Source organism: Meles meles, chromosome 9 (assembly GCF_922984935.1).
Source record: "Meles meles chromosome 9, mMelMel3.1 paternal haplotype, whole genome shotgun sequence".
In the NCBI taxonomy this organism is placed as follows: Eukaryota; Metazoa; Chordata; class Mammalia; order Carnivora; family Mustelidae; genus Meles; species Meles meles.
In genome coordinates, this window is record NC_060074.1 from 115,797,021 (window position 1) to 115,867,706 (window position 70,686).

Below are 70,686 nucleotides of genomic sequence, written 5' to 3' on the forward strand. Positions count from 1 at the left end.
ACCTGCAGGGGAAAGATGAGCTTTTGTGTAGCTTAGTGTTTGGAAGTTGGCATGTGTCCACTACTCCCTCGAGTTCAGGATAATTTTTGGTGTGTTGGTCCCACTACACAGGAGACAATGTAGGTGACCAGGGTCCAGACATGGCTCCATGGGCCTGCAGTGCCCTAAGGGCCTCAGGTCAGCTGAAAGGCGAATGTTGTGCATGCCCCAAGTTGGGGCAGAGTAGCCCCTGATGTGGAACAGGACAAGCATGGGCATAGTGCTCCTGAGTAGAGCTTGAGGTTTCTTGACTGCCTGGCCTGTGAGGGCCTTAAAGGCTCATGGGGTGTGTGTGGGGATGGGGGGGACCACCTAGTAGAAGATACCTGGGAACTCATCCTGCTAGAGAACCATGGGGCCCTTCAGGCAGCAAGAACCAATGGGACTGTCATCTGTTTGTGGCTGCTGCCCCAGGATGATTTCAAGTGTGTGCACTCCCTCCATGCTGGAGACTGTGGATGACTGGAGCTGGGCTTTCATCTCTTTGGGCCTGCAGGGCCCCTGCTACCCAAGGCCTGGTGATGAAGGTGAGCTGCCTATGCCTGGGCCATGAAAGTCATGGTACCAAGGGACTTGGAACAGGGCAGATATCAGGAGACACTGGAACACAGGAGCAGATCTTGGAGGAACAAGGTATCTGTATAATCCCAAAACCTAACCTACGTAAATGTGCATATTTCTCCTTCAGGCAGAGAGAACACACTGTCCTTCCTTGCCAAGTTAGGGCCAGTGGGTTGGCTGTTGTAACCTCCAATAAGAGACACTCAGTGCCCTGGTTGTTGGAGAAGCCCAGGGCCCTATAAGTGGCAAGTCCAAAGGGGATGGACTGTCACCAATGTGCTTCTACCACCTCAGGGTGAATGAGGAAGTGGTTGGGTCTGGGTTCCAGCTCCACAAGCAGGCAAGTCCCTGTAAGGCCCTGGTTGGCTACATGGGTGCATCCTGCCCACAAACAGGCCAAGAAGTGCAGTGTAGTCAGCAATCTAGAACAGGCCAAGGGTTCCAGAACTAGGCTTTTGGGGGACAAGAATTAACCTACCCAACGGGCAGAATTCCCCCTGAAGGTAGAGTTCAGGTTTTCTTGTTGGCCCCACTGGAGAGGGTCCTGAGGACTGGTTGAGGGGCCATCTAATAACACCTGGGACCCCTGGTTGCAAGAGAAGGAACTCTCCCCAAATGGTGGAGAAGCAGGTGTTAGGGAACTTAGAAGAAAATGCTATCAAGCTTCCTTGACACCTCCCACTGGCTACTCTCAGGAATGAAGGAGTCAACAAAGAGTACAAAGAAAGCATGGGATCCAACTGACCTGGAAGAAGACCCTGTCCGACACATGGGAGAAATGCTTTTTAAAATATTCGGGGGAATTGATTCTCGGCCTTTTGGCTAAGATCAAGTGTAAAATATCTGGGGAAGTCCAGAAAGCAGAACATTTATTTAAATTAGATTTTATCTTTTTGTTTGACAGAGAAAGAGAGAGAGATCACAAGTAGGCAGAGAGACAGGCAGAGAGGGAGGGGGAAGCAGGCTCCCTGCTGAGCAGAGAGCTGGGTGGAAGGCTTGATCCCAGGACCCAGAGATCATGACCTGAGCCAAAGGCAGAGGCCTAACTCACTGTGCCACCCAGGTGCCCCCAGAAAGCAGAACATTTGAAGGCAGAAGGCTCCAGCAGACCATGAGCTAAGATATGTGAAGGAAGTTTTAATGTGGGTGAGTCAGTCAAGGTGGACCTCCAGGGGAAAGATTTTAAAGAATTTTGGCAAGTCAAGGGGCATGGAGAAAAAAGAGTTGGAGGGTGGGCTCCTGTCCGGGGAAGGTGGCAGCTCACTTGCCCAGGCTGGAGAACCACACTAAGGGCTCTGATAGTGTATGCTGAGCTTGTAGTTCTAGTCAGGCCCTGGCCTGGATACTCAGCTCTCCTGAGAAGACTGCCTGAGGAGCCAACAGAGAGCTAACCCTGAGCAGAGCCTGTCACTGACAGGAGGGGACTGGTGTAGAGTAGGAAATATTCACAGAGCTTTTATGTCCTTTTGTGAAATACCAGGCCCTGGGCCTGGAACTGGTTTGGAAGGAAGCTGTTGGGTTAACTCCCTTCCCTTCCACCCAACCCCCTGCCCTTCCTCTCCTCTAGTACCCTTCATTCCTCAAGTTTTCTCCTGGATCCCTGGGAGGCTGGGCTTTCCCAGCTGGGTCAGCCAGTGGCTAGTGGAGGCTGAAGACTCCCTTGGGTGCCTGACCCACTCTGCCTCCCCCATGTGGACAGCCCAATAAGGATGGCGGAGCCTTCCCATGTCTGCCTGGATCTGTCCAAAGTGTGCTTAGGAGGATAATGGGTTGGCATGGGATCTTAGCTTAATAGGGGGTGTACTGGGGTTAAAGGGGCCCTTGGAGGTGATCAGCCCCCTTGTATTACAGATGAAGAAATTGATTCCCCTAGAGAGACCTGAGGAAGGTTATGCAGTGAGTTAGTGATGTAGCAGGAATTTGGCCCAGACATCCTGATTGCTGGTTGAGGGCAATTCCCATTGTACCTCCCAGAGTCTGAGGAGAAGTCCTCAGGGTGAATGGCTTTCTACATTCCTCAGCATTGCTTTTCCTAACCCTGTTCCCAGAGTGAAAGTCATGCCTTCAAGGAACTTACAACTTAGAAGAAAACTAATTTTTTAAAAGATTTATTTATTTATTTGAGAGATCCTGGGGTGGCAGGGGTGCAGATGGAGGGAATCTTCACGCCTACTCCCTGCTAGAATGGAGCCCTAGAAGGGGTGTGATTTCAGGACCCATGAGCTCTTAACCTGAGCTCTTAACCTGAGCTGAATGAAGAGTCAGAAGCCTACCTGACTGAGCCATCCAGGTGCCCCAGAAGAAAAGTATTTTTCTGTTGCCTCTTGGTAAACAACATCTGTCTCTTTCCTACAAAATTTCCCTGCCTCCCCATCACCCAGTGGAGAGGGCTGAGCTGCTTAGCACAGAACACATAGCCCTCTGGGAGTGTGCCCATCCTGCCCTGTCAGCCCCATCCAGGCCCTCAGATGGGACACATGGGACCCTCCTGCCTCATGCTCCTCCGGGCATCTATCTTTGCTGCTCTCATACCAGGGTGCCCCTCCCCACTACAGGGGGTGGTCTTACCCACCTCTCATGGCTCAGTTCAAATATCATCTCATCCAGGAGGCTGCTCTGTTCTTCCCAAATGGAACCAATCTCTCCCTGCCAGAAAAATGCTTCCACACTACTCTGGTTCTGGGCACTTCCTCTCCTGACACATAGTCATTTTCATATTTTGCCTTTGCCCTCCTGTCCATCCTGGAGGGGAGTTCGTACTCATGTTCATGTACTCCCAAGCACACAGCCTGGGGCTTGAAATATGGAAGACCTCACATTTGCTGAAGGTTGTGTCCTTATTAGCAAACCAGGCCCCAAACCCAGGAAGCATGTATGGAGGACCTCTGGCTTCCTCCAACCATTCCCCTTCCATCATGCAAGATGGTGTCCTCTTCCACCTCTACCAGCCCTTCTGTCTTGTCTTCATGAAGCCTTTCCTCTCTGTCCCAGCCCCTCCTAACCACTCTGCCCTCTGAAAGCTCAAGGCTCCCCTATGTGCTACACCTTGGCCCCGAGTGCATCCCGCCTTGTACAATTGCAGTGGCACAGGGAATAGTGGCTAAGAGTTCAGACTGGCTGTGTGACCTTAGGCAATTTACTTAACCTCTCTGTAGGTTCATTTTATCAATAAAATAGGATAATAACAGGGCCTACTTTGAGCATTAAGACAGAACACGTAAAGTTGAAAGAGCTCAGTAAATAAGAGGTATTATAATTAGTTATCTTTTTATTCATTCACACCGTAAGTATCAGTTGAGCAACTGCTACGTGCCAGACACTAATGCTACAAGCTGGGGTAACTTGGTGAGTGAGTCAGAATACATGGGAGCCACATAATCTTCTATGCTTCTATGCTTCTATGCTTGCCAGGTAAGGATGGGGCCAGAACACAGTGCCAAGCACACAATAAGTATTTAATAACTGCTGGCTGAATGCATGCTTGAGTGAATGAGTAAATCACTTACCACTGAGTGAACAGTGCAGGGACAGCCCAGGAACACATGAATGGAAACCTGGGGAGCATGCCCTGCTGGAGTCAGCCCTTCACTATTTGAGCCAATGGATGGAGGAAGTACATACCACAGCAGGCAGCTGGTCCTGGGTGACCTCCCTCCTCACCACTGGTAGGGAATCTCTGTGGTTCTAAGCCCTCTGGGTAGGCCCCTGGGCACTTCTCCTGTGTGCTCCCACAGCATCCTCTGCTGCCTCTGCCAAAACACTTTTCACTCTGCACTGAACACTGCACACAAACTTCCAGCACAGGTACTGGAAATCAAGTGCTGAAGCTGGCTGCCAAACCCATCTTAACACAGCTTTGTTTGTTTGTTTAATTTAAGTTTTAGTTAGAGATCATACAGTGCAAAACAGGTTTCTGGAATAGAATTCCGTGATTCATCACGTACATACAACCCCAGTGTTCATCACAAAAAGTGCCCTCTTTAATACCCCTCAGTCATCTAGCCATACCCACCCACCATCAATCTTCATTTTGTCTCTATCCTTAAGAGTCTCTTGTGGCTTTTTTCCTTCTCTCATTGTTTTTCTTTTCCCCCTTCCCATATGTTCATCTGTTTAATTTCTGAAATTCCACACAGATCCTATATTAACATATTTAAAATTAAAAATACATATTTTTTAAAAGCTGGTGAGAAGAGTGATTTTTTAAATGCTTTTGCACCCCTCCTTTTTTTACATTTATGTTTTCATTTTAATTAATTTAACTTATTAATTAATTTAAATTAATTAATTAAACTAATATTTATTTTAAATTCAAGTTAGCTAACATATAGTGTTTGTTAATTAGGGGGTAGAATTTAGTGATTCATCTGTTGCATATAGCACCCAGTATTCATGACATCAAGGGCCCTCCTTAATGACCATTGGTCAATTACCCCATTCCCCCACCCACTTCCCTTCCAGCAACTCTCAGTATGTACCCAATAGTAGGGCCTCTTATAGTTTGTTTTCCTCTCTGTTTTTAGCCCATTTATTTTTCTTTCCCTTCCCCTATGTTCATCAGTTTTGTGTCTTAAATTTCACATAAGAACAAAATCTTAGGGCATTTGTCTTTCTCTGAATGACTTATTTCACTTAGCATGTTACCCTCCAGTTCTATCCACACTGTTGCAAGGGACAAGATTTCCTCCTTTTTGATGACTGAGTAATATTCTATTGAGTATCTATACCAAATCTTCTTGATCCATTCATCAGTGAATGGACATCAGGACTCTTTCCATAGTTTGGCTATTGTGGATATTACTGCAGTAACAATGGGGACATGTGCCCATTCTACTCACTATATTTACATCATCTGGATAAATACCTAGTAGTGCAATTGCTGGGTCAGGATAGTTCTATTTTTAACTCTCTGAGGGAGCTCTGTGCTATTTCCAGAGTGGCTGCACAAGTGTACTTTCCACCAGCAATGTAAGAGAGTTCCCCTTTCTCTGTATCCTTGTTAACATAGGTTATTTCCTGAGCTATTCATTTTAGCAATCTGACTGATGTGAGGTGGGATCTCATTATGGTTTTGATTCGTATTACTCTGATGAAGAGTGGCATCGAGCATTTTTTTCATGTGTCTGTTAGTCATTTATGTGTTCTTTGTTGATTTGTCTGTTCATGTCTTCTGGTGGTTCTGAACTGGATTTTTTCAGTTTTGGGTGTTGAGTTTGATGAGTTCTTCATAGATTTTGAAGACTAGACCTCTATTTGATAGGTCAGTTGAAAACGCCTTCTCCCATTCTGTAGGCTGCCTTTTAGTTTTGTTGATTGTTTCTTTTGCTGTGCAAAAGCTTTTTTTCCTGATGAAGTTCCAATTGTTCATGTTGGGTTTTGTTTCCCTCGCCTCTGGACATGTGTCTAAGAAGTTGCTGTGGCTGAGGTCAAAGAGGTGTTGCTTGTATTCTCCTCCAGGATTTTGATGGATTCCTTCCTCACATTTAGGTCTTTCATCCATTTTGCGTTTGTTTTTGTGTACGGTGTAAGAAAGTGGTCTGGGTTCATTCTTCCACATATGGCTGTCCAATTTTCCCAATTCCACTTGTTGAGACTTTTTTTTTTAAGATTTTATTTATTTATTGAACAGACAGAGATCACAAGTAGGCTGGGAGGTAGACAGAGAGAGAGGGAGAAGCAGACTCCCTGCTGAGCAGAGAGCCCGATGCGGGACTCGACCCTGGGATCATGACCCGAGCTGAAGGCAGAGGCTTTAACCCACTGAGCCACCCAGGCATCCCAAGACTGTCTTTTTTCGATTGGCTATTCATTCCCCTTTTGTCAAAGATTAGGTGAGCATAGAGTTGAGGGTCTATTCCTGGGTCCTCTATTTGGCTCTGTGGATCTAGGTGTCTGGTTTTGTTTGAGTACCATACTATCCTGGTGATTAAAGCTTTGATGTATTGGTTGAAGTCCTGAATTGTGATGCCTCTGGTTTTGGTTCTCCTTGTCAACATTCTGTTGGTCTTTTGGGGTCTTTTTTTGTTCTACACAAATTTTAGGATTATTTGTTCCAGCTCTCTGAAAAATGTTGAGGGTATTTTGATAGGTATTGCATTGAATGTGTAGATTTCTTTGCATCCCATAGATATTTTAATAATATTTGTTCTTCCAATCCATGAGAATGGAATATTTTTCCATTCCTTTGTATCTTCCTCAACTTCTTTCATAAGTGTTCTATCATTTTCAGAGTACAAATCCCTTACCTCTTTGGTCAGGTTCATTCCTAGGTATCATATGATTGGTATAATTATAAATGGAATCAATTCCTTGATTTCTTTTTCTTGTGCCTCATGCAACTGACTCCTACTCATTGATTTTATATCCAGAGATTGCTGAATTGCTGTAATGGTTCTAGTAGTTTTTGAGTGAAGGCTTTTGAGTTTTCTACATAGAATATCTTGTTAACTGCAATGAGTGAGAGATTGACTTCTTTGTTGCCACTTTAGGTGTCTTTTATTTATTTTTGCTCTCTGATTGCTTAGGATAGGATTTACAGTAGCATGTTGAACAACAGTGGTAAGAGTGGACATCCTTGTTGTGTTACTGATCTTAGGGGGAAAGTCCTCATGTTTTTTTCTAATGGAAATCATATTTTCTGTGATCTTACATGATACTGAGGTGATTTCTTTTTTTTTCTTATTTCTTTTTTATTTTTTTTATAAACATATAATGTATTTTTATCCCCAGGGGTACAGGTCTGTGAATCACCAGGTTTACACACTTCACAGCACTCACCAAGCACATACCATCCCCAATGCCCATAACCCCACTCCCCTTTCCCAACCCGCCTCCCCCCAGCAACTCTGTTTGTTTTGTGAGATTAAGAGTCACTTATGGTTTGTCTCCCTCCCAATCCCATCTTGTTCCATTTATTCTTCTCCTACACCCCTAACCCCCCATGTTGCATCTCCACTTCCTCATATCAGGGAGATCATATGATAGCTGTCTTTCTCTGATTGACCTATTTCACTAAGCATGATACCCTCTAGTTCCATCCACGTTGTTGCAAATGGCAAGATTTCATTTCTTTTGATGGCTGCATAGTATTCCATTGTGTATATATACCATATCTTCTTTATCCATTCATCTGTTGATGGACATCTAGGTTCTTTCCATAGTTTGGCTATTGTAGACATTGCTGCTATAAACATTCGGGTGCACGTGCCCCTTCAGATCACTACGTTTGTATCTTTAGGGTATTTTTATCAGTAGTGCAATTGCTAGGTCATAGGGTAGTTCTATTTTCAACATTTTGAGGAACCTCCATGCTGTTTTCCAGAGTGTTTGCACCAGCTTGCATTCCCACCAACAGCGTAGGAGGGTTCCCCTTTCTCCGAACTGAGGCGATTTCTTTTTTCTCTACATGGCAGATTGTTTTTATCAAGAAAGGATGCTGTATTTTGTCAAATGCTTTTTCTGCATCTGTTGAGAGGATCATATGGTTCTTACCCTTTCTTTTATTAATGTGGTGTATCACCTTGTTTCATTTACAGATGTTGACCCACCCCTACATCCCAGGAATAAATCCCCCTTGGCTGTGTTGAATAATCCTTTGAATGTACTGTTGGATTGTATTAGCTGTTATCTTGGGGAGCATTTTTATATCCATGTCCATCAGGAAGATTGGTCTGAAATTTTCCTTTTTGGTGGGGTCTTTGTCTGGTTTGGGGATCAAGGTAATGTTGCTCTTATAGAATGAGTTTGGAAATTCTCTTTTCATTTCTATTTTTTTGGAACAGTTTCAGAAGAATAGGTATTAATTCTTCTTTAAATATTTGCTAGAATTCCCCTAGGAACACATCAGGCACAAGACTGGTTTGTTGGGAGGTTTTTGATTCCATTTCTTTGCTGGTTATGGGTCTGTTTTGGTTTTCTGTTTTTTCTTGTTTCAGTTTTGGTGGTAGTTTATAGATTTCTAGGAAGGCATCCATTACTTCCAGATTGCCTAATTTCTTGATATTTAATTGCACATAATATTCTCTTGTTTGTTCCATGTTGATTGACAACTCTCTTTTTTCGTTCATGATTTTTTTTATTTAGGTCTCTTTCTGTCTCTATTTTTGATAAGCCTGGTTAGGGTTTCATCCATCTTACTAATTCTTTCAAAGAATTAGGTCTTAGTTTCATTGATCTGTTCCACTTTTGTTTAATTTCTATATCATTGATTTCCACTCTAATCTTTATTATTTCTCTTCATCTTCTGCATCGAGTGAGGCTGTACTTGCTGTTCTTTCTTCAGCTCCTTTAGGTTTAAGTTTAGGTCATATATTGCAGAATACAACTTGTTTCTTGAGGAAGGCTTCCATTACCAGATACTTCCCTTTTAGGACCACCTTTGCTGCATCCCAAGCCTTGCATCCAAAGCTCGGAATTATCCTGCTTTCATTTTCTTTGCCTCCATTTATTTTTAAATTTTGTTTAATTTCTGGATTCTCCATTCATTCTTCAGTAGGATGGCCTTTAACTTCCACGGGCCCTTCCACATTTCTTATTGTGGTTAACTTTAAGATTCCTAGCATTGTGGTCTAAAAATATGCATGGAATGATGTCAATCTTTTTGTACTGGTGAGACCCAATTTCTCAGCCTGTATGCGATCTATTCTGGGGAATGTTCCATGTACACTCCAAAAGTATGTGTTTTCTGCTGTTTTTGGAAGCAATGCTCTGAATATCTCTGTGAAGTCCATCTGGTCCAGTATGTCATTCAAAGCCCTTGTTTCTTTGTTGATCTTCTGCTTAGCTGATCTGTCCATTGCTGTGAGTGGGTGGTTGAAGTCCTCTACTATTATTGTATTATTATCAATGAGTTTCTTTAATTTTGTTATTCATAGGTGTATATATTTGGCTGCTTCCAAGTTAGAGGCATAAATGTTAACAATTGTTAGGACTTTTGGTTAGGTAGACCATTTTTATCATGATATAGTGTCCTTCTTCATCTCTTATAATAGGCTCTGGTTTAAAATCTAGTTTGTCGGGGCGCCTGGGTGGCTCAGTGGATTAAGCCGCTGCCTTCGGCTCAGGTCATGATCTCAAGGTCCTGGGATCGAGCCCCGCATTGGGCTCTCTGCTCCGTGGGGAGCCTGCTTCCTCCTCTCTCTCTGCCTCTCTCTCTGCCTGCGTCTCTACCTACTTGTGATCTCTCTCTGTCAAATAAATAAATAAAATCATAAAAAAAATCTAGTTTGTCTGATATATAAGGAAGGTTCTGCCATCTTTATTTTCATGTCCATTAGCATAATAAATGATTCTCCATGCCTTTAATTTCAATCTCAATGTGTCTTTGACTCTATAGTGAGTCTCTTAAAAACAGTATATTGATGGATCTTATTTTTCTTTTAATCCATGCTGATGTCTTTTGATAGGAGCATTGAGTCTGTTTACTTTCAGAGTAATTATTGAAAGATATGAATTCAGTGTCATTGTATTACCTGCAAAGTTGCTGTCTCTGTAGATTATCTCTGTTCTTTAATGGATTTTAGTTACTTTTTATATATATATATTTTGAAAGATTTTATTCATTTATTTGACAGAGAGAGAGGTTACAAGTACACAGAGAGGCAGGCAGAGAGAGACAGGGAAGCAGGCTCCCGGCTGAGCAAAGAGCTCCATGCAGGGCTCGATTCCAGGACCCTGGGATCATGACCTGAGCCAAAGGCAGAGGCTTAACCCACTGAGCCACCTAGGTGCCCCACATTTTAATTATAGTTCTAAGCTTGTATTTTTTTGAAATTTAATTTTTTAAATTTAAAATTTCTAAAATTTTTAATTTTTTAAGTTTTTAATTTAATTTTTAATTTAAGTTTTTAATTTTCTAAGTTTTTTTTATTCACTTATTTGTTTATTTACAGCATAACAGTGTTCATTGTTTTGGCATCACACCCAGTGCTCCATGCAGTACGTGCCCTCCCTATTACCCACCACCTGGTTCCTGAACCTCCCCCCCCGCCCCCCCCCGCCCCTTCAAAACCCTCTGGTTGTTTTTCAGAGTCCATAGTCTCTCATGGTTCATCTCCCCTTCCAGTTTCCCTCAACTCCCTCTCCTCTCCATCTCCCCATGTCCTCCGTGTTCTTTGTTATGCTCCACAAATAAGTGAGACCATATGATACTTGACTCTCTCTGCTTGACTTATTTCACTCAGCATAATCTCTTCCAGTTCCGTCCATGTTGCTACAAAAGTTGGGAATTCGTCCTTTATCCTTAGGTTCAAAATGGGTCTCTTGTAGACAACATATGGATGGGTCCTGTCGTTTTATCCAATCTGCAACCCTGTGTCGTTTTATGGGCACATTTAGGCCATTCACATTGAGAGTGATTATTGAGAGATAGGTTTTTATTGACATCGTGTTGCCTTTGAAGTCTTTCTGTGTGTAGATTGTTTCTATATTTCTGTTCAATGATATTCTTAGGATTTTTTTCTCTTTTATAGGACCCCCCTTAATATTTCCTGCAGTGTCGGCTTGGTGGTTGCATAGTCTTTTAAGCCTTGCCGGTCTTGGAAACTCTTTATCTCTCCATCCATTTTAAATGTCAGTCTTGCTGGGTAGAGTATTCTTGGTTGCATGTTCTTCTCATTTAGTACTCTGAATATATTTTGCCAGCCCTTCCTGGCTTGCCAGGTCTCTGTGGAAAGGTCTGACGTTATTCTAATGGGCTTTCCTCTGTATGTAAGGAGCTTTTTTGTCTTAGCTGCTTTTAAGAGGGTCTCTCTTGAAACATAATTCCTCATTCTAACTATAAGATGTCGTGAGGACTTTTGAGAATTTAAAATCTTGGGAGGAAATCTCTCTGCCTCTAGTACATGAATGTTGTTTCCATTCCTGAGATTGGGAAAATTTTCATAGACAACGTCTTCCACTATATCTTCTAGACTTCTTTCTTTTTCCTCCCCTTCAGGGATTCCAATAATTCTGACGTTGGAACGTTTCATGGCATCGTTTATTTCCCTGATTCTGTTTTCGTGGCTTCTGAGCTGTTTGTTCCAGGCTTCCTCCTGATCCTTTCTCTCTATCTGTTTGTCCTCCAGATCACTAATTCTATCTTCTATCTCAGTTACCCTAGCTTTTAGAGAATTTAGATTGGATTGGAACTCATTGAGAGCATTTTGATCATCATCCCTGGTGGCTTTCAGTTCTGCCCTAACATTGTGAACATCATCCCTGGTGGCTTTCAGTTCTGCCCTAATCAATTCTGTTTGGTCATCCATGACTTTCTCCAACCTAGCTATTGCCTGGATAATTGTTAGTCTGAATTCCTTTTCTGACATATTCTCTATGTCGATAGCCATTAGCTCTGTTGCAGAAGGCCCATCCTCTGTATTTTTCTTCTGTTGGGTATTCCTCCTCCTAGTCATTTTGGAAAGAGATGACTGAACAGATGCAGCTGGACTTATCGATTGTGGTGCAGTCAATGTGCACCCTGGAATGCTTCTGTGCAATCAGGATTCCCCACCCAAATGAGAGAAAAACGAAAAGAAAAAGAAATAGAGAAGAAGAAAGAAAAAAAGGGGGAAGAAAAAAGGGAAAAAAGAGAAGGAGAGAGAGAGAGAGGAAAAAAAAGGAAGATAAAAGAGAAGGCTCAGCCCAAATGGGCCACAAGGTAAGATTATGAAGTATACAAACAAAAAGAGACAAACAAAAAGACTGATAAAAGTATATGACAAGAGAAAAAAATATATATATATAAGCAAAAAAAAAAAAAAAAGGGAAGAACCTCATCAGAAAGAACCCCAAGTATAAGATTTATATATTATCAGGACAAACACAAATTCACAGAAACACTGAGAGAAGGAAAAATTGGGAGAGTGGTTATAAATTCTCAGTGTGGGTGAGGAAGGTTATTTTGATTCTTCCTGAAGGTATCTTGATGTTTTTGTTAAGGGACTCAACTTTCCTAAGTTACAAGGGGATTAGAAACTGGTTTGCCAAAAATGGTTTCCTCACTTCCCTTGTAGTATGCGGGAGCGTTTTTTCCTCTAGGGTTTATTGTGAGAACCTAGAAGTCTAGAAGGTAATCCCCACGAATGTGTGGGTTCTCTCCCATTAGAGATTTGCCTGGTTTTTCACTCTCAGAGTTGTATGCACTGAGCCTCCTGCAATTCATCAAATACAATTCTGGTTTCCCTGCCCTGACTGGTTCCTGCCCAGATTTCAGTGTGAATTTCTTTTCTGGTTAATAGTGGTCAAGATGGCAGAGAAGTAGCAGCCTGAGACTACATCAGGTAGCAGGAGATCAGCTCGATAGCTTATCTAAACATTGCAAACACCTACAAATCCAACGGGAGAGCGAAGAGAAGAAGAACAGCAACTCTAGAAACAGAAAATCAACCACTTTCTGAAAGAACCTGTTTTTATCCCCTTTCTCCCCCCCACAATTTGGGGTCTCTTCTGATTTGGTTACAGCGCATTTTTCTGGGGTCTTTGCCACCCTTTTAGTAGTTTATTTGCTCCTTCATATCCTCTTATCTGGACAAAATGACAAGGCGGAAAAAATCACCACAAACAAAAGAACAAGAGACAGTACCGAAGGCTAGGGACCTAATCAACACAGACATGGGTAATATGTCAGATCAAGAGTTCAGAATGACAATTCTGAACATTCTAGCCGGGATCGAAAAAGGCATGGAAGATATTAGAGAAACCCTCTCTGGAGACATTAAAGCCCTTTCTGGAGAAATTAAAGAACTAAAATCTAACCAAGTTGAAATCAAAAAAGCTATTAATGAGGTGCAATCAAAAATGGAGGCTCTCACTGCTAGGATCAATGAGGCAGAAGAAAGAATTAGTGACATAGAAGACCAAATGACAGAGAATAAGGAAGCTGAGCAAAAGAGGGACAAACAGCTACTGGACCATGAGGGGAGAATTCGAGAGATAAGTGACACCATAAGACGAAACAACATTAGAATAATTGGGATTCCAGAAGAAGAAGAAACAGAGAGGGGAGCAGAAGGTCTATTGGAGAGAATCATTGGAGAGAATTTCCCTAATATGGCAAGGGGAACAAGCATTAAAATCCAGGAGATGCAGAGAACCCCCCTCAAAGTCAACAAGAATAGGTCCACACCCCGTCACCTAATAGTAAAATTGACAAGTCTTAGTGACAAAGAGAAAATCCTGAAAGCAGCCCGAGAAAAGAAGTCTGTAACATACAATGGTAAAAATATTAGATTGGCGGCAGACTTATCCACAGAGACCTGGCAGGCCAGAAAGAGCTGGCATGATATATTCAGAGCACTCAACGAGAAAAACATGCAGCCAAGAATACTCTATCCAGCTAGGCTATCATTGAAAATAGAAGGAGAGATCAAAAGCTTCCAGGACAAACAAAAACTGAAAGAATTTGCAAACACCAAACCAGCTCTACAGGAAATATTGAAAGGGGTCCTCTAAGCCAAGAGAGAGCCTAAAAGTAGTAGATCAGAAAGGTACAGAGACAATATACAGTAACAGTCACCTTACAGGCTAATAATGGCACTAAATTCATATCTCTCAATAGTTACCCTGAATGTTAATGGGCTAAATGCCCCAATCAAAAGACACAGGGTATCAGAATGGATAAAAAAACAAAACCCATCAGTATGTTGCCTACAAGAAACTCATTTTAGACGCGAAGACACCTCCAGATTTAAAGTGAGGGGGTGGAAAACAATTTACCATGCTAATGGGCATCAGAAGAAAGCTGGGGTGGCAATCCTTATATCAGATCAATTAGATTTTAAGCCAAAGACTATAATAAGAGATGAGGAAGGACACTATATCCTACTCAAAGGGTCTGTCCAAAAAGAAGATCTAACAATTTTAAATATCTATGCCCCTAACGTGGGAGCAGCCAACTATATCAACCAATTAATAACAAAATTAAAGAAACACATCAATAATAATACAATAATAGTAGGGGACTTGAACACTCCCCTCACTGAAATGGACAGATCATCCAAGCAAAAGATCGACAAGGAAATAAAGGCCTTAAATGACACACTGGACCAGATGGACATCACAGATATATTCAGAACATTTCATCCCAAAGCAACAGAATACACATTCTTCTCTAGTGCACATGGAACCTTCTCCAGAATAGATCACATCCTGGGTCACAAATCAGGTCTCAACCGGTATCAAAAGATTAGGATTATTCCCTGCATATTTTCAGACCACAATGCTCTGAAGCTAGAACTCAATCACAAGAGGAAAGCTGGAAAGAACCCAAATACATGGAGACTAAACAGCATCCTTCTAAAGAATGAATGGGCTAACCAGGAAATTAAAGAAGAATTGAAAAAATTCATGGAAACAAATGATAATGAAAACACAACAGTTCAAAATCTGTGGGACACAGCAAAGGCAGTCCTGAGAGGAAAATATATAGCAGTACAAGCCTTTCTCAAGAAACAAGAAAGGTCTCAAGTACACAACCTAACCCTACGCGTAAAGGAGCTGGAGAAAGAACAAGAAAGAAACCCTAAACCCAGCAGGAGAAGAGAAATCATAAAGATCAGAGCAGAAATCAACGAAATAGAAACCAAAAAAACAATAGAAAAAATCAATGAAACTAGGAGCTGGTTCTTTGAAAGAATCAATAGGATTGATAAACCCCTGGCCAGACTCATCAAAAAGAAAAGAGAAAGGACCCAAATCAATAAAATCATGAATGAAAGAGGAGAGATCACAACTAACACCAAAGAAATACAGACAAGTATAAGAACATGCTATGAGCAACTCTACGCCAACAAATTGGGCAATCTGGAAGAAATGGATGCATTCCTAGAGACATATAAACTACCACAACTGAACCAGGAAGAAATAGAAAACCTGAACAGGCCCATAACCAGTAAGGAGATTGAAACAGTCATCAAAAATCTCCAAACAAACAAAAGCCCAGGGCCAGACGGCTTCCCAGGGGAATTCTACCAAACATTTAAAGAAGAACTAATTCCTATTCTCCTGAAACTGTTCCAAAAAACAGGAATGGAAGGAAAACTTCCAAACTCATTCTATGAGGCCAGCATCACCTTGATCCCAAAACCAGACAAGGATCCCACCAAAAAAGAGAACTACAGACCAATATCCTCGATGAACACAGACGCAAAAATTCTCGCCAAAATACTAGCCAATAGGATTCAACAGTACATTAAAAGGATTATTCACCACGATCAAGTGGGATTTATTCCAGGGCTGCAGAGTTGGTTCAACATCCGCAAATCAATCAATGTGATAGAACACATTAATAAAAGAAAGAACAAGAACCATATGATACTCTCAATAGATGCTGAAAAAGCATTTGACAAAGTACAGCATCCCTTCCTGATCAAAACTCTTCAAAGTGTAGGGATAGAGGGCACATACCTCAATATTATCAAAGCCATCTATGAAAAACCCACCGCAAATATCATTCTCAATGGAGAAAAACTGAAAGCTTTTCCGTTAAGGTCAGGAACATGGCAGGGATGTCCATTATCACCACTGCTATTCAACATAGTACTAGAAGTCCTAGCCTCAGCAATCAGACAACAAAAAGAAATTAAAGGCATCCAAATTGGTAAAGAAGAAGTCAAACTATCAGTCTTCGCAGATGATATGATACTATATGTGGAAAACCCAAAAGACTCCACTCCAAAACTGCTAGAACTTGTCCAGGAATTCAGTGAAGTGTCAGGATATAAAATCAATGCACAGAAATCAGTTGCATTTCTGTACACCAACACAAGACTGAAGAAAGAGAAATTAAGGAGTCAATCCCATTTACAATTGTACCCAAAACTATAAGATACCTAGGAATAAACCTAACCAAAGAGACGAAGAATCTATACACAGAAAATTATAAAGTACTCATGAAAGAAATTGAGGAAGACACCAAAAAATGGAAAAATGTTCCATGCTCCTGGATTGGAAGAATAAATATTGTGAAAATGTCTATGCTACCTAAAGCAATCTACACATTTAATGCAATCCCTATCAAAATACCATCCATTTTTTTCAAAGAAATGGAACAAATAATCCTAAAATTTATATGGAACCAGAAAAGACCTCGAATAGCCAAAGGAATATTGAAAAACAAAGCCAAAGTTGGTGGCATCACAATTCCGGACTTCAAGCTCTATTACAAAGCTGTCATCATCAAGACAGCATGGTACTGGCACAAAAACAGACACATAGATCAGTGGAACAGAATAGAGAGCCCAGAAATCGACCCTCAACTCTATGGTCAACTAATCTTCGACAAAGCTGGAAAGAATGTCCAATGGAAAAAAGACAGCCTCTTCAATAAATGGTGCTGGGAAAATTGGACAGCCACATGCAGAAAAATGAAATTGGACCACTTCCTTACACCACACACGAAAACAGACTCCAAATGGATGAAGGACCTCAATGTGAGAAAGGAATCCATCCAAATCCTTGAGTAGAATGCAGGCAGCAACCTCTTCGACCTCAGCTGTAGCAACATCTTCCTAGGAACAACGGCAAAGGCAAGGGAAGCAAGGGCAAAAATGAACTATTGGGATTTCATCAAGATCAAAAGCTTTTGCACAGCAAAGGAAACAGTTCACAAAACCAAAAGACAACTGACAGAATGGGAGAAGATATTTGCAAACGACATATCAGATAAAGGGCTAGTATCCAAAATCTATAAGGAACTTAGCAAACTCAACACCCAAAGAACAAACAATCCAATCAAGAAATGGGCAGAGGACATGAACAGACATTTCTGCAAAGAAGACATCCAGATGGCCAACAGACCCATGAAAAAGTGCTCCACGTCACTCGGCATCAGGGAAATACAAATCAAAACCACAATGAGATATCACCTCACACCAGTCAGAATGGCTAAAATTAACAAGTCAGGAAATGACAGATGCTGGAGAGGATGTGGAGAAAGGGGAACCCTCCTCCACTGTTGGTGGGAATGCAAGCTGGTGCAACCACTCTGGAAAACAGCATGGAGGTTCCTCAAAATGTTGAAAATAGAACTACCCTATGACCCAGCAATTGCACTACTGGGTATTTACCCTAAAGATACAAACATAGTGATCCGAAGGGGCACGTGTACCCGAATGTTTATAGCAGCAATGTCTACAATAGCCAGAGTATGGAAAGAACCTAGATGTCCATCAACAGATGAATGGATAAAGAAGATGTGGTATATATACACAATGGAATACTATGCAGCCATCAAAAGAAATGAAATCTTGCCATTTGCGACGACGTGGATGGAACTAGAGCGTATCATGCTTAGTGAAATAAGTCAATCGGAGAAAGACAACTATCATATGATCTCCCTGATATGAGGACATGGAGAAGCAACATGGGGGGTTAGGGGGATAGGAGAAGAATAAATGAAACAAGATGGGATTGGGAGGGAGACAAACCATAAATGACTCTTAATCTCACAAAACAAACTGGGGGTCGCTGGGGGGAGGTGGGATTGGGAGAGGGGGAGCGGGCTATGGACATTGGGGAGGGGAGGCGAACCATAAGAGACTATGGACTCTGAAAAACAACCTGAGGGTTTTGAAGGGTCATGGGTGGGAGGTTGGGGCAACCTGAGGGTTTTGAAGGGTCAGGGGTGGAAGGTTGGGGGAACAGGTGGTGGGTAATGGGGAGGGCACATTTTGCATGGAGCACTGGGTGTTGTGCAAAAAGAATGAATACTGTTACACTGAAAAAATAAATAAAATGGAAAAAAAAAAAAAGAAACTGGTTTGCCTGTAGGGGTAGCATTGAATGGGGAAAGGGGATTACCTTGAAGTTTAACTCTATGTGTATAGTAGAAAATAAAAATTAAAAAAGAATAAACTAGACTACACTAATTTAAAATTAAAAAAGAATTAAAAAATTAGAAAAGCAAAAGAAAAACATGGGTTTATGTATCAAAAAGTTCAGGTTAGAAGGTTATTAAAGAATTTGATGTACTGGACATCTCAGTGTGGTGGTAAATAGGTTAAAAAATTATCTGTATGTATAAAAAAAAAGAACCAGAATATTGGTAAAGAGTTAAAAATAGAAGTTGTATTTATGAAGTAGTGGTGGTTGTTCTCTTTTAGTCTTTTTTTTTTTTTCTTCCTTCCTGGTTTGTTTTCTGGGGGAGGGGCCTGCCACATGGGTTTTCAGACAATGATGTTCCCTGGGTTAGGTCCTCCGGCTCCCCTCAAGGGGGTGAGCTCTGAAGAAACTGTTTTTTCCAGCCTTTTGTTCTCTGGGGGTTTTTATGTACTTCCATCTGCTTTCTCTCGCCTTGACAGCTTTTGATGGTTTTTGGAGGTTTACAGCAGAGCAAACTGCACCCCGACCTCCCTCTCAGAGAGAAGCCTCAGAATGTTTTCGAAAGCTGCTGGCTGAGTCGGTTCTGAGTCACTGTCCCTGGGGATGCAGGAGCTCCTCGTTGTACCCAAAACCAGGGCAACGGTGGCTGTCTAGGCAGCACCAGACCGCCAGAGAGGTTCCGATCAGAGATTGCACATAGATTTTCCCGCTGTCCCGGGCTGGGAATGTCTGGTTTTTCCAGCTGCCAGAGCTCCAGGCTAGTGCCTATGAGCATGTATCCCAAGGGAGGGTGTGGGACGTGCGCGCTTCAGGATTGCCGTCTGGCCAGGCTCCCAGCCCCTCTCGGGAGCCAGACCCCACTCGTTCTTGGGCATGCTGGCGGGTCAGGCGCACTGGCGGCTCAGGGACAGAGACCTGATTTCTCTGCCGCACTCTCTCTGGCTCAGCGCCAGGGGAGGCTGTCCTGGGTCGGGGGACTTAGGTCCCCACCCTAACCGCCTAGGTTCCCACTATTACTCCCCCGCGATCCTTTGCTCTTTGTTTTTTGAGTGCTTTCAACCAGACTCCAAGTTAATGCTGGTCCCCAGACGCAGAGCACTCTCGTGTTGGGGTGTTACTTTTCAATCGGTCACCTCTGGTGGCTCCCTCCCCCTTTTGTTTATCTTCTGATATCAGTCCGACGCTCCCAGTCTGCTTTACCTGCCACTGGCGTCTTCTGCTCCTGTAGAGATCCAGATGTGTGTAATTCTTTTTTTTTATATTTATTTTTATTTGCTTATTTACAGCATAACAGTGTTCATTGTTTTCGCATCACACCCAGTGCTCCATGCAGTACGTGCCCTCCCTATTACCCACCACCTGGTTCCTCAACCTCCCACCCCCCCACCCCCCTGCCACCCCTTCATAACCCTCTGGTTATTTTTCAGAGTCCATAGTCTCTCATGGTTCATCTCCCCTTCCAATTTCCCCCAACTCCCTCTCCTCTCCATCTCCCCATGTCCTCCATGTCATTTGTTATGCTCCACAAATAAGTGAGACCATATGATACTTGACTCTCTCTGCTTGACTTATTTCGCTCAGCATAATCTCTTCCAGTTCCGTCCATGTTGCTACAAAAGTTGGGTATTCGTCCTTTCTGATGGAAGCATAATACTCCATTGTGTATATGGACCACATCTTCCTTATCCATTCATCCGTTGAAGGGCATCTTGGTTCTTTCCACAGTTTGGCGACCGTAGCCATTGCTGCAATAAACATTGGGGTACAGATGGCCCTTCTTTTCACTACATCTGTATCTTTGGGGTAAATACCCAGCAGTGCAATTGCAGGGTCATAGGGAAGCTCGATTCTTAATTTCTTCAGGAATCTCCACACTGTTCTCCAAAGTGGCTGCACTAACTTGCATTCCCACCAACAGTGCAAGAGGGTTCCCCTTTCTCCACATCCTCTCCAGCACACGTTGTTTCCTGTCTTGCTAATTTTGGCCATTCTAACTGGTGTCAGGTGGTATCTCAATGTTGTTTTAATTTGAAACTCCCTGATGGCTAGTGATGATGAACATTTTTTCATGGGTCTGATAGCCATTTGTATGTCTTCATTGGAGAAGTGTCTGTTCATATCTTCTGCCCATTTTTTGATATGATTATCTGTTTTGTGTGTGTTGAGTTTGAGAAGTTCTTTATAGATCCTGGATATCACCCTTTTGTCTGTACTGTCATTTGCAAATATCTTCTCCCATTCCGTGGGTTGCCTCTTTGTTTTGTTGACTGTTTCCTTTGCTGTGCAGAAGCTTTTGATCTTGATGAAGTCCCAAAAGTTCATTTTTGCTTTTGTTTCCTTGGCCTTTGGAGACATATCTTGAAAGAAGTTGCTGTGGCTGATATCGAAGAGGATACTGCCTATGTTCTCCTCTAGGATTCTGATAGATTCCTGTCTCACGTTGAGGTCTTTTATCCATTTTGAGTTTATCTTTGTGTACGGTGTAAGAGAATGGTCGAGTTTCATTCTTCTACATATCGCTGTCCAGTTTTCCCAGCACCATTTATTGAAGAGACTGTCTTTTTTCCATTGAATATTTTTTCCTGTTTTGTCGAAGATTATTTGACCATAGAGTTGAGGGTCCATATCTGGGCTCTCCACTCTGTTCCACTGGTCTATGTATCTGTTTTTATGCCAGTACCACGCTGTCTTGGTGATCACAGCTTTGTAGTAAAGCTTGAAATCGGGTAACGTGATGCCGCCAGTTTTGTTTTTGTTTTTCAACATTTCCTTAGCAATTCGGGGTCTCTTCTTGCTCCATACGAATTTTAGAATTATTTGCTCCAGCTCTTTGAAAAATACTGGTGGAATTTTGATCGGAATGGCATTAAAAGTATAGATTGCTCTAGGCAGTATAGACATTTTAGCAATGTTTATTCTTCCAATCCAAGAGCATGGAACAGTCTTCCATCTTTTTGTGTCTTCTTCAATTTCTTTCATGAGTGTTCTGTAGTTCCTCGAGTACAGGTCCTTTACTTCTTTGGTTAGGTTTATGCCCAGGTATCTTATGGTTCTTGGTGCTATAGTAAATGGAATCGATTCTCTAATTTCCCTTTCTGTATTTTCGTTGTTGGTGTATAAGAAAGCCACTGATTTCTGTACATTGACTTTGTATCCTGCCACGTTACTGAATTGCTGTATGAGTTCTAGTAGTTTGGGGGTGGACTCTTTGGGGTTTTCCATATAAAGAATCATGTCATCTGTGAAGAGAGAGAGTTTGACTTCTTCCTTGCCAATTTGGATACCTTTTATTTCTCTTTGTTGTCTGATTGCCATTGCTAGAACTTCTAATACTATGTTGAACAAGAGTGGTGAGAGTGGGCATCCTTGTCATGTTCCTGATCCCAACGGGAAGGCTTCAAGCTTTTTCCCATTGAAGATGATATTTGCTGTGGGTCTTTCATAGATAGATTTTATGAAGTTCAGGAATGTTCCCTCTATCCCTATACTTTGAAGCGTTTTCATCAGGAACGGATGCTGGATTTTGTCAAATGCTTTTTCTGCATCAATTGAGAGGACTATGGGGTTCTTCTCTCTTCTCTTATTGATTTGTTCTATCACACTGATTGATTTGCGAATGTTGAACCAACCTTGCAACCCAGGGATGAATCCCACCTGGTCATGGTGGATAATCTTTTTAATGTGCTGCTGGATCCTGTTTGCTAGGATCTTGTTGAGAATCTTTGCATCCATATTCATCAGTGATATTGGTCTGAAATTCTCCTTTTTGGTAGGGTCTTTGCCTGGTTTGGGGATCAGGGTAATGCTGGCTTCATAAAAACAGTCTGGAAGTTTTCCTTCTGCTTCAATGTTTTGGAACAGCTTCAGGAGAATTGGTGTTATTTCTTCTTTGAAAGTTTGGTAGAATTCCCCAGGGAATCCGTCAGGTCCTGGGCTCTTGTTTTTTGGGAGGTTTTTGATCACTGCTTCAATCTCATTACTAGATATCGGTCTATTCAGGTTGTCAATTTCTTCCTGGTTCAATTTTGGGAGTTTGTAGCTTTCCAGGAATGCATCCATTTCATCTAGGTTGCTTAGCTTATTGGCATATAACTGTTGGTAATAATTTCTGATGATTGTTTCTATTTCCTTGGTGTTAGTTGTGATCTCTCCCTTTTCATTCATAATTTTATTAATTTGGGCTTTCTCTCTTTTCTTTTGGATTAGTGTGGCCAATGGTTTATCGATCTTATTGATTCTTTCAAAAAACCAGCTTCTAGTTTCATTGATACGTTCTACTGTATCTCTCGTTTCTACCTCATTGAGCTCTGCTCTAATCTTGATTATTTCCCTTCTTGCATGTGGAGTTGGTTTGATTTGTTGTTGATTCTCCAGTTCTTTAAGGTGTAGAGACAGCTGGTGTATTCTGGATTTTTCAATGTTTTTGAGGGAGGCTTGGATGGCTATGTATTTCCCCCTTAGAACCGCCTTTGCTGTATCCCATAGGTTTTGGACCGAGGTGTCTTCATTCTCATTGGTTTCCATGAATTGTTTAAGTTCGTCTTTCATCTCCTGGTTGATCCAAGCATTCTTAAGCAAGGTGGTTTTTAGCTTCCAGGTGTTTGAGTTCCTTCTGAAGTTTTCCTTGTGATTGAGCTCCAGTTTCAAAGCATTGTGATCGGAGAATATGCAGGGAATAATGTCAGACTTTTGGTATTGGTTGAGTCCTGCTTTGTGACCCAGTATGTGGTCTATTCTGGAGAAGGTTCCATGTGCACTTGAGAAGAATGAATATTCTGTTGTTTTAGGGTGGAATGTTCTGTATACGTCGATGAGGTCCATCTTGTCCAATGTTTCATTCAATGCTCTTATTTCTTTATTAATTTTCTGCTTCGATGATCTGTCTATTTCTGAGAGAGGCGTATTAAGATCTCCTACTATTATTGTATTGGTATCAATATGACTCTTTATCTTGATTAATAGTTTTCTTATGTAATTGGGTGCTCCCATATTGGGGGCATAGTTATTCATAATTGTTAGATCGTCTTGTTGGATAGTCCCTTTAAGAATTATGTAGTGTCCTGGGGCGCCTGGGTGGCTCAGTGGATTAAGCCGCTGCCTTCGGCTCAGGTCATGATCTCAGGGTTCTGGGATCGAGCCCCACATCGGGCTCTCTGCTCTGCAGGGAGCCTGCTTCCTCCTCTCTCTCTGCCTGCCTCTCTGCCTACTTGTGATCTCTCTCTCTGTCAAATAAATAAAATAAAAATCTTTAAAAAAGATTCTCTGTCTCCCTCTCCCTCTAAAAAACAAAAAAAACAAAAACAAAAAAAAAAAGAATTATGTAGTGTCCTTCTGTATCTCTGACTACAGTCTTTAGTTTAAAATCTAATTTATCTGATATGAGAATCGCTACTCCGGCCTTCTTTTGACGCCCATTGGCATGAAAGATGCTTCTCCATCCCTTCACTTTCAGTCTGGGTGTATCCTTAGGTTCAAAATGGGTCTCTTGTAGACAACATATGGATGGGTCCTGTCGTTTTATCCAATCTGCAACCCTGTGTCGTTTTATGGGCACATTTAGGCCATTCACATTGAGAGTGATTATTGAGAGATAGGTTTTTATTGACATCATGTTGCCTTTGAAGTCTTTCTGTCTATAGATTGTTTCTATATTTCTGTTCAATGATATTCTTAGGATTTATTCTCTTTTATAGGACCCCCCTTAATATTTCCTGCAGTGTCGGCTTGGTGGTTGCATAGTCTTTTAAGCCTTGCCAGTCTTGGAAACTCTTTATCTCTCCATCCATTTTTTTTTTCATTTTATTTATTTTTTCAGCGTAACAGTATTCATTCTTTTTGCACAACACCCAGTGCTCCATGGAAAACGTGCCCTCCCCATTACCCACCACCTGTTCCCCCAACCTCCCACCCCTGACCCTTCAAAACCCTCAGGTTGCCCCAACCTCCCATCCCTGACCCTTCAAAACCCTCAGGTTGTTTTTCAGAGTCCATAGTCTCTTATGGTTCGCCTCTCCATCCATTTTAAATGTCAGTCTTGCTGGATAGAGTATTCTTGGTTGCATGTTCTTCTCATTTAGTACTCTGAATATATTTTGCCAGCCCTTCCTGGCTTGCCAGGTCTCTGTGGAAAGGTCTGACATTATTCTAATGGGCTTTCCTCTGTATGTAAGAAGCTTCTTTGTCCTAGCTGCTTTTAAGAGGGTCTCTCTTGAAACAAAATTCCCCATTCTAACGATAAGGTGCCGTGAGGACTTTCGAGAATCTAAAATCTTGGGAGGAAATCTTTCTGCCTCTAGTACATGAACGTTGTTTCCATTTGTGAGATTGGGAAAATTTTCATAGACAACTTCTTCCACTATATCTTCTAGACTTCTTTCTTTTTCTTCCCCTTCAGGGATTCCAATAATTCTGACGTTGGAACGTTTCATGGCATCGTTTATTTCCCTGATTCTGTTTTCGTGGCTTCTGAGCTGTTTGTTCCAGGCTTCCTCCTGATCCTTTCTCTCTATCTGTTTGTCCTCCAGATCACTAATTCTATCTTCTGTCTCAGTTACCCTAGCTTTTAGAGAATTTAGATTGGATTGGAACTCATTGAGAGCATTTTGAACATCATCCCTGGTGGCTTTCAGTTCTGCCCTAATATTGTGAACATCATCCCTGGTGGCTTTCAGTTCTGCCCTAATCAATTCCGTTTGGTCATCCATGACTTTCTCCAACCTAGCTATTGCCTGGATAATTGTTAGTCTGAATTCCTTTTCTGACATATTGTCTATGTCGATAGCCATTAGCTCTGTTGCAGAAGGCCCATCCTCTGTATTTTTCTTCTGTTGGGTATTCCTCCTCCTAGTCATTTTGGAAAGAGATGACTGAACAGATGCAGCTGGACTTATCAATTGTGGTTCAGTCAATGTGCACCCTGGAACACTTCTGTGCAATCAGGATTCCCCACCCAAATGAGAGAAAAACGAAAAGAAAAAGAAATAGAGAAGAAGAAAGAAAAACAAAAGGGAAAGAAAAAAGGAAAAAAAAGAGAGAGAGAGATAGGAAAAAAAGGGAAGATAAAAGAGAAGGCTCAGCCCAAATGGGCCACAAGGTCAGATTTGTGGAGTATACAAACAAAAACAGACAGACAAAAAGAGTGATAAAAGTATATGACAAGAGAAAAAAACATGTATATATAAGCAAAAAAAAAAAAAAAAAAGGGAACAACCTCATCAGAAAGAACCCCAAGTATAAGGTTTATATATTATCAGGACAAACACAAATTCACAGAAACACTGACAGAAGGAAAAATTGGGAGAATGGTTATAGATTCTCAGTGTGGGTGAGGAAGGTTATTTTGATTCTTCCTGAAGGTATCTTGATGTTTTTGTTAAGGGACTCAACTTTCCTAAGTTACAAGGGGATTAGAAACTGGTTTGCCTATAGGGGTAGCATTGATTGGGGAAAGGGGATTACCTTGAAGTTTAACTCTATATGTATAGTAGAAAATAAAAATTAAAAAAGAATAAACTAGACTAAACTAATTTAAAATTAAAAAAGAATTAAAAAAATAGAAAAACAAAAGAAAAACACGGGTGTATGTATCAAAAAGTTCAGGTTAGAAGGTTATTAAAGAATTTGATGTACTGGACATCTCAGTGTGATGGTAAATAGGTTAAAAAATTATCTGTATGTATAAAAAAGAAGAACCAGAATATTGGTAAAGAGTTAAAAATAAAAGTTGTATTTATGAAGTAGTGGTGATTGTTCTCTTGTAGTCTTTTTTTTTTTTTCTTCCTTCCTGGTTGGTTTTCTGGGGAAGGGGCCTGCCACGTGGGTTTTCAGACAATGATGTTCCCTGAGTTAGGTCCTCCGGCTCCCCTCAAGGGGGTGAGCTCTTTTTTTTTTTTTTTTTTTTTCAGGAAACTGTTTTTTTCATCCTTTTGTTCTCTGGGGGTTTTATGTTCTTTCATCTGCTTTCTCTCGCCTTGACAGCTTTTGATGGTTTTTGGAGGTTTAGAGGAGAGCAAACAGCACCCCAACCTCCCTCTCAGAGAGAAGCCTCAGACTGTTTTGCAAAAGCTGCTGGCAGAGTCGGTTCTGAGTCACGGTCCCTGGGGATGTAGGAGCTCCTCGTTGTACCCAAAACCAGGGCAGCGGTGGCTGTCTAGGCAGCTCCAGACCGCCAGAGAGGTTCCGAGCAGAGATCACACACTGAGATTTTCCCGCTGTCCCGGGCTGGGTATGTCTGGTTTTTCCGGCTGCCAGAGCTCCAGGCTAGCACCTATAAGCACCTATCCCAAGGGAGGGTGTGGGATGCGTGCATTTCAGGATTGCCGTCTGGCCAGGCTCCCAGCCCCTCACGGGAGCCAGACCCCACTCGTTCTCGGGCGTGCTGGCGGGTCAGGTGCACTGACGGCTCAGGGACAGAGACCTGATTTCTCCGCCGCACTCTCTCTGGCTCAGCGCCAGGGGAGGCTGTCCTGGGTCCGGGGACTTAGGTCCCTGACCCTAACTGCCCAGGTTCCCACTATTACCCCCTGCGATCCTTTGCTGTTTGTTTTTTGAGTGCTTTCAACCAGACTCCAAGTTAATGCTGGTCCCCAGACGCAGAGCACTCTCGTGTTGGGGTGTTACTTTCGGATCGGTCACCTCTGGTGGCTCCCTCCCCCTTTTGTTTATCTTCCGATATCAGTGGGATGTTCCCAGTCTGCTTTACCTGCCACTGGCGTCTTCTGCTCTTGTAGAGATCCAGACATGTATAATTCTGATCTCAGGCTGATTTCATGGGTGGTCGGAGTTCTTTGGTAGGTAATCAGCTCACTTTAGGGTACAGGTTGAAATGGTGCCTCCTCCTACTTCCCCGCCATCTTGACTCTCCTCAAATCCACAATGTTCCAGATGTGTGTAATTCTGATCTCAGGCTGATTTCATGGGTGGTCGGTGTTCTTTGGTAGGTAATCAGCTCACTTTAGGGTACAGGTTGAAATGGTTCCTCCTCCTACTTCCCCGCCATCTTGACTCCCCCCGGATTTTAGTTACCTTTGAGCTCTCTCTCTATTCAGAGCATCCCCAAAATATTTCTTTCAGTGTTGGTTTAGTGTTCACAATCCTTAAATTTTTATTTGTCCTGGAAGAATCTTTATCTCTCCTCCCTGGGTTAAGTATTCTTGGCTGCATAATTTTCCCATTTAGCACATTGAATATATCATGCAGTCCTTCCAGGCCTGCTAGGTGTCTGTGGACAGGTGTACTGCCAGCCTTATGTATCTACAAGGATAGATTAAGGCCCTCTTGTCCAGAGTTGTTTTCAGGATTTTCTCTTTGCCATTTTTACTATATGTGCTGCCAAAGCAAGCACTCTTTATCATTGAAATTTGAAACCTTGACTCTTATATGTCAATGTGTTGACATGTATTTATGATTTTGAGAGGGATTCTCTGTGCCTCCTGGACTTAAGTACATGTTTCCTTCCACTGAGTAGAGAAGTCCTCAGCACCAATTTGTTGAAATAAAGTGCCTCCCATCTCCTCATCTTCGGGGCTCCCTATTATCCAGATATTATTTCACTTTATGGAAATGCTGAGTTCTCAAACTCTCCCTTTGTGATCCAATAGTTTTCTTTCTCTCCTTTTCAGCTTCCTTATTTTCCTTTATTTTATCTTCTATATCACTGACTTCCTCTTCTGCTTCATTCACCATCCTTTTCATAGTCTGAATCTCAGTAACAGCATTTTTATTTGGGCCTGTCTAGATTTTGGTCCTCTTATTACTACAGTGAGGAATTCTCTGGTGTCTTCTATGCATCTTTTAGCCCGTCTAGTATCTTTTGAATCATTGTTTTCAATTTTCAGTTCTACATCAGATATTTGACTTATATCCATAGTGATTCAATCTTTGGTGGTGAGTACCTCCAGTTATTCCTTTTTTTTTCTTAAATTTAATTTTATTTTTCCAGTGTTCCAAGTTTCATTGTTTATGCACCACACCCAGTGTTCCATGCAACCCTCCTTAATACCTACCACCAGGCTCACCTAAACCCACACCGCCATCACCTCCAAAAACCTCAGTTTTTTTCTCAGAGTCCACAGTCTCTCATGCTTCGTCTCCCACTCTTAATTCCTCCAACTCACTTCTCCTTTCCTACTCCTAATGTCCTCCATTTTATTCCTTATGTTCCACAAATAAGTGAAACCATATGATTGTTGACTCTCTCTGCTTGACTTATTTCACTCAGCATAATCTCTTCCAGTCCCATCCATGCTGATACAAAAGTTGGGTATTCATCCTGTCTGATGGAGGCATAATATTCCATAGTATATATGGACCATATCTTCTTTATCCATTCATCCATAGAAAGACATCTTTGTTCTTTCCACAGTTTGGCGACTGTGGCCATTGCTGCTATGAATATTGGGGTACAGATGTCCCTTCTTTTCACTACATCTTTGGGGGGAAATTACCCATTAGTGCAATTGCAGGGTCATAGGGTAGCTCTGTATTTAATTTCTTAGGGAATCTCCACACTGTTTTCCAAAATGGCAGTACCAACTTGCATTCCCAACAGTGTGAGAGGGTTCCCCTTTCTCCACATCCTCTCCAACACATGTTGATTACTGTCTTATTAATTTTGGCCATTCTAACTGGTGTAAGGTGGTATCTCAACATGGGTTTTAAAAATTTTTTTTTAAATTTCTTTTCAGTGTACCGGAATTCATTGTTTATGTATCATATCCACTGTTCCATGCAATACGTTACCTCCATAATACCCACCACCAGGCCCACCCAGCCTCGCCAGACCCCCCACCCCTTCAAAACCCTCAGATTGTTTTTCAGAGTCCATAGTCTCTCATGGTTTCTCTACCCCTCCAGTTTGACTTATTTCACTCAGCATAATGTCTTCCAGTCCCGTCCATGTTGATACAAAAGTTGGGTATTCATCCTTTCTAATGGAGGAATAATACTCCATAGTGTGTATGGACCACATCTTCCTTATCCATTCATCTGTTGAAGGGCATCTTGGTTCTTTCCACAGTTTGGCAACCGTGGCCATTGTTGCTATAAACATTGGGGTACAGATGGCCCTTCGCTTCACTACATCTGTAGCTTTGGAGGGAAATTATCCATTAGTGCAATTACAGGGTCAAAGGGAAGCTCTATTTTTAATTTCTTAAGTAATCTCCACACTGTTTTCCAAAGTGGCTGTACCAACTTGCATTCCGACCAACAGTGTAAAAGGGTTCCCCTTTCTCCACATCCTCTCCAACACTGGGCACACAACAGGCAAGTTGCATACTCAGAGATAAGTGCACGGCAAGACCCTTATGCTTCCAAAACGTAAACTCAATCTGAAGTGAAGATTCATATGTGGCATTGGGTTCCCAGTAGGGGAAAGAAGTTAGAACAAGGCCGCACTATAGGCAAATTGGATACTCAAAGGGAAGTGCACGCCAAGTCCCTTAAGCTCCCAAAACGTATCATCGCTCTTAAGGTGAAGTCTCATTAGGGCAGTGTGTTCGCAGTTCAGGAAAGAACTTAGAACAAAGGCGTCATATAAGTAAGTTGGAAACGCTAAGAAAAATGCAGGCTAAGGCCTTATGCTTGCAATACATATAAAAGCTCTGAAGGTGAAGAGGCCTATGCAGCCATGTGTTCCCAGTTCAGGAAGGAACTTAGAACAAGGACAGACTATAAGCTAGATGGATACTCGGAGTTAAGTGCCTGTCCAGCCCCTTGTGCTTCTGAAACCTACAGTCACAATTAAGGTAAAGCCTCATAAGTGGCAGTGTGTTCCCAGTTAAGGAAAGAATTTAGAACAAGGGCGGCCTCGAAGCTGGTTGGATAGTCTGAGTTACGGACACCCAAAGACGCTTATGCTTCAAAAGCGGAATCGCGATCTTAAGGAGAGGATACAAAAAAAGGAGTTTATTCCCTGTTGTGGAAAGAAGTTAGAAACTGGGCGCAATACAAGCAAGTTGCATACTCAGAAATAAGTGCACGGCAAGACCCTTAGGCTTCCAAAACGTAAATTCGATCTGAAGTGAAGATTCCTATGTGGCATTGAGTTCCCAGTTGTGGAAAGAAGTTAGAACAAGGCCGCATTATAGGCAAATTGGATAGTCTAAGAGAAGTGCAAGCCAAGTCCCTTAAGCTTGCAAAACGTATCATAGCTCTTAAGGTGAAGTCCCATTAGGGCAGTGTGTTCGCATTTCAGGAAAGAACTTAGAACAAAGGCGGCCTATAAACAAGTAAGAAGCGCTTAGGAAAATGCAGGCGAAGGCCTTTTGCTTGCAAAACGTATAAAGGCTCTGAAGACGAAGAGGCCTATGCGGCCGTGTGTTCCCAGTTCAGGAAGGAACTTAGAACAAGGGCAGACAAGAAGTCAGTTGGATACTTGGAGTTAAGTGCCCATCCAGTCCCTTGTGCTTCTGAAACCTACAGTCACACTTAAGGTTAAGTCTCAATAGTTGCAGTGTGTTCCCAGTTAAGGAAAGAATTTAGAACAAGGGCGGCCTAGAAGCTGGTTGGATACTCTGAGTTACAGACACCCAAAGACGCTTATGCTTCAAAAGCAGAAACGCAATCTGAAAGAGAGGATTCAAAAATGGCAGTTTATACCCAGATGTGGAAAGAAGGTAGAAACTGGGGGCAATACAGGCAAGTTGCATACTCAGAGATAAGTGGACGGCAAGACCCTTAGGCTTGCAAAACCTAAACTGTATCTGAAGTGAAGATTCATATGTGGCAGTGTGTTCCCAGTTGTGGAAACAAGTTAGAGCAAGGCCGCAGGATAGGCCAATTGGATTCTCTAAGGGAAGTGCACGCCAAGTCCCTTCAGCTTCCAAAACATATCATCGCTCCTAAGGTGAAGTTTCATAAGTGGCAGTGTGTTCGCAGTTCAGGAAAGAACGTAGAACAGAGGCGGAATAAGCAAGTTGGATGCGCTAAGGAAAATGCAGGCTAAGGCCCTTTTGCTGGCAAAACGTATAAACGCTGTGAAGGCGAAGAGGTCTATGCGGCAGTGTGTTCCCAGTTGAGGAAGGAACTTAGAACAAGGGCAGTCTAGAAGCCAGTTGGATACTCTGAGTTAAGTGCCCGTCCAGTCCCTTGTGCTTCTGAAACCTACAGTCACACTTAAGGTTAAGTCTCAATAGTTGCAGTGTGTTCCCAGTTAAGGAAAGAATTTAGAACGAGGGCGGCCTCGAAGCTGGTCGGATAATCTGAGTTACGGACACCCAGAGACGCTTATGCTTCAAAAGCGGAAACACGATCTGAAAGAGAGGATTCAAAAATGGCAGTTTATACCCAGATGTGGAAAGAAGGTAGAAACTGGGCGCAATACAGGCAAGTTGCATACTCAGAGATAAGTGCACGGCAAGACCCTTAGGCTTCCAAAACCTAAACTCTATCTGAAGTGAAAATTCATATGTGGCCGTTTGTTCCCAGTTGTGGAAAGAAGATAGAACAAGGCCGCATTATAGGCAAATTGGATACTCTAAGGGAAGTGCACGCCAAGTCCCTAAGCTTCCAAAACGTATCATCGCTCTTAAGGTGAAGTCTCATAAGGGCAGTGTGTTCGCATTTCAGGAAAGAACTTAGAACAAAGGCGGCCTATAAACAAGTAGGAAGCGCTTAGGAAAATGCAGGCGAAGGCCCTTTTCCTTGAAAAAGGTATAAAGGCTCTGAAGGCGAAGAGGGTTATCCGGACGTGTGTTCCCAGTTCAGGAAGGAACTTAGAACAATGGCAGACTAGAAGCCAGTTGGATACTCGGACTTAAGTGCCCGTCCAGTCCCCTGTGCTTCTGAAACCTACAGTCACACTTAAGGTTAAGTCTCAATAGTTGCAGTGTGTTCCCAGTTAAGGAAAGAATTTAGAAGGAGGGCGGCCTCGAAGCTGGTCGGATAATCTCAGTTACGGACACCCAAAGACGCTTATGCTTCAAAAGCGGAAACGCGATCTGAAAGAGAGGATTCAAAAATGGCAGTTTATACCCAGATTTGGAAAGAAGGTAGAAACTGGGCGCAATACAGGCCAATTGCATACTCAGACATAAGTACACGGCAAGACCCTTAGGCTTCCAAAACGTAAACTCTATCTGAAGTGAAGATTCATATGTGGCAGTGTGTTCCCAGTTGTGGAAACAAGTTAGAACAAGGCCGCAGGATAGGCAAAGTGGATACTCTAAGCGAATTGCCCGCCAAGTCCCTTAAGCTTCCAAAAGGTATCATCGCTCTTAAGGTGAAGTCTCATAAGTGGCAGTGTGTTCGCAGTTCAGGAAAGAACGTAGAACAAAGGCGGCCTGTAAACAAGTTGGATGCACTAAGGAAAATGCAGGCTAAGGCCATTTTGCTTGCAAAACATAGAAACGCTCTGAAGGCCAAGGGGCCTATGCGGCTGTTGTTTCCAGTTCAGGAAGGAACTAGAAAAAGGGCAGACTGGAAGCTAGTTGGATACTCGGAGTTAAGTGCCCGTCCAGTCCCTTGTGCTTCTGAAATCTACAGTCACACTTAAAGTTAAGTCTCATAAGTGGCAGTATGTTCCAAGATAAGGAAAGAATTTAGAACAAGGGCGGCCTCGAAGCTGGTTGGATACACTGAGTTAAGGAAAGGCAAAGACGCTTACGTTTCCAAAATGTAAACTCGATCTGAAGTGAAGATTCATATGTGGCCGTTTGTTCCCAGTTGTGGAAAGAAGATAGAACAAGGCCGCACTATAAGCAAACTGGATATTCTAAGGGAAGTGCAAACCAAATCCCTAAGCTTCCAAAACGTATCATCGCTCTTAAGGTGAAGTCTCATAAGTGGCAGTGCGTTCGCAGTTCAGGAAAGAACTTAGAACAAAGGCGGCCTATAAACAAGTAGGAAGCGCTTAGGAAAATGCAGGCGAAGGCCCTTTTGCTTGCAAAACGTATAAAGGCTCTGAAGGCGAAGAGGCCTATGCGGCCGTGTGTTCCCAGTTCAGGAAGGAACTTAGAACAAGGGCAGACTAGAAGCCAGTTCGATACTCAGAGTTAAGTGCCCGTCCAGTCCCTTGGGCTTCTGAAACCTAGAATCACGCTTCTGCTTCCAGATGACCAAGTGCCGCGTGCTACGCAACCCCCTTCTGGCCGTGTTTTCCCAGTTGAGGAAAGAAGTTAGAACAAGGACGGCCTGAAGCCGACTTGGATACTCTGTGTGAAGGGCCCACCAAGTCCCGTCGGCTTCCAAAACGTATCCTCGCTCTCCAGGTGAAGTCTCCTAAGCGGCAGCGTGTTCGCAGTTCAGGAAAGAACTTAGAACAAAGGCGGACTCGAAGCAAGTTGGAAGCTCTAAGTAAAGTGCAGGCTAAGGCCCTACTGCTTCCAAAACGTATAAACGCTCTGAAGGCCAAGAGGCCTCTGCGGCCGTGTGTTCCCAGTTCAGGAAAGAACTTAGAACCAAGGCCGACTTAGAAGGCCATTGGATCCTCTGAGTTAAGTTGCCCGTCCAGTCCCTGGGGCTGCCAAAACGTGGAATCGCACTTCAGGTGAAGTCTCTTCAGTGGCAGTGTGTTCCCAGTGAAGGGAAGAATTGAGAACAAGGGCGTTCTAGAAGCTTGTTGGATACTCTGAGTGAAGGGCACGCAAAGACGCTGAGGCTTCCAAGACGTGAACGCGATCTTCAAGGGAGGATTCCCAAATGGCACTTTGTTCCGGCTGTGGAAAGAACTTGGAACCTGGGGCGCACGCTAGGCAAGTTCCATACTGCGAGTTGAGTGCACGCCCAGAGCCTTATGCTTCCAAAACGTAAACTCGATCTGAAGTGAAGTTTCCTATGGGGCAGCGTGTTCCCTGTTGTGGAAAGAAGTGAGAACAAGGCCGCACTGGAGGCAAGTTGGACACTCTAAGGGCAGGGCACCCCAGGTCCCTTCTGCTTCCAAAACGTATCATCGCTCTTAAGGGGACGTCTCCTGGGTGGCCGTGAGATCCCAGGGGAGGAAAGATCTTAGAAGAGGGGCGGACTAGAAGAAGCCTGTGGGATACACTGAGTTAAGCTCCAGGGAAGGCCCTTAGGCTTCCCAAACCTACAAACGCAGCGACGACAAACACTCCTAGAGGGCAGTGTTTTCCCAGTTGAGGAAAGGTGTGAGAACAAGGGCGGACTCTAAGGCAGGTTGGAGACTCGGAGTGAAGCGCTCGCCAGTGCGCTTCTGCTTCCAGAAGGCCAAGTGCCGCGTGCTACGCAACCCCCTTCTGGCCGTGTTTTCCCAGTTGAGGAAAGAAGTTAGAACAAGGACGGCCGGAAGCCACTTGGATACTCTGTGTGAAGGGCCCACCAAGTCCCGTCGGCTTCCAAAACGTATCCTCGCTCTCCAGGTGAAGTCTCCTAAGCGGCAGCGTGTTCGCCGTTCAGGAAAGAACTTAGAACAAAGGTGGACTCGAAGCAAGTTGGAAGCTCTAAGGAAAGGGCAGGCTAAGGCCCTTCTGCTTCCAAAACGAATAAACGCTCGGAAGGCCAAGAGGCCTGTGCGGCCGTGTGCTCCCAGTTCAGGAAAGAACTTAGAACCAAGGCCGACTTAGAAGGCCGTTGGATCCTCTGAGTGAAGTGGCCCGTCCAGTCCCTTGGGCTGCCAAGACGTGGAATCGCACTTCAGGTGAAGTCTCCTCAGTGGTAGTGAGTTCCCAGTGAAGGGAAGAATGGAGAACAAGGGCGTTCTAGAAGCTTGTTGGATACTCTGAGGGAAGGGCACGCAAAGACGCTGAGGCTTCCAAGACGCGAACGCGATCTTCAAGGGAGGATTCCCAAATGGCAGTTTGCTCCCGGCTGTGGAAAGAACTTGGAACCTGGGGCGCACGCTAGGCAAGTTGCATACTGCGAGGTGAGTGCACGCCCAGAGCCTTAAGCTTCCAAAACGTAAACTCGATCTGAAGTGAAGTTTCCTATGGGGCAGCGTGTTCCCTGTTGTGGAAAGAAGTGAGAACAAGGCCGCACTGGAGGCAAGTTGGACACTCTAAGGGCAGGGCACCCCAGGTCCCTTCTGCTTCCAAAACGTATCATCGCTCTTAAGGGGACGTCTCCTGGGTGGCCGTGAGATCCCAGGGGAGGAAAGACCTTAGAACAGGGGCGGACTAGAAGAAGCCTGTGGGATACACTGAGTTAAGTTCCAGGGAAGGCCCTTAGGCTTCCCAAACCTACAAACGCAGCGACGACGAACACTCCTAGAGGGCAGTGTTTTCCCAGTTGAGGAAAGGTGTGAGAACAAGGGCGGACTCTAAGGCAGGTTGGAGACTCGGAGTGAAGCGCTCGCCAGTGCGCTTCTGCTTCCAGAAGGCCAAGTGCCGCGTGCTACGCAACCCCCTTCTGGCCGTGTTTTCCCAGTTGAGGAAAGAAGTTAGAACAAGGACGGCCGGAAGCCGACTTGGATACTCTGTGTGAAGGGCCCACCAAGTCCCGTCGGCTTCCAAAACGTATCCTCGCTCTCCAGGTGAAGTCTCCTAAGCGGCAGCGTGTTCGCCGTTCAGGAAAGAACTTAGAACAAAGGCGGACTCGAAGCAAGTTGGAAGCTCTAAGGAAAGGGCAGGCTAAGGCCCTTCTGCTTCCAAAACGAATAAACGCTCGGAAGGCCAAGAGGCCTGTGCGGCCGTGTGCTCCCAGTTCAGGAAAGAACTTAGAACCAAGGCCGACTTAGAAGGTCGTTGGATCCTCTGAGTGAAGTGGCCCGTCCAGTCCCTTGGGCTGCCAAGACGTGGAATCGCACTTCAGGTGAAGTCTCCTCAGTGGCAGTGTGTTCCCAGTGAAGGGAAGAATGGAGAACAAGGGCGTTCTGGAAGCTTGTTGGATACTCTGAGGAAAGGGCACGCAAAGACGCTGAGGCTTCCAAGACGCGAACGCGATCTTCAAGGGAGGATTCCCAAATGGCAGTTTGCTCCCGGCTGTGGAAAGAACTTGGAACCTGGGGCGCACGCTAGGCAAGTTGCATACTGCGAGGTGAGTGCACGCCCAGAGCCTTAAGCTTCCAAAACGTAAACTCGATCTGAAGTGAAGTTTCCTATGGGGCAGCGTGTTCCCTGTTGTGGAAAGAAGTGAGAACAAGGCCGCACTGGAGGCAAGTTGGACACTCTAAGGGCAGGGCACCCCAGGTCCCTTCTGCTTCCAAAACGTATCATCGCTCTTAAGGGGACGTCTCCTGGGTGGCCGTGAGATCCCAGGGGAGGAAAGACCTTAGAAGAGGGGCGGACTAGAAGAAGCCTGTGGGATACACTGAGTTAAGTTCCAGGGAAGGCCCTTAGGCTTCCCAAACCTACAAACGCAGCAACGACGACCACTCCTAGAGGGCAGTGTTTTCCCAGATGAGGAAAGGTGTGAGTACAAGGGCGGACTCTAAGGCAGGTTGGAGACTCGGAGTGAAGCGCTCACCAGTGCGCTTCTGCTTCCAGAAGGCCAAGTGCCGCGTGCTACGCAACCCCCTTCTGGCCGTGTTTTCCCTGTTGAGGAAAGAAGTTAGAACAAGGACGGCCGGAAGCCCACTTGGATACTCTGTGTGAAGGGCCCACCAAGTCCCGTCGGCTTCCAAAACGTATCCTCGCTGTCCCGGTGAAGTCTCCTAAGCGGCAGCGTGTTCGCCGTTCAGGAAAGAACTTAGAACAAAGGCGGACTCGAAGCAAGTTGGAAGCTCTAAGGAAAGGGCAGGCTAAGGCCCTTCTGCTTCGAAAACGAATAAACGCTCGGAAGGCCAAGACGCCTGTGTGGCCGTGTGCTCCCAGTTCAGGAAAGACCTTAGAACCAAGGCCAAAATAGAAGGCCGTTGGATCCTCTGAGTGAAGTGGCCCGTCCAGTCCCTTGGGCTGCCAAGACGTGGAATCGCACTTCAGGTGAAGTCTCCTCAGTGGCAGTGTGTTCCCAGTGAAGGGAAGGATTGAGAACAAGGGCGTTCTAGAAGCTTGGTGGATAATCTGAGGGAAGGGCACGCAAAGACGCTGAGGCTTCCGAGACGCGAACGCGATCTTCAAGGGAGGATTCCCAAATGGCAGTTTGCTCACGGCTGTGGAAAAAACTTGGAACCTGGGCCGCACGGTAGGCAAGTTGCATACTGCGAGGTGAGTGCACGCCCAGAGCCTTAAGCTTCCAAAACGTAAACTCGATCTGAAGTGAAGTTTCCTATGGGGCAGCGTGTTCCCTGTTGTGGAAAGAAGTGAGAACAAGGCCGCACTGGAGGCAAGTTGGACACTCTAAGGGCAGGGCACCCCAGGTCCCTTCTGCTTCCAAAACGTATCATCGCTCTGAAGGGGACGTCTCCTGGGTGGCCGTGAGATCCCAGGGGAGGAAATACCTTAGAAGAGGGGCGGACTAGAAGAAGCCTGTTGGATACACTGAGTTAAGTTCCAGGGAAGGCCCTTAGGCTTCCCCAACCTACAAACGCAGCGACGACGACCACTCCTAGAGGGCAGTGTTTTCCCAGTTGAGGAAAGGTGTGAGAACAAGGGCGGACTCTAAGGCAGGTTGGAGACTCGGAGTGAAGCGTCGCCAGTGCGCTTCTGCTTCCAGAAGGCCAAGTGCCGCGTGCTACGCAACCCCCTTCTGGCCGTGTTTTCCCAGTTGAGGAAAGAAGTTAGAACAAGGACGGCCGGAAGCTGACATGGGTACTCTGTGTGAAGGACCCACCAAGGCCCGTCGGCTTCCAAAACGTATCCTCGCTCTCCAGGTGAAGTCTCCTAAGCGGCAGCGTGTTCGCCGTTCAGGAAAGAACTTAGAACAAAGGCGGACTCGAAGCAAGTTGGAAGCTCTAAGGAAAGGGCAGGCTCAGGCCCTTCTGCTTCCAAAACGAATAAACGCTCGGAAGGCCAAGAGGCCTGTGCGGCCGTGTGCTCCCAGTTCAGGAAAGAACTTAGAACCAAGGCCGACTTAGAAGGCCGTTGGATCCTCTGAGTGAAGTGGCCCGTCCAGTCCCTTGGGCTGCCAAGGCGTGGAATCGCACTTCAGGTGAAGTCTCCTCAGTGGCAGTGTGTTCCCAGTGAAGGGAAGAATGGAGAACAAGGGCGTTCTAGAAGCTTGTTGGATACTCTGAGTGAAGGGCACGCAAAGACGCTGAGGCTTCCAAGACGCGAACGCGATCTTCAAGGGAGGATTCCCAAATGGCAGTTTGTTCCCGGCTGTGGAAAGAACTTGGAACCTGGGGCGCACGCTAGTCAAGTTGCATACTGCGATTTGAGTGCACGCCCAGAGCCTTAAGCTTCCAAAACGTAAACTCGATCTGAAGTGAAGTTTCCTATGGGGCAGCGTGTTCCCTGTTGTGGAAAGAAGTGAGAACAAGGCCGCACTGGAGGCAGGTTGTACACTCTAAGGGCAGGGCACCCCAGGTCCCTTCTGCTTCCAAAACGTATCATCGCTCTTAAGGGGACGTCTCCTGGGTGGCCGTGAGATCCCAGGGGAGGAAAGACCTTAGAACAGGGACGGACTAGAAGAAGCCTGTGGGATACACTGAGTTAAGCTCCAGGGAAGGCCCTTAGGCTTCCCAAACCTACAAACGCAGCGACGACGACCACTCCTAGAGGGCAGTGTTTTCCCAGTTGGGGAAAGGTGTGAGAACAAGGGCGGACTCTAAGGCAGGTTGGAGACTCGGAGTGAAGCGCTCGCCAGTGCGCTTCTGCTTCCAGAAGGCCAAGTGCCGCGTGCTACGCAACCCCCCTCTGGCCGTGTTTTCCCAGTTCAGGAAAGAAGTTAGAACAAGGACGGCCGGATGCCGACTTGGATACTCTGTGTGAAGGGCACACCAAGTCCCGTCGGCTTCCAAAACGTATCCTCGCTCTCCAGGTGAAGTCTCCTAAGCGGCAGCGTGTTCGCCGTTCAGGGAAGAACTTAGAACAAAGATGGAATCGAAGCAAGTTGGAAGCTCTAAGGAAAGGGCAGGCTCAGGCCCGTCTGCTTCCAAAACGTATAAACGCACGGAAGGCCAAGAGGCCTCTGCGGCCGTGTGCTCCCAGTTCAGGAAAGACCTTAGAACCAAGGCCGAATTAGAAGGCCGTTGGATCCTCTGAGTGAAGTGGCCCGTCCAGTCCCTTGGGCTGCCAAGACGTGGAATCGCACTTCAGGTGAAGTCTCCTCAGTGGCTGTGTGTTCCCAGTGAAGGGAAGAATTGAGAACAAGGGCGTTCTAGAAGCTTGTTGGATACTCTGTGTGAAGGGCACGCAAAGACGCTGAGGCTTCCAAGACGCGAACCCGATCTTCAAGGGAGGATTCCCAAATGATAGTTTGCTCCCGGCTGTGGAAAGAACTTGGAACCTGGGGCTCACGCTAGGCAAGTTGCATACTGCGAGGTGAGTGCACGCCCAGAGCCTTAAGCTTCCAAAACGTAAACTCGATCTGAAGTGAAGTTTCCTATGGGGCAGCGTGTTCACTGTTGTGGAAAGAAGTGAGAACAAGGCCTCACTGGAGGCAAGTTGGACACTCTAAGGGCAGGGCACCCCAGGTCCCTTCTGCTTCCAAAACGTATCATCGCTCTTAAGGGGACGTCTCCTGAGTGGCCGTGAGATCCCAGGGGTGGAAAGACCTTAGAAGAGGGGCGGACTAGAAGAAGCCTCTAGGATACACTGAGTTAAGTTCCAGGGAAGGCCCTTAGGCTTCCCAAACCTACAAACGCAGCGACGACGAACACTCCTAGAGGGCAGTGTTTTCCCAGTTGAGGAAAGGTGTGAGAACAAGGGCGGACTCTAAGGCAGGTTGGAGACTCGGAGTGAAGCGCTCGCCAGTGCGCTTCTGCGTCCAGAAGGCCAAGTGCCGCGTGCTACGCAACCCCCTTCTGGCCGTGTTTTCCCAGTTGAGGAAAGAATTTAGAACAAGGACGGCCGGATGCCGACTTGGATACTCTGTGTGAAGGGCACACCAAGTCCCGTCGGCTTCCAAAACGTATCCTCGCTCTCCAGGTGAAGTCTCCTAAGCGGCAGCGTGTTCGCCGTTCAGGAAAGAACTTAGAACAAAGGCGGACTCGAAGCAAGTTGGAAGCTCTAAGGAAAGGGCAGGCTAAGGCCCTTCTGCTTCGAAAACGAATAAACGCTCGGAAGGCCAAGAGGCCTCTGCGGCCGTGTGCTCCCAGTTCAGGAAAGACCTTAGAACCAAGGCCGACTTAGAAGGCCGTTGGATCCTCTGAGTGAAGTGGCCCGTCCAGTCCCTTGGGCTGCCAAGACGTGGAATCGCACTTCAGGTGAAGTCTCCTCAGTGGCAGTGTGTTCCCAGTGAAGGGATGAATGGAGAACAAGGGCGTTCTAGAAGCTTGTTGGATACTCTGAGTGAAGGGCACGCAAAGACGCTGAGGCTTCCAAGACGCGAACGCGATCTTCAAGGGAGGATTCCCAAATCGCAGTTTGCTCCCGGCTGTGGAAAGAACTTGGAACCTGGGGCGCACGCGAGGCAAGTTGCATACTGCGAGGTGAGTGCACGCCCAGAGCCTTAAGCTTCCAAAACGTAAACTCGATCTGAAGTGAAGTTTCCTAAGGGGCAGCGTGTTCCCTGTTGTGGAAAGAAGTGAGAACAAGGCCGCACTGGAGGCAAGTTGGACACTCTAAGGGCAGGGCACCCCAGGTCCCTTCTGCTTCCAAAACGTATCATCGCTCTTAAGGGGACGTCTCCTGGGTGGCCGTGAGATCCCAGGGGAGGAAAGACCTTAGAACAGGGGCGGACTAGAAGAAGCCTGTGGGATACACTGAGTTAAGTTCCAGGGAAGGCCCTTAGTCTTCCCAAACCTACAAACGCAGCGACGACGAACACTCCTAGAGGGCAGTGTTTTCCCAGTTGAGGAAAGGTGTGAGAACAAGGGCGGACTCTAAGGCAGGTTGGAGACTCGGAGTGAAGCGCTCGCCAGTGCGCTTCTGCTTCCAGAAGGCCAAGTGCCGCGTGCTACGCAACCCCCTTCTGGCCGTGTTTTCCCAGTTGAGGAAAGAAGTTAGAACAAGGACGGCCGGAAGCCGACTTGGGTACTCTGTGTGAAGGGCCCACCAAGTCCCGTCGGCTTCCAAAACGTATCCTCGCTCTCCAGGTGAAGTCTCCTAAGCGGCAGCGTGTTCGCCGTTCAGGAAAGAACTTAGAACAAAGGCGGACTCGAAGCAAGTTGGAAGCTCTAAGGAAAGGGCAGGCTAAGGCCCTTCTGCTTCCAAAACGAATAAACGCTCGGAAGGCCAAGAGTCCTCTGCGGCCGTGTGCTCCCAGTTCAGGAAAGACCTTAGAACCAAGGCCGACTTAGAAGGCCGTTGGATCCTCTTAGTGAAGTGGCCCGACCAGACCCTTGGGCTTCCAAGACGTGGAATCGCACTTCAGGTGAAGTCTCCTCAGTGGCAGTGTGTTCCCAGTGAAGGGAAGAATTGAGAACAAGGGCGTTCAAGAAGCTTGTTGGATACTCTGAGTGAAGGGCACGCAAAGACGCTGAGGCTTCCAAGACGCGAACGCGATCTTCAAGGGAGGATTCCCAAATGGCAGTTTGCTCCCGGCTGTGGAAAGAACTTGGAACCTGGGGCTCACGCTAGGCAAGTTGCATACTGCGAGGTGAGTGCACGCCCAGAGCCTTAAGCTTCCAAAACGTAAACTCGATCTGAAGTGAAGTTTCCTATGGGGCAGCGTGTTCCCTGTTGTGGAAAGAAGTGAGAACAAGGCCGCACTGGAGGCAAGTTGGACACTCTAAGGGCAGGGCACCCCAGGTCCCTTCTGCTTCCAAAACGTATCATCGCTCTTAAGGGGACGTCTCCTGGGTGGCCGTGAGATCCCAGGGGAGGAAAGACCTTAGAACAGGGGCGGACTAGAAGAAGCCTCTGGGATACACTGAGTTAAGTTCCAGGGAAGGCCCTTAGGCTTCCCAAACCTACAAACGCAGCGACGACGAACACTCCTAGAGGGCAGTGTTTTCCCAGTTGAGGAAAGGTGTGAGAACAAGGGCGGACTCTAAGGCAGGTTGGAGACTCGGAGTGAAGCGCTCGCCAGTGCGCTTCTGCTTCCAGAAGGCCAAGTGCCGCGTGCTACGCAACCCCCTTCTGGCCGTGTTTTCCCAGTTGAGGAAAGAATTTAGAACAAGGACGGCCGGATGCCGACTTGGATACTCTGTGTGAAGGGCACACCAAGACCCGTCGGCTTCCAAAACGTATCCTCGCTCTCCAGGTGAAGTCTCCTAAGCGGCAGCGTGTTCGCCGTTCAGGGAAGAACTTAGAACAAAGATGGACTCGAAGCAAGTTGGAAGCTCTAAGGAAAGGGCAGGCTCAGGCCCTTCTGCTTCCAAAACGAATAAACGCTCGGAAGGCCAAGAGGCCTCTGCGGCCGTGTGCTCCCAGTTCAGGAAAGAACTTAGAACCAAGGCCGACTTAGAAGGCCGTTGGATCCTCTGAGTGAAGTGGCCCGTCCAGTCCCTTGGGCTGCCAAGACGTGGAATCGCACTTCAGGTGAAGTCTCCTCAGTGGCAGTGTGTTCCCAGTGAAGGGAAGAATGGAGAACAAGGGCGTTCTAGAAGTTTGTTGGATACTCTGAGTGAAGGGCACACAAAGACGCTGAGGCTTCCAAGACGCGAACGAGATCTTCAAGGGAGGATTCCCAAATGGCAGTTTGCTCCCGGCTGTGGAAAGAACTTGGAACCTGGGGCGCACGCTAGGCAAGTTGCATACTGCGAGGTGAGTGCACGCCCAGAGCCTTAAGTTTCCAAAACGTAAACTCGATCTGAAGTGAAGTTTCCTATGGGGCAGCGTGTTCCCTGTTGTGGAAAGAAGTGAGAACAAGGCCGCACTGGAGGCAAGTTGGACACTCTAAGGGCAGGGCACCCCAGGTCCCTTCTGCTTCCAAAACGTATCATCGCTCTGAAGGGGACGTCTCCTGGGTGGCCGTGAGATCCCAGGGGAGGAAAGACCTTAGAAGAGGGGCGGACTAGAAGAAGCCTGTTGGATACACTGAGTTAAGTTCCAGGGAAGGCCCTTAGGCTTCCCCAACCTACAAAAGCAGCGACGACAAACACTCCTAGAGGGCAGTGTTTTCCCAGTTGAGGAAAGGTGTGAGAACAAGGGCGGACTCTAAGGCAGGTTGGAGACTCGGAGTGAAGGGCTCACCAGTGCGCTTCTGCTTCCAGACGGCCAAGTGCCGCGTGCTACGCAACCCCCTTCTGGCCGTGTTTTCCCAGTTGAGGAAAGAAGTTAGAACAAGGACGGCCGGAAGCCGACTTGGATACTCTGTGTGAAGGGCCCACCAAGTCCCGTCGGCTTCCAAAACGTATCGTCGCTCTCCAGGTGAAGTCTCCTAAGTGGCAGCGTGTTCGCCGTTCAGGAAAGAACTTAGAACAAAGGCGGACTCGAAGCAAGTTGGAAGCTCTAAGGAAAGGGCAGGCTAAGGCCCTTCTGCTTCCAAAACGAATAAACGCTCGGAAGGCCAAGAGGCCTCTGCGGCCGTGTGCTCCCAGTTCAGGAAAGAACTTAGAACCAAGGCCGACTTAGAAGGCCGTTGGATCCTCTGAGTGAAGTGGCCCGACCAGACCCTTGGGCTTCCAAGACGTGGAATCGCACTTCAGGTGAAGTCTCCTCAGTGGCAGTGTGTTCCCAGTGAAGGGAAGAATGGAGAACAAGGGCGTTCAAGAAGCTTGTTGCATACTCTGAGTGAAGGGCACGCAAAGACGCTGAGGCTTCCAAGACGCGAACGCGATCTTCAAGGAAGGATTCCCAAATGGCAGTTTGCTCCCGGCTGTGGAAAGAACTTGGAACCTGGGGCGCACGCTAGGCAAGTTGCATACTGCGAGGTGAGTGCACGCCCAGAGCCTTAAGCTTCCAAAACGTAAACTCGATCTGAATTGACGTTTCCTATGGGGCAGCGTGTTCCCTGTTGTGGAAAGAAGTGAGAACAAGGCCGCACTGGAGGCAAGTTGGACACTCTAAGGGCAGGGCACCCCAGGTCCCTTCTGCTTCCAAAACGTATCATCGCTCTGAAGGGGACGTCTCCTGGGTGGCCGTGAGATCCCAGGGGAGGAAAGACCTTAGAAGAGGGGCGGACTAGAAGAAGCCTGTTGGATACACTGAGTTAAGTTCCAGGGAAGGCCCTTAGGCTTCCCCAACCTACAAAAGCAGCGACGACAAACACTCCTAGAGGGCAGTGTTTTCCCAGTTGAGGAAAGGTGTGAGAACAAGGGCGGACTCTAAGGCAGGTTGGAGACTCGGAGTGAAGGGCTCACCAGTGCGCTTCTGCTTCCAGACGGCCAAGTGCCGCGTGCTACGCAACCCCCTTCTGGCCGTGTTTTCCCAGTTGAGGAAAGAAGTTAGAACAAGGACGGCCGGAAGCCGACTTGGATACTCTGTGTGAAGGGCCCACCAAGTCCCGTCGGCTTCCAAAACGTATCGTCGCTCTCCAGGTGAAGTCTCCTAAGTGGCAGCGTGTTCGCCGTTCAGGAAAGAACTTAGAACAAAGGCGGACTCGAAGCAAGTTGGAAGCTCTAAGGAAAGGGCAGGCTAAGGCCCTTCTGCTTCCAAAACGAATAAACGCTCGGAAGGCCAAGAGGCCTCTGCGGCCGTGTGCTCCCAGTTCAGGAAAGAACTTAGAACCAAGGCCGACTTAGAAGGCCGTTGGATCCTCTGAGTGAAGTGGCCCGACCAGACCCTTGGGCTTCCAAGACGTGGAATCGCACTTCAGGTGAAGTCTCCTCAGTGGCAGTGTGTTCCCAGTGAAGGGAAGAATGGAGAACAAGGGCGTTCAAGAAGCTTGTTGCATACTCTGAGTGAAGGGCACGCAAAGACGCTGAGGCTTCCAAGACGCGAACGCGATCTTCAAGGAAGGATTCCCAAATGGCAGTTTGCTCCCGGCTGTGGAAAGAACTTGGAACCTGGGGCGCACGCTAGGCAAGTTGCATACTGCGAGGTGAGTGCACGCCCAGAGCCTTAAGCTTCCAAAACGTAAACTCGATCTGAATTGACGTTTCCTATGGGGCAGCGTGTTCCCTGTTGTGGAAAGAAGTGAGAACAAGGCCGCACTGGAGGCAAGTTGGACACTCTAAGGGCAGGGCACCCCAGGTCCCTTCTGCTTCCAAAACGTATCATCGCTCTTAAGGGGACGTCTCCTGGGTGGCCGTGAGATCCCAGGGGAGGAAAGACCTTAGAACAGGGGCGGACTAGAAGAAGCCTGTGGGATACACTGAGTTAAGCTCCAGGGAAGGCCCTTAGGCTTCCCAAACCTACAAACGCAGCGACGACGAACACTCCTAGAGGGCAGTGTTTTCCCAGTTGAGGAAAGGTGTGAGAACAAGGGCGGACTCTAAGGCAGGTTGGAGACTCGGAGTGAAGCGCTCGCCAGTGCGCTTCTGCTTCCAGAAGGCCAAGTGCCGCGTGCTACGCAACCCCCTTCTGGCCGTGTTTTCCCAGTTGAGGAAAGAAGTTAGAACAAGGACGGCCGGAAGCCGACTTGGGTACTCTGTGTGAAGGGCTCACCAAGTCCCGTAGGCTTCCAAAACGTATCCTCGCTCTCCAGGTGAAGTCTCCTAAGCGGCAGCGTGTTCGCCGTTCAGGAAAGAACTTAGAACAAAGGCGGACTCGAAGCAAGTTGGAAGCTCTAAGGAAAGGGCAGGCTAAGGCCCTTCTGCTTCCAAAACGAATAAACGCTCGGAAGGCCAAGAGGCCTCTGCGGCCGTGTGCTCCCAGTTCAGGAAAGACCTTAGAACCAAGGCCGACTTAGAAGGCCGTTGGATCCTCTGAGTGAAGTGGCCCGTCCAGTCCCTGGGGCTGCCAAGACGTGGAATCGCACTTCAGGTGAAGTCTCCTCAGTGGCAGTGTGTTCCCAGTGAAGGGAAGAATGGAGAACAAGGGCGTTCTAGAAGCTTGTTGGATACTCTGAGTGAAGGGCACGCAAAGACGCTGAGGCTTCCAAGACGCGAAGGTGATCTTCAAGGGAGGATTCCCAAATGGCAGTGTGCTCCCGGCTGTGGAAAGAACTTGGAACCTGGGGCGCACGCTAGGCAAGTTGTATACTGCGAGGTGAGTGCACGCCCAGAACCTTAAGCTTCCAAAACGTAAACTCGATCTGAAGTGAAGTTTCCTATGGGGCAGCGTGTTCCCTGTTGTGGAAAGAAGTGTGAACAAGGCCGCACTGGGGGCAAGTTGGACACTCTAAGGGCAGGGCACCCCAGGTCCCTTCTGCTTCCAAAACGTATCATCGCTCTTAAGGGGACGTCTCCTGGGTGGCCGTGAGATCCCAGGGGAGGAAAGACCTTAGAAGAGGGGCGGACTAGAGGAAGCCTGTGGGATACACTTAGTTAAGCTCCAGGGAAGGCCCTTAGGCTTCCCAAACCTACAAACGCAGCGACGACGACCACTCGTAGAGGGCAGTGTTTTCCCAGTTGAGGAAAGGTGTGAGAACAAGGGCGGACTCTAAGGCAGGTTGGAGACTCGGAGTGAAGCGCTCGCCAGTGCGCTTCTGCTTCCAGAAGGCCAAGTGCCGCGTGCTACGCAACCCCCTTCTGGCCGTGTTTTCCGAGTTGAGGAAAGAAGTTAGAACAAGGATGGCCGGATGCCGACTTGGATACTCTGTGTGAAGGGCACACCAAGTCCCGTAGGCTTCCAAAACGTATCCTCGCTCTCCAGGTGAAGTCTCCTAAGCGGCAGCGTGTTCGCCGTTCAGGAAAGAACTTAGAACAAAGGCGGACTCGAAGCAAGTTGGAAGCTCTAAGGAAAGGGCAGGCTCAGGCCCTTCTGCTTCCAAAACGAATAAAAGCTCGGAAGGCCAAGAGTCCTCTGCAGCCGTGTGCTCCCAGTTCAGGAAAGACCTTAGAACCAAGGCCGACTTAGAAGGCCGTTGGATCCTCTGAGTGAAGTGGTCCGACCAGTCCCTTGCGCTGCCAAGACGTGGAATCGCACTTCAGGTGAAGTCTCCTCAGTGGCAGTGTGTTCCCAGTGAAGGGAAGAATTGAGAACAAGGGCGTTCTAGAAGCTTGTTGGATACTCTGAGTGAAGGGCACGCAAAGACGCTGAGGCTTCCAAGACGCGAACCCGATCTTCAAGGGAGGATTCCCAAATGATAGTTTGCTCCCGGCTGTGGAAAGAACTTGGAACCTGGGGTGCACGCTAGGCAAGTTGCATACTGCGAGGTGAGTGCACGCCCAGAGCCTTAAGCTTCCAAAACGTAAACTCGATCTGAAGTGAAGTTTCCTATGGGGCAGCGTGTTCCCTGTTGTGGAAAGAAGTGAGAACAAGGCCGCACTGGAGGCAAGTTGGACACTCTAAGGGCAGGGCACCCCAGGTCCCTTCTGCTTCCAAAACGTATCATCGCTCTGAAGGGGACGTCTCCTGTGTGGCCGTGAGATCCCAGGGGTGGAAAGACCTTAGAAGAGGGGCGGACTAGAAGAAGCCTCTGGGATACACTGAGTTAAGTTCCAGGGAAGGCCCTTAGGCTTCCCAAACCTACAAACGCAGCGACGACGAACACTCCTAGAGGGCAGTGTTTTCCCAGTTGAGGAAAGGTGTGAGAACAAGGGCGGACTCTAAGGCAGGTTGGAGACTCGGAGTGAAGCGCTCGCCAGTGCGCTTCTGCTTCCAGAAGGCCAAGTGCCGCGTGCTACGCAACCCCCTTCTGGCCGTGCTGTCCCAGTTGAGGAAAGAAGTTAGAAAAAGGACGGCCGGAAGCCGACTTGGATACTCTGTGTGAAGGGCCCACCAAGTCCCGTCGGCTTCCAAAACGTATCCTCGCTCTCCAGGTGAAGTCTCCTAAGCGGCAGCGTGTTCGCCGTTCAGGAAAGAACTTAGAACAAAGGCGGACTCGAAGCAAGTTGGAAGCTATAAGGTAAGGGCAGGCTAAGGCCCTTCTGCTTCCAAAACGAATAAACGCTCGGAAGGCCAAGAGGCCTCTGCGGCCGTGTGCTCCCAGTTCAGGAAAGAACTTAGAACCAAGGCCGACTTAGAAGGCCCTTGGATCCTCTGAGTGAAGTGGCCCGTCCAGTCCCTTGGGCTGCCAAGACGTGGAATCGCACTTCAGGTGAAGTCTCCTCAGTGGCAGTGTGTTCCCAGGGAAGGGAAGAATGGAGAACAAGGGCGTTCTAGAAGCTTGTTGGATACTCTGAGTGAAGGGCACGCAAAGACGCTGAGGCTTCCAAGACGCGAACGCGATCTTCAAGGGAGGATTCCCAAATGGCAGTTTGCTCCCGGCTGTGGAAAGAACTTGGAACCTGGGGCGCACGCGAGGCAAGTTGCATACTGCGAGGTGAGTGCACGTCCAGAGCCTTAAGCTTCCAAAACGTAAACTCGATCTGAAGTGAAGTTTCCTATGGGGCAGCGTGTTCCCTGTTGTGGAAAGAAGTGAGAACAAGGCCGCACTGGAGGCAAGTTGGACACTCTAAGGGCAGGGCACCCCAGGTCCCTTCTGCTTCCAAAACGTATCATCGCTCTTAAGGGGACGTCTCCTGGGTGGCCGTGAGTTCCCAGGGGAGGAAAGACCTTAGAATAGGGGCGGACTAGAAGAAGCCTGTGGGATACACTGAGTTAAGTTCCAGGGAAGGCCCTTAGGCTTCCCAAACCTACAAACGCAGCGACGACGAACACTCCTAGAGGGCAGTGTTTTCCCAGTTGAGGAAAGGTGTGAGAACAAGGGCGGACTCTAAGGCAGGTTGGAGACTCGGAGTGAAGCGCTCGCCAGTGCGCTTCTGCTTCCAGAAGGCCAAGTGCCGCGTGCTACGCAACCCCCTTCTGGCCGTGTTTTCCCAGTTGAGGAAAGAATTTAGAACAAGGACGGCCGGATGCCGACTTGGATACTCTGTGTGAAGGGCCCACCAAGTCCCGTAGGCTTCCAAAACGTATCCTCGCTCTCCACGTGAAGTCTCCTAAGCGGCAGCGTTTTCCCCGTTCAGGAATGAACTTAGAACAAAGGCGGACTCGACGCAAGTTGGAAGCTCTATGGAAAGGGCAGGCTAAGGCCCTTCTGCTTCCAAAACGAATGAACGCTCGGAAGGCCAAGATGCCTCTATGGCCATGTGCTCCCAGTTCAGGAAAGAACTTAGAACCAAGGCCGACTTAGAAGGCCGTTGGATCCTCTGAGTGAAGTGGCCCTTCCAGTCCCTTGGGCTGCCAAGACGTGGAATCGCACTTCAGGTGAAGTCTCCTCAGTGGCAGTGTGTTCCCAGAGAAGGGAAGAATGGAGAACAAGGGCGTTCGAGAAGCTTGTTGGATACTCTGAATGAAGGGCACGCAAAGACGCTGAGGCTTCCAAGACGCGAACGCGATCTTCAAGGGAGGATTCCCAAATGGCAGTTTGCTCCCGGCTGTGGAAAGAACTTGGAACCTGGGGCGTACGCTAGGCAAGTTGCATACTGCGAGGTGAGTGCACGCCCAGATCCTTAAGGTCCCAAAACGTAAACTCGATTTGAAGTGAAGTTTCCTATGGGGCAGCGTGTTCCCTGTTGTGGAAAGAAGTGTGAACAAGGCCGCACTGGAGGCAAGTTGGACACTCTAAGGGCAGGGCACCCCAGGTCCCTTCTGCTTCCAAAACGTATCATCGCTCTTAAGGGGACGTCTCCTGGGTGGCCATGAGATCCGAGGGGAGGAAAGACCTTAGAAGAGGGGCGGACTAGAAGAAGTCTGTGGGATACACTGAGTTAAGTTCCAGGGAAGGCCCTTAGGCTTCCCAAACCTACAAACGCAGCGACGACGAACACTCCTAGAGGGCAGTGTTTTCCCAGTTGAGGAAAGGTGTGAGAACAAGGGCGGACTCTAAGGCAGGTTGGAGTCTCGGAGTGAAGCGCTCGCCAGTGCGCTTCTGCTTCCAGAAGGCCAAGTGCCGCGTGCTACGCAACCCCCTTCTGGCCGTGTTTTCCCAGTTGAGGAAAGAATTTAGAACAAGGACGGCCGGATGCCGACTTGGATACTCTGTGTGAAGGGCCCACCAAGTCCCGTCGGCTTCCAAAACGTATCCTCGCTCTCCAGGTGAAGTCTCCTAAGCGGCAGCGTGTTCGCGTTCAGGAAAGAACTTAGAACAAAGGCGGACTCGAAGCAAGTTGGATGCTCTAAGGAAAGGGCAGGCTAAGGCCCTTCTGCTTCCAAAACGAATGAACGCTCGGAAGGCCAAGAGGCCTCTGCGGCCGTGTGCTCCCAGTTCAGGAAAGAACTTAGAACCAAGGCCGACTTAGAAGGCCGTTGGATCCTCTGAGTGAAGTGGCCCGTCCAGTCCCTTGGGCTGCCAAGACGTGGAATCGCACTTCAGGTGAAGTCTCCTCAGTGGCAGTGTGTTCCCAGTGAAGGGAAGAATGGAGAACAAGGGCGTTCTAGAAGCTTGTTGGATACTCTGAGTGAAGGGCACGCAAAGACGCTGAGGCTTCCAAGACGCGAACGCGATCTTCAAGGGAGGATTCCCAAATGGCAGTTTGCTCCCGGCTGTGGAAAGAACTTGGAACCTGGGGCGCACGCTAGGCAAGTTGCATACTGCGGGGTGAGTGCACGCCCAGAGCCTTAAGCTTCCAAAACGTAAACTCGATCTGAAGTGAAGTTTCCTATGGGGCAGCGTGTTCCCTGTTGTGGAAAGAAGTGAGAACAAGGCCGCACTGGAGGCAAGTTGGACACTCTAAGGGCAGGGCAGCCCAGGTCCCTTCTGCTTCCAAAACGTATCATCGCTCTTAAGGGGACGTCTCCTGGGTGGCCATGAGATCCCAGGGGAGGAAAGACCTTAGAAGAGGGGCGGACTAGAAGAAGCCTGTGGGATACACTGTGTTGAGTTCCAGGGAAGGCCCTTAGGCTTCCCAAACCTACAAACGCAGCGACGACGAACACTCCTAGAGGGCAGTGTTTTCCCAGTTGAGGAAAGGTGTGAGAACAAGGGCGGACTCTAAGGCAGGTTGGAGACTCGGAGTGAAGCGCTCGCCAGTGCGCTTCTGCTTCCAGAAGGCCAAGTGCTGCGTGCTACGCAACCCCCTTCTGGCCGTGTTTTCCCAGTTGAGGAAAGAAGTTAGAACAAGGACGGCCGGAAGCCGACTTGGATACTCTGTGTTAAGGGCCCACCAAGTCCCGTAGGCTTCCAAAACCTATCCTCGCTCTCCAGGTGAAGTCTCCTAAGCGGCAGCGTGTTCGCCGTTCAGGAAAGAACTTAGAACAAAGGCGGACTCGAAGCAAGTTGGAAGCTCTAAGGAAAGGGCAGGCTAAGGCCCTTCTGCTTCCAAAACGAATAAACGCTCGGAAGGCCAAGAGGCCTGTGCGGCCGTGTGCTCCCAGTTCAGGAAAGAACTTAGAACCAAGGCCGACTTAGAAGGCCGTTGGATCCTCTGAGTGAAGTGGCCCGTCCAGTCCCTTGGACTGCCAAGACGTGGAATCGCACTTCAGGTGAAGTCTCCTCAGTGGCAGTGTGTTCCCAGTGAAGGGAAGACTTGAGAAGAAGGGCGTACTAGAAGCTTGTTGGATACTCTGAGTGAAGGGCACGCAAAGACGCTGAGGCTTCCAAGACGCAAACACGATCTTCAAGGAAGGATTCCCAAATGGCAGTTTGCTCCCGGCTGTGGAAAGAATTGGAACCTGGGGCGCACGCTAGTCAAGTTGCATAGTGCAAGTTGAGTGCACGCCCAGAGCCTTATGCTTCCAAAAGGTAAACTCGATCTGAAGTGAAGTTTCCTATGGGGCAGTGTGTTCCCTGTTGTGGAAAGAAGTGATAACAAGGCCGCACTGGAGGCAAGTTGGACACTCTAAGGGCAGGGCACCCCAGGTCCCTTGTGCTTCCAAAACGTATCATCGCTCTTAAGGGGACGTCTCCTGGGTGGCCGTGAGATCCCAGGGGAGGAAAGACCTTAGAACAGGGGCGGACTAGAAGAAGCCTGTTGGATACACTGCGTTAAGTTCCAGGGAAGGCCCTTACGCTTCCCAAACCTACAAACGCAGCGACGAGAACACTCCTAGAGGGCAGTGTTTTCCCAGTTGAGGAAAGGTGTGAGAACAAGGGCGGACTCTAAGGCAGGTTGGAGACTCGGAGTGATGCGCTCGCCAGTGCGCTTCTGCTTCCAGAAGGCCAAGTGCCGCGTCCTACGCAACCCCCTTCTGGCCGAGTTTTCCCAGTTGAGGAAAGAAGTTAGAACAATGACGGCCGGAAGCCGACTCGGATACTCTGTGTGAAGGGCACACCAAGTCCCGTAGCTTCCAAAACGTATCGTCGCTCTCCAGGTGAAGTCTCCTAAGCGGCAGCGTGTTCGCCGTTCAGGAAAGAACTTAGAACAAAGGCGGACTCGAAGCAAGTTGGAAGCTCTAAGGAAAGGGCAGGCTAAGGCCCTTCTGCTTCCAAAACGAATAAACGCTCGGAAGGAAAAGAGGCCTGTACGGCCGTGTGCTCCCAGTTCAGGAAAGAACTTAGAACCAAGGCCGACTTAGAAGGCCGTTGGATCCTCTGAGTGAAGTGGCCCATCCAGTCCCTTGGGCTGCCAAGACGTGGAATCGCACTTCAGGTGAAGTCTCCTCAGTGGCAGTGTGTTCCCAGTGAAGGGAAGAATGGAGAACAAGGGCGTTCCAGTAGCTTGTTGGATACTCTGAGTGAACGGCACGCAAAGACGCTGAGGCTTCCAAGACAGGAACGCGATCTTCCAGTTAGGATTCCCAAATGGCAGTTTGCTCCCGGCTGTGGAAAGAACTTGGAACCTGGGGCGCACGCTAGTCAAGTTGCATACTGCGATTTGAGTGCACGCCCAGAGCCTTATGCTTCCAAAACGTAAACTCGATTTGAAGTGAAGTTTCCTAAGGGGCAGCGTGTTCCCTGTTGTGGAAAGAAGTGAGAACAAGGCCGCACTGGAGGCAAGTTGGACACTCTCAGGGCAGGGCACCCCAGGTACCTTCTGCTTCCAAAACGTATCATCGCTCTTAAAGGCACGTCTCCTGGGTGGCCGTGAGATCCCAGGGCAGGAAAGACCTTAGAACAGGGCGGACTAGAAGAAGCCTGTTGGATACATAGAGTAAAGTTCCAGGGACGGCCCTTAGGCTTCCCAGACCTACAAAAGCAGCGACGACGTACACTCTTAGACGGCAGTGTTTTCCCAGTTGAGGAAAGGTGTGAGAAAAAGGGCGGACTCTAAGGCAGGTTGGAGACTCTGAGTGAAGTGCTCGCCAATGCGCCTCTGCGTCCAAAACGCCAAGCGCCGCGTACGACGCAACCGCCTTCTGGCCGTGTTCTCGCAGGTGAGGAAAGAAGTGAGAACAAGGGCGGCCTGAAGCCGACTTGGACTCTCTGTGTGAAGTGCACGCCAAGTCCATTAGGCTTCCAAAAGGTAGCCTCGCTCTTCAGGTGAAGCCTCATAAGCGGCAGCGTGTTCGCAGCTCAGGCAAGAACTTAGAACCAAGGCGGACTCTACGCCAAGTTGCAAGCTCTACGTAAAGTGCAGGCTAAGGCCCTGCTGCTTCCAACACGTAGAAACGCTCCGAAGGCCAAGAGGCCTATGCGGCCGTGTGTTCCCATTGCAGGAAGGAAAGAACTTAGAACCAAGGCCGACTAGAAGGCAGTTGGAGCTTCTGAGTTAAGTTGCCCGTCCAGTCCCTTGGGCTGCAAAGCGTGTCATCGCGCTTCAGGTGAAGTCTCCTCAGGGGCAGTGTGTTCCCAAGCGAAGGGAAGACTTGAGAAGAAGGGCGTACTAGAAGCTTGTTGGATACTCCGAGTTAAGGGCACGCAAAGACGCTGCGGCTTCCAAAACGTGAACGCGACCTTCCAAGGGAGGATTCCCAAGGGGCAGTTTGCTCCCGGCTGTGGAAAGAAGTTGGAACCTGGGGCGCACCCTAGGCAAGTTGCACACTGCGAGTTAAGTGCAGGCCCAGACCCTTAGGCTTCCACAACGTAAACTCGAACTGAAGTGAAGTTTCCTATGTGGCAGCGTGTTCCCTGCTGCGGAAAGAAGTTAGAACAAGGCCACACTGGAGGCAAGTTGGACACTCTCAGGGCAGGGCACCCCAGGTCCACTTTTGCTTCCAAAACGTATCATCGCTCCTAAGGTAACGTCTACTGGGGGGGGGGGGCGTTAGATCCCAGGGGAGGAAAGACCTTAGAACAGGGGCGGACTAGAAGCCTGTTGGCTACACCGAGTTGAGTTCCAGGGAAGGCCCTTAGGCTTCCCAAAACTACAAACGCAGCGAAGACGAACACTACTAGAGGGCAGTGTTCTCCCAGTTGCGGAAAGATGTTAGAACAAAGGCGGACGCAAAGGCAGGTTGGAGACTCTGAGTGAAGTGCTCGCCAATGCGCATCTGCGTCCAAAACGCCAAGCGCCGCGTACGACGCAACTGCCTTCTGGCCGTGTTCTCGCAGGTGAGGAAAGAAGTGAGAAAAAGGGCGGCCTGAAGCCGACTTGGACTCTCTGTGTGAAGTGCACGCCAAGTCCATTAGGCTTCCAAAAGGTAGCCTCGCTCTTCAGGTGAAGCCTCATAAGCGGCAGCGTGTTCGCAGCTCAGGCAAGAACTTAGAACCAAGGCGGACTCTACGCCAAGTTGCAAGCTCTACGTAAAGTGCAGGCTAAGGCCCTGCTGCTTCCAACACGTAGAAACGCTCCAAAGGCCAAGAGGCCTCTGCGGCCGTGTGTTCCCATTGCAGGAAGGAAAGAACTTAGAACCAAGGCCGACTAGAAGGCAGTTGGAGCTTCTGAGTTAAGTTGCCCGTCCAGTCCCTTGGGCTGCAAAGCGTGTCATCGCGCTTCAGGTGAAGTCTCCTAAGTGGCAGTGTGTTCCCAAGCGAAGGGAAGACTTGAGAAGAAGGGCGTACTAGAAGCTTGTTGGATACTCCGAGTTAAGGGCACGCAAAGACGCTGCGGCTTCCAAAACGTGAACGCGACCTTCAAAGGGAGGATTCCCAAGGGGCAGTTTGCTCCCGGCTGTGGAAAGAAGTTGGAACCTGGGGCGCACCCTAGGCAAGTTGCACACTGCGAGTTAAGTGCAGGCCCAGACCCTTAGGCTTCCACAACGTAAACTCGACCTGAAGTGAAGTTTCCTATGTGGCAGCGTGTTCCCTGCTGCGGAAAGAAGTTAGAACAAGGCCGCACTGGAGGCAAGTTGGACACTCTCAGGGCAGGGCACCCCAGGTCCCCTTTTGCTTCCAAAACGTATCATCGCTCCTAAGGTGACATCTCCTGGGGGGGGGGGCGTGAGATCCCAGGGGAGGAAAGACCTTAGAACAGGGGCGGACTAGAAGCCTGTTTGCTACACCGAGTTGAGTTCCAGGGAAGGCCCTTAGGCTTCCCAAACCTACAAACGCAGCGAAGACGAACACTACTAGAGGGCAGTGTTCTCCCAGTTGTGGAAAGGTGTTAGAACAAAGGCGGACGCCAAGGCAGGTTGGAGACTCTGAGTGAAGTGCTCGCCAATGCGCCTCTGCGTCCAAAACGCCAAGCGCCGCGTACGACGCAACCGCCTTCTGGCCGTGTTCTCGCAGGTGAGGAAAGAAGTGAGAACAAGGACGGCCTGAAGCCGACTTGGACTCTCTGTGTGAAGTGCACGCCAAGTCCATTAGGCTTCCAAAAGGTAGCCTCGCTCCTCAGGTGAAGCCTCATAAGCGGCAGCGTGTTCGCAGCTCAGGCAAGAACTTAGAACCAAGGCGGACTCTACGCCAAGTTGCAAGCTCTACGTAAAGTGCAGGCTAAGGCCCTGCTGCTTCCAACACGTAGAAACGCTCCGAAGGCCAAGAGGCCTATGCGGCCGTGTGTTCCCATTGCAGGAAGGAAAGAACTTAGAACCAAGGCCGACTAGAAGGCAGTTGGAGCTTCTGAGTGAAGTTGCCCGTCCAGTCCCTTGGGCTGCAAAGCGTGTCATCGCGCTTCAGGTGAAGTCTCCTCAGTGGCAGTGTGTTCCCAAGCGAAGGGAAGACTTGAGAAGAAGGGCGTACTAGAAGCTTGTTGGATACGCCGAGTTAAGGGCACGCAAAGACGCTGCGGCTTCCAAAACGTGAACGCGACCTTCAAAGGGAGGATTCCCAAGGGGCAGTTTGCTCCCGGCTGTGGAAAGAAGTTGGAACCTGGGGCGCACCCTAGGCAAGTTGCACACTGCGAGTTAAGTGCAGGCCCAGACCCTTAGGCTTCCACAACGTAAACTCGACCTGAAGTGAAGTTTCCTATGGGGCAGCGTGTTCCCTGCTGCGGAAAGAAGTTAGAACAAGGCCGCACTGGAGGCAAGTTGGACACTCTCAGGGCAGGGCACCCCAGGTCCCCTTTTGCTTCCAAAACGTATCATCGCTCCTAAGGCGATGTCTCCTGGGGGGGGGAGGGCCGTGAGATCCCAGGGGAGGAAAGACCTTAGAACAGGGGCGGACTAGAAGCCTGTTGGCTACACCGAGTTGAGTTCCAGGGAACGCCCTTAGGCTTCCCAAACCTACAAACGCAGCGAAGACGAACACTACTAGAGGGCAGTGTTCTCCCAGTTGCGGAAAGGTGTTAGAACAAAGGCGGACGCCAAGGCAGGTTGGAGACTCTGAGTGAAGTGCTCGCCAATGCGCCTCTGCGTCCAAAACGCCAAGCGCCGCGTACGACGCCACCGCCTTCTGGCCGTGTTCTCGCAGGTGAGGAAAGAAGTGAGAACAAGGGCGGCCTGAAGCCGACTTGGACTCTCTGTGTGAAGTGCACGCCAAGTCCATTAGGCTTCCAAAAGGTAGCCTCGCTCTTCAGGTGAAGCCTCATAAGCGGCAGCGTGTTCGCAGCTCAGGCAAGAACTTAGAACCAAGGCGGACTCTACGCCAAGTTGCAAGCTCTACGTAAAGTGCAGGCTAAGGCCCTGCTGCTTCCAACACGTAGAAACGCTCCGAAGGCCAAGAGGCCTATGCGGCCGTGTGTTCCCATTGCAGGAAGGAAAGAACTTAGAACCAAGGCCGACTAGAAGGCAGTTGGAGCTTCTGAGTTAAGTTGCCCGTCCAGTCCCTTGGGCTGCAAAGCGTGTCATCGCGCTTCAGGTGAAGTCTCCTCAGTGGCAGTGTGTTCCCAAGCGAAGGGAAGACTTGAGAAGAAGGGCGTACTAGAAGCTTGTTGGATACTCCGAGTTAAGGGCACGCAAAGACGCTGCGGCTTCCAAAACGTGAACGCGACCTTCAAAGGGAGGATTCCCAAGGGGCAGTTTGCTCCCGGCTGTGGAAAGAAGTTGGAACCTGGGGCGCACCCTAGGCAAGTTGCACACTGCGAGTTAAGTGCAGGCCCAGACCCTTAGGCTTCCACAACGTAAACTCGACCTGAAGTGAAGTTTCCTATGTGGCAGCGTGTTCCCTGCTGCGGAAAGAAGTTAGAACAAGGCCGCACTGGAGGCAAGTTGGACACTCTCAGGGCAGGGCACCCCAGGTCCCCTTTTGCTTCCAAAACGTATCATCGCTCCTAAGGTGACGGCTCCTGGGGGGGGGGGCGTGAGATCCCAGGGGAGGAAAGACCTTAGAACAGGGGCGGACTAGAAGCCTGTTGGCTACACCGAGTTGAGTTCCAGGGAAGGCCCTTAGGCTTCCCAAACGTACAAACGCAGCGAAGGCGAACACTACTAGAGGGCAGTGTTCTCCCAGTTGCGGAAAGGTGTTAGAACAAAGGCGGACGCCAAGGCAGGTTGGAGACTCTGAGTGAAGTGCTCGCCAATGCGCCTCTGCGTCCAAAACGCCAAGCGCCGCGTACGACGCAACCGCCTTCTGGCCTTGTTCTCGCAGGTGAGGAAAGAATTGAGAACAAGGGAGGCCTGAAGCCGACTTGGACTCTCTGTGTGAAGTGCACGCCAAGTCCATTAGGCTTCCAAAAGGTAGCCTCGCTCTTCAGGTGAAGCCTCATAAGCGGCAGCGTGTTCGCAGCTCAGGCAAGAACTTAGAACCAAGGCGGACTCTACGCAAAGTTGCAAGCTCTACGTAAAGTGCAGGCTAAGGCCCTGCTGCTTCCAACACGTAGAAACGCTCTGAAGGCCAAGAGGCCTATGCGGCCGTGTGTTTCCATTGCAGGAAGGAAAGAACTTAGAACCAAGGCCGACTAGAAGGCAGTTGGAGCTTCTGAGTTAAGTTGCCCGTCCAGTCCCTTGGGCTGCAAAGCGTGTCATCGCGCTTCAGGTGAAGTCTCCTCAGTGGCAGTGTGTTCCCAAGCGAAGGGAAGACTTGAGAAGAAGGGCGTACTAGAAGCTTGTTGGATACTCCGAGTTAAGGGCACGCAAAGACGCTGCGGCTTCCAAAACGTGAACGCGACCTTCCAAGGGAGGATTCCCAAGGGGCAGTTTGCTCCCGGCTGTGGAAAGAAGTTGGAACCTGGGGCGCACCCTAGGCAAGTTGCACACTGCGAATTAAGTGCAGGCCCAGACCCTTAGGCTTCCACAACGTAAACTCGACCTGAAGTGAAGTTTCCTATGGGGCAGCGTGTTCCCTGCTGCGGAAAGAAGTTAGAACAAGGCCGCACTGGAGGCAAGTTGGACACTCTCAGGGCAGGGCACCCCAGGTCCCCTTTTGCTTCCAAAACGTATCATCGCTCCTCAGGTGACGTCTCCTGGGGGGGGGGGGGGCCCGTGAGATCCCAGGGGAGGAAAGACTTTAAGAACAGGGGCGGACTAGAAGCCTGTTGGCTACACCGAGTTGAGTTCCAGGGAAGGCCCTTAGGCTTCCCAAACCTACAAACGCAGCGAAGACGAACACTACTAGAGGGCAGTGTTCTCCCAGTTGCGGAAAGGTGTTAGAACAAAGGCGGACGCCAAGGCAGGTTGGAGACTCTGAGTGAAGTGCTCGCCAATGCGCCTCTGCGTCCAAAACGCCAAGCGCCGCGTACGACGCCACCGCCTTCTGGCCGTGTTCTCGCAGGTGAGGAAAGAAGTGAGAACAAGGGCGGCCTGAAGCCGACTTGGACTCTCTGTGTGAAGTGCACGCCAAGTCCATTAGGCTTCCAAAAGGTAGCCTCGCTCTTCAGGTGAAGCCTCATAAGCGGCAGCGTGTTCGCAGCTCAGGCAAGAACTTAGAACCAAGGCGGACTCTACGCCAAGTTGCAAGCTCTACGTAAAGTGCAGGCTAAGGCCCTGCTGCTTCCAACACGTAGAAACGCTCCGAAGGCCAAGAGGCCTATGCGGCCGTGTGTTCCCATTGCAGGAAGGAAAGAACTTAGAACCAAGGCCGACGAGAAGGCAGTTGGAGCTTCTGAGTGAAGTTGCCCGTCCAGTCCCTTGGGCTGCAAAGCGTGTCATCGCGCTTCAGGTGAAGTCTCCTCAGTGGCAGTGTGTTCCCAAGCGAAGGGAAGACTTGAGAAGAAGGGCGTACTAGAAGCTTGTTGGATACTCCGAGTTAAGGGCACGCAAAGACGCTGCGGCTTCCAAAACGTGAACGCGACCTTCCAAGGGAGGATTCCCAAGGGGCAGTTTGCTCCCGGCTGTGGAAAGAAGTTGGAACCTGGGGCGCACCCTAGGCAAGTTGCACACTGCGAGTTAAGTGCAGGCCCAGACCCTTAGGCTTCCACAACGTAAACTCGACCTGAAGTGAAGTTTCCTATGCGGCAGCGTGTTTCCTGCTGCGGAAAGAAGTTAGAACAAGGCCGCACTGGAGGCAAGTTGGACACTCTCAGGGCAGGGCACCCCAGGTCCCCTTTTGCTTCCAAAACGTATCATCGCTCCTCAGGTGACGTCTCCTGGGGGGGGGGGGGGCCGTGAGATCCCAGGGGAGGAAAGACCTTAAGAACAGGGGCGGACTAGAAGCCTGTTGGCTACACCGAGTTGAGTTCCAGGGAAGGCCCTTAGGCTTCCCAAACGTACAAACGCAGCGAAGGCGAACACTACTTGAGGGCAGTGTTCTCCCAGTTGCGGAAAGGTGTTAGAACAAAGGCGGACGCCAAGGCAGGTTGGAGACTCTGAGTGAAGTGCTCGCCAATGCGCCTCTGCGTCCAAAACGCCAAGCGCCGCGTACGACGCAACCGCCTTCTGGCCGTGTTCTCGCAGGTGAGGAAAGAAGTGAGAACAAGGGCGGCCTGAAGCCGACTTGGACTCTCTGTGTGAAGTGCACGCCAAGTCCATTAGGCTTCCAAAAGGTAGCCTCGCTCTTCAGGTGAAGCCTCATAAGCGGCAGCGTGTTCGCAGCTCAGGCAAGAACTTAGAACCAAGGCGGACTCTACGCCAAGTTGCAAGCTCTACGTAAAGTGCAGGCTAAGGCCCTGCTGCTTCCAACACGTAGAAACGCTCCGAAGGCCAAGAGGCCTATGCGGCCGTGTGTTCCCATTGCAGGAAGGAAAGAACTTAGAACCAAGGCCGACTAGAAGGCAGTTGGAGCTTCTGAGTTAAGTTGCCCGTCCAGTCCCTTGGGCTGCAAAGCGTGTCATCGCGCTTCAGGTGAAGTCTCCTCAGTGGCAGTGTGTTCCCAAGCGAAGGGAAGACTTGAGAAGAAGGGCGTACTAGAAGCTTGTTGGATACTCCGAGTTAAGGGCACGCAAAGACGCTGCGGCTTCCAAAACGTGAACGCGACCTTCCAAGGGAGGATTCCCAAGGGGCAGTTTGCTCCCGGCTGTGGAAAGAAGTTGGAACCTGGGGCGCACCCTAGGCAAGTTGCACACTGCGAGTTAAGTGCAGGCCCAGACCCTTAGGCTTCCACAACGTAAACTCGACCTGAAGTGAAGTTTCCTATGGGGCAGCGTGTTCCCTGCTGCGGAAAGAAGTTAGAACAAGGCCGCACTGGAGGCAAGTTGGACACTCTCAGGGCAGGGCACCCCAGGTCCCCTTTTGCTTCCAAAACGTATCATCGCTCCTCAGGTGACGTCTCCTGGGGGGGGGGCCCGTGAGATCCCAGGGGAGGAAAGACTTTAAGAACAGGGGCGGACTAGAAGCCTGTTGGCTACACCGAGTTGAGTTCCAGGGAAGGCCCTTAGGCTTCCCAAACCTACAAACGCAGCGAAGACGAACACTACTAGAGGGCAGTGTTCTCCCAGTTGCGGAAAGGTGTTAGAACAAAGGCGGACGCCAAGGCAGGTTGGAGACTCTGAGTGAAGTGCTCGCCAATGCGCCTCTGCGTCCAAAACGCCAAGCGCCGCGTACGACGCAACCGCCTTCTGGCCGTGTTCTCGCAGGTGAGGAAAGAAGTGAGAACAAGGACGGCCTGAAGCCGACTTGGACTCTCTGTGTGAAGTGCACGCCAAGTCCATTAGGCTTCCAAAAGGTAGCCTCGCTCCTCAGGTGAAGCCTCATAAGCGGCAGCGTGTTCGCAGCTCAGGCAAGAACTTAGAACCAAGGCGGACTCTACGCCAAGTTGCAAGCTCTACGTAAAGTGCAGGCTAAGGCCCTGCTGCTTCCAACACGTAGAAACGCTCCGAAGGCCAAGAGGCCTATGCGGCCGTGTGTTCCCATTGCAGGAAGGAAAGAACTTAGAACCAAGGCCGACTAGAAGGCAGTTGGAGCTTCTGAGTGAAGTTGCCCGTCCAGTCCCTTGGGCTGCAAAGCGTGTCATCGCGCTTCAGGTGAAGTCTCCTCAGTGGCAGTGTGTTCCCAAGCGAAGGGAAGACTTGAGAAGAAGGGCGTACTAGAAGCTTGTTGGATACTCCGAGTTAAGGGCACGCAAAGACGCTGCGGCTTCCAAAACGTGAACGCGACCTTCAAAGGGAGGATTCCCAAGGGGCAGTTTGCTCCCGGCTGTGGAAAGAAGTTGGAACCTGGGGCGCACCCTAGGCAAGTTGCACACTGCGAGTTAAGTGCAGGCCCAGACCCTTAGGCTTCCACAACGTAAACTCGACCTGAAGTGAAGTTTCCTATGGGGCAGCGTGTTCCCTGCTGCGGAAAGAAGTTAGAACAAGGCCGCACTGGAGGCAAGTTGGACACTCTCAGGGCAGGGCACCCCAGGTCCCCTTTTGCTTCCAAAACGTATCATCGCTCCTAAGGCGATGTCTCCTGGGGGGGGGAGGGCCGTGAGATCCCAGGGGAGGAAAGACCTTAGAACAGGGGCGGACTAGAAGCCTGTTGGCTACACCGAGTTGAGTTCCAGGGAACGCCCTTAGGCTTCCCAAACCTACAAACGCAGCGAAGACGAACACTACTAGAGGGCAGTGTTCTCCCAGTTGCGGAAAGGTGTTAGAACAAAGGCGGACGCCAAGGCAGGTTGGAGACTCTGAGTGAAGTGCTCGCCAATGCGCCTCTGCGTCCAAAACGCCAAGCGCCGCGTACGACGCCACCGCCTTCTGGCCGTGTTCTCGCAGGTGAGGAAAGAAGTGAGAACAAGGGCGGCCTGAAGCCGACTTGGACTCTCTGTGTGAAGTGCACGCCAAGTCCATTAGGCTTCCAAAAGGTAGCCTCGCTCTTCAGGTGAAGCCTCATAAGGGGCAGCGTGTTCGCAGCTCAGGCAAGAACTTAGAACCAAGGCGGACTCTACGCCAAGTTGCAAGCTCTACGTAAAGTGCAGGCTAAGGCCCTGCTGCTTCCAACACGTAGAAACGCTCCGAAGGCCAAGAGGCCTATGCGGCCGTGTGTTCCCATTGCAGGAAGGAAAGAACTTAGAACCAAGGCCGACTAGAAGGCAGTTGGAGCTTCTGAGTTAAGTTGCCCGTCCAGTCCCTTGGGCTGCAAAGCGTGTCATCGCGCTTCAGGTGAAGTCTCCTCAGTGGCAGTGTGTTCCCAAGCGAAGGGAAGACTTGAGAAGAAGGGCGTACTAGAAGCTTGTTGGATACTCCGAGTTAAGGGCACGCAAAGACGCTGCGGCTTCCAAAACGTGAACGCGACCTTCAAAGGGAGGATTCCCAAGGGGCAGTTTGCTCCCGGCTGTGGAAAGAAGTTGGAACCTGGGGCGCACCCTAGGCAAGTTGCACACTGCGAGTTAAGTGCAGGCCCAGACCCTTAGGCTTCCACAACGTAAACTCGACCTGAAGTGAAGTTTCCTATGTGGCAGCGTGTTCCCTGCTGCGGAAAGAAGTTAGAACAAGGCCGCACTGGAGGCAAGTTGGACACTCTCAGGGCAGGGCACCCCAGGTCCCCTTTTGCTTCCAAAACGTATCATCGCTCCTAAGGTGACGGCTCCTGGGGGGGGGGCGTGAGATCCCAGGGGAGGAAAGACCTTAGAACAGGGGCGGACTAGAAGCCTGTTGGCTACACCGAGTTGAGTTCCAGGGAAGGCCCTTAGGCTTCCCAAACGTACAAACGCAGCGAAGGCGAACACTACTAGAGGGCAGTGTTCTCCCAGTTGCGGAAAGGTGTTAGAACAAAGGCGGACGCCAAGGCAGGTTGGAGACTCTGAGTGAAGTGCTCGCCAATGCGCCTCTGCGTCCAAAACGCCAAGCGCCGCGTACGACGCAACCGCCTTCTGGCCTTGTTCTCGCAGGTGAGGAAAGAATTGAGAACAAGGGAGGCCTGAAGCCGACTTGGACTCTCTGTGTGAAGTGCACGCCAAGTCCATTAGGCTTCCAAAAGGTAGCCTCGCTCTTCAGGTGAAGCCTCATAAGCGGCAGCGTGTTCGCAGCTCAGGCAAGAACTTAGAACCAAGGCGGACTCTACGCAAAGTTGCAAGCTCTACGTAAAGTGCAGGCTAAGGCCCTGCTGCTTCCAACACGTAGAAACGCTCTGAAGGCCAAGAGGCCTATGCGGCCGTGTGTTTCCATTGCAGGAAGGAAAGAACTTAGAACCAAGGCCGACTAGAAGGCAGTTGGAGCTTCTGAGTTAAGTTGCCCGTCCAGTCCCTTGGGCTGCAAAGCGTGTCATCGCGCTTCAGGTGAAGTCTCCTCAGTGGCAGTGTGTTCCCAAGCGAAGGGAAGACTTGAGAAGAAGGGCGTACTAGAAGCTTGTTGGATACTCCGAGTTAAGGGCACGCAAAGACGCTGCGGCTTCCAAAACGTGAACGCGACCTTCCAAGGGAGGATTCCCAAGGGGCAGTTTGCTCCCGGCTGTGGAAAGAAGTTGGAACCTGGGGCGCACCCTAGGCAAGTTGCACACTGCGAGTTAAGTGCAGGCCCAGACCCTTAGGCTTCCACAACGTAAACTCGACCTGAAGTGAAGTTTCCTATGGGGCAGCGTGTTCCCTGCTGCGGAAAGAAGTTAGAACAAGGCCGCACTGGAGGCAAGTTGGACACTCTCAGGGCAGGGCACCCCAGGTCCCCTTTTGCTTCCAAAACGTATCATCGCTCCTCAGGTGACGTCTCCTGGGGGGGGGGGGCCCGTGAGATCCCAGGGGAGGAAAGACTTTAAGAACAGGGGCGGACTAGAAGCCTGTTGGCTACACCGAGTTGAGTTCCAGGGAAGGCCCTTAGGCTTCCCAAACCTACAAACGCAGCGAAGACGAACACTACTAGAGGGCAGTGTTCTCCCAGTTGCGGAAAGGTGTTAGAACAAAGGCGGACGCCAAGGCAGGTTGGAGACTCTGAGTGAAGTGCTCGCCAATGCGCCTCTGCGTCCAAAACGCCAAGCGCCGCGTACGACGCCACCGCCTTCTGGCCGTGTTCTCGCAGGTGAGGAAAGAAGTGAGAACAAGGGCGGCCTGAAGCCGACTTGGACTCTCTGTGTGAAGTGCACGCCAAGTCCATTAGGCTTCCAAAAGGTAGCCTCGCTCTTCAGGTGAAGCCTCATAAGCGGCAGTGTGTTCGCAGCTCAGGCAAGAACTTAGAACCAAGGCGGACTCGACGCCAAGTTGCAAGCTCTACGTAAAGTGCAGGCTAAGGCCCTGCTGCTTCCAACACGTAGAAACGCTCCGAAGGCCAAGAGGCCTATGCGGCCGTGTGTTCCCATTGCAGGAAGGAAAGAACTTAGAACCAAGGCCGACTAGAAGGCAGTTGGAGCTTCTGAGTTAAGTTGCCCGTCCAGTCCCTTGGGCTGCAAAGCGTGTCATCGCGCTTCAGGTGAAGTCTCCTCAGTGGCAGTGTGTTCCCAAGCGAAGGGAAGACTTGAGAAGAAGGGCGTACTAGAAGCTTGTTGGATACTCCGAGTTAAGGGCACGCAAAGACGCTGCGGCTTCCAAAACGTGAACGCGACCTTCAAAGGGAGGATTCCCAAGGGGCAGTTTGCTCCCGGCTGTGGAAAGAAGTTGGAACCTGGGGCGCACCCTAGGCAAGTTGCACACTGCGAGTTAAGTGCAGGCCCAGACCCTTAGGCTTCCACAACGTAAACTCGACCTGAAGTGAAGTTTCCTATGTGGCAGCGTGTTCCCTGCTGCGGAAAGAAGTTAGAACAAGGCCGCACTGGAGGCAAGTTGGACACTCTCAGGGCAGGGCACCCCAGGTCCCCTTTTGCTTCCAAAACGTATCATCGCTCCTAAGGTGACGGCTCCTGGGGGGGGGGGCGTGAGATCCCAGGGGAGGAAAGACCTTAGAACAGGGGCGGACTAGAAGCCTGTTGGCTACACCGAGTTGAGTTCCAGGGAAGGCCCTTAGGCTTCCCAAACGTACAAACGCAGCGAAGGCGAACACTACTAGAGGGCAGTGTTCTCCCAGTTGCGGAAAGGTGTTAGAACAAAGGCGGACGCCAAGGCAGGTTGGAGACTCTGAGTGAAGTGCTCGCCAATGCGCCTCTGCGTCCAAAACGCCAAGCGCCGCGTACGACGCAACCGCCTTCTGGCCTTGTTCTCGCAGGTGAGGAAAGAATTGAGAACAAGGGAGGCCTGAAGCCGACTTGGACTCTCTGTGTGAAGTGCACGCCAAGTCCATTAGGCTTCCAAAAGGTAGCCTCGCTCTTCAGGTGAAGCCTCATAAGCGGCAGCGTGTTCGCAGCTCAGGCAAGAACTTAGAACCAAGGCGGACTCTACGCAAAGTTGCAAGCTCTACGTAAAGTGCAGGCTAAGGCCCTGCTGCTTCCAACACGTAGAAACGCTCTGAAGGCCAAGAGGCCTATGCGGCCGTGTGTTTCCATTGCAGGAAGGAAAGAACTTAGAACCAAGGCCGACTAGAAGGCAGTTGGAGCTTCTGAGTTAAGTTGCCCGTCCAGTCCCTTGGGCTGCAAAGCGTGTCATCGCGCTTCAGGTGAAGTCTCCTCAGTGGCAGTGTGTTCCCAAGCGAAGGGAAGACTTGAGAAGAAGGGCGTACTAGAAGCTTGTTGGATACTCCGAGTTAAGGGCACGCAAAGACGCTGCGGCTTCCAAAACGTGAACGCGACCTTCCAAGGGAGGATTCCCAAGGGGCAGTTTGCTCCCGGCTGTGGAAAGAAGTTGGAACCTGGGGCGCACCCTAGGCAAGTTGCACACTGCGAATTAAGTGCAGGCCCAGACCCTTAGGCTTCCACAACGTAAACTCGACCTGAAGTGAAGTTTCCTATGGGGCAGCGTGTTCCCTGCTGCGGAAAGAAGTTAGAACAAGGCCGCACTGGAGGCAAGTTGGACACTCTCAGGGCAGGGCACCCCAGGTCCCCTTTTGCTTCCAAAACGTATCATCGCTCCTCAGGTGACGTCTCCTGGGGGGGGGGGGGGCCCGTGAGATCCCAGGGGAGGAAAGACTTTAAGAACAGGGGCGGACTAGAAGCCTGTTGGCTACACCGAGTTGAGTTCCAGGGAAGGCCCTTAGGCTTCCCAAACCTACAAACGCAGCGAAGACGAACACTACTAGAGGGCAGTGTTCTCCCAGTTGCGGAAAGGTGTTAGAACAAAGGCGGACGCCAAGGCAGGTTGGAGACTCTGAGTGAAGTGCTCGCCAATGCGCCTCTGCGTCCAAAACGCCAAGCGCCGCGTACGACGCCACCGCCTTCTGGCCGTGTTCTCGCAGGTGAGGAAAGAAGTGAGAACAAGGGCGGCCTGAAGCCGACTTGGACTCTCTGTGTGAAGTGCACGCCAAGTCCATTAGGCTTCCAAAAGGTAGCCTCGCTCTTCAGGTGAAGCCTCATAAGCGGCAGCGTGTTCGCAGCTCAGGCAAGAACTTAGAACCAAGGCGGACTCTACGCCAAGTTGCAAGCTCTACGTAAAGTGCAGGCTAAGGCCCTGCTGCTTCCAACACGTAGAAACGCTCCGAAGGCCAAGAGGCCTATGCGGCCGTGTGTTCCCATTGCAGGAAGGAAAGAACTTAGAACCAAGGCCGACGAGAAGGCAGTTGGAGCTTCTGAGTGAAGTTGCCCGTCCAGTCCCTTGGGCTGCAAAGCGTGTCATCGCGCTTCAGGTGAAGTCTCCTCAGTGGCAGTGTGTTCCCAAGCGAAGGGAAGACTTGAGAAGAAGGGCGTACTAGAAGCTTGTTGGATACTCCGAGTTAAGGGCACGCAAAGACGCTGCGGCTTCCAAAACGTGAACGCGACCTTCCAAGGGAGGATTCCCAAGGGGCAGTTTGCTCCCGGCTGTGGAAAGAAGTTGGAACCTGGGGCGCACCCTAGGCAAGTTGCACACTGCGAGTTAAGTGCAGGCCCAGACCCTTAGGCTTCCACAACGTAAACTCGACCTGAAGTGAAGTTTCCTATGCGGCAGCGTGTTTCCTGCTGCGGAAAGAAGTTAGAACAAGGCCGCACTGGAGGCAAGTTGGACACTCTCAGGGCAGGGCACCCCAGGTCCCCTTTTGCTTCCAAAACGTATCATCGCTCCTCAGGTGACGTCTCCTGGGGGGGGGGGGGGCCGTGAGATCCCAGGGGAGGAAAGACCTTAAGAACAGGGGCGGACTAGAAGCCTGTTGGCTACACCGAGTTGAGTTCCAGGGAAGGCCCTTAGGCTTCCCAAACGTACAAACGCAGCGAAGGCGAACACTACTTGAGGGCAGTGTTCTCCCAGTTGCGGAAAGGTGTTAGAACAAAGGCGGACGCCAAGGCAGGTTGGAGACTCTGAGTGAAGTGCTCGCCAATGCGCCTCTGCGTCCAAAACGCCAAGCGCCGCGTACGACGCAACCGCCTTCTGGCCGTGTTCTCGCAGGTGAGGAAAGAAGTGAGAACAAGGGCGGCCTGAAGCCGACTTGGACTCTCTGTGTGAAGTGCACGCCAAGTCCATTAGGCTTCCAAAAGGTAGCCTCGCTCTTCAGGTGAAGCCTCATAAGCGGCAGCGTGTTCGCAGCTCAGGCAAGAACTTAGAACCAAGGCGGACTCTACGCCAAGTTGCAAGCTCTACGTAAAGTGCAGGCTAAGGCCCTGCTGCTTCCAACACGTAGAAACGCTCCGAAGGCCAAGAGGCCTATGCGGCCGTGTGTTCCCATTGCAGGAAGGAAAGAACTTAGAACCAAGGCCGACTAGAAGGCAGTTGGAGCTTCTGAGTTAAGTTGCCCGTCCAGTCCCTTGGGCTGCAAAGCGTGTCATCGCGCTTCAGGTGAAGTCTCCTCAGTGGCAGTGTGTTCCCAAGCGAAGGGAAGACTTGAGAAGAAGGGCGTACTAGAAGCTTGTTGGATACTCCGAGTTAAGGGCACGCAAAGACGCTGCGGCTTCCAAAACGTGAACGCGACCTTCCAAGGGAGGATTCCCAAGGGGCAGTTTGCTCCCGGCTGTGGAAAGAAGTTGGAACCTGGGGCGCACCCTAGGCAAGTTGCACACTGCGAGTTAAGTGCAGGCCCAGACCCTTAGGCTTCCACAACGTAAACTCGACCTGAAGTGAAGTTTCCTATGGGGCAGCGTGTTCCCTGCTGCGGAAAGAAGTTAGAACAAGGCCGCACTGGAGGCAAGTTGGACACTCTCAGGGCAGGGCACCCCAGGTCCCCTTTTGCTTCCAAAACGTATCATCGCTCCTCAGGTGACGTCTCCTGGGGGGGGGGCCCGTGAGATCCCAGGGGAGGAAAGACTTTAAGAACAGGGGCGGACTAGAAGCCTGTTGGCTACACCGAGTTGAGTTCCAGGGAAGGCCCTTAGGCTTCCCAAACCTACAAACGCAGCGAAGACGAACACTACTAGAGGGCAGTGTTCTCCCAGTTGCGGAAAGGTGTTAGAACAAAGGCGGACGCCAAGGCAGGTTGGAGACTCTGAGTGAAGTGCTCGCCAATGCGCCTCTGCGTCCAAAACGCCAAGCGCCGCGTACGACGCAACCGCCTTCTGGCCGTGTTCTCGCAGGTGAGGAAAGAAGTGAGAACAAGGACGGCCTGAAGCCGACTTGGACTCTCTGTGTGAAGTGCACGCCAAGTCCATTAGGCTTCCAAAAGGTAGCCTCGCTCCTCAGGTGAAGCCTCATAAGCGGCAGCGTGTTCGCAGCTCAGGCAAGAACTTAGAACCAAGGCGGACTCTACGCCAAGTTGCAAGCTCTACGTAAAGTGCAGGCTAAGGCCCTGCTGCTTCCAACACGTAGAAACGCTCCGAAGGCCAAGAGGCCTATGCGGCCGTGTGTTCCCATTGCAGGAAGGAAAGAACTTAGAACCAAGGCCGACTAGAAGGCAGTTGGAGCTTCTGAGTGAAGTTGCCCGTCCAGTCCCTTGGGCTGCAAAGCGTGTCATCGCGCTTCAGGTGAAGTCTCCTCAGTGGCAGTGTGTTCCCAAGCGAAGGGAAGACTTGAGAAGAAGGGCGTACTAGAAGCTTGTTGGATACTCCGAGTTAAGGGCACGCAAAGACGCTGCGGCTTCCAAAACGTGAACGCGACCTTCAAAGGGAGGATTCCCAAGGGGCAGTTTGCTCCCGGCTGTGGAAAGAAGTTGGAACCTGGGGCGCACCCTAGGCAAGTTGCACACTGCGAGTTAAGTGCAGGCCCAGACCCTTAGGCTTCCACAACGTAAACTCGACCTGAAGTGAAGTTTCCTATGGGGCAGCGTGTTCCCTGCTGCGGAAAGAAGTTAGAACAAGGCCGCACTGGAGGCAAGTTGGACACTCTCAGGGCAGGGCACCCCAGGTCCCCTTTTGCTTCCAAAACGTATCATCGCTCCTAAGGCGATGTCTCCTGGGGGGGGGAGGGCCGTGAGATCCCAGGGGAGGAAAGACCTTAGAACAGGGGCGGACTAGAAGCCTGTTGGCTACACCGAGTTGAGTTCCAGGGAACGCCCTTAGGCTTCCCAAACCTACAAACGCAGCGAAGACGAACACTACTAGAGGGCAGTGTTCTCCCAGTTGCGGAAAGGTGTTAGAACAAAGGCGGACGCCAAGGCAGGTTGGAGACTCTGAGTGAAGTGCTCGCCAATGCGCCTCTGCGTCCAAAACGCCAAGCGCCGCGTACGACGCCACCGCCTTCTGGCCGTGTTCTCGCAGGTGAGGAAAGAAGTGAGAACAAGGGCGGCCTGAAGCCGACTTGGACTCTCTGTGTGAAGTGCACGCCAAGTCCATTAGGCTTCCAAAAGGTAGCCTCGCTCTTCAGGTGAAGCCTCATAAGGGGCAGCGTGTTCGCAGCTCAGGCAAGAACTTAGAACCAAGGCGGACTCTACGCCAAGTTGCAAGCTCTACGTAAAGTGCAGGCTAAGGCCCTGCTGCTTCCAACACGTAGAAACGCTCCGAAGGCCAAGAGGCCTATGCGGCCGTGTGTTCCCATTGCAGGAAGGAAAGAACTTAGAACCAAGGCCGACTAGAAGGCAGTTGGAGCTTCTGAGTTAAGTTGCCCGTCCAGTCCCTTGGGCTGCAAAGCGTGTCATCGCGCTTCAGGTGAAGTCTCCTCAGTGGCAGTGTGTTCCCAAGCGAAGGGAAGACTTGAGAAGAAGGGCGTACT